Source organism: Cetorhinus maximus, unplaced genomic scaffold (assembly GCF_964194155.1).
Source record: "Cetorhinus maximus unplaced genomic scaffold, sCetMax3.hap1.1 HAP1_SCAFFOLD_606, whole genome shotgun sequence".
NCBI lineage: Eukaryota > Metazoa > Chordata > Chondrichthyes > Lamniformes > Cetorhinidae > Cetorhinus > Cetorhinus maximus.
Window position 1 is genome coordinate 78,303 of NW_027596548.1, and position 72,089 is coordinate 150,391.

The following is a 72,089-nucleotide window of genomic DNA, read 5'->3' on the forward strand; positions in this document are numbered from 1 at the left end:
CAGACTGTCAAGCAGCAATTGGGTTAGGCATTTCTGCCAATGCAGAGCTGTACTAGATCCCAATGTAGCTGGGGAGATGTGAAGCCACTGTCTGATTTCCCCAAACTGCCCTCGCATGTCGGCCTTGATCCAATTCTCTGAGTCAGAAAGATATGGGGGTTCAAGTTCCACTCCCGAAACTTGAGCACATATTCCAGGCTGATACTCCCAGTGTAGTACTGAGAGAGTGCTGCACTGTCAGAGGTGCAAGAAGTTAAATCAAAGTCTTGCCTGCCATCCTGATTCTCTGGCACTATTTGAAGAAAAGTAGGGGAGTTCTCCCCGTGACCTGATCTATAGTGACACAATACAACACCGACCAACACTTGAAAAAGCACTTAAATGGCTGTAAAGCACTTTGGATCATGAACGGTGCTATATAAATGCAAGTCTTTTTTTTTGTTGTTTAGCAGGGCTCTTACCAAATTACTTCATCCTGTCCGAAGGCCAATTGGGTGAGTGTTGACTGTCAGTTAAATAACCTTTTAGCCCACCTTCAATACTTATATCAATAAAGAATAAACTTATTGAAAGTAAATGCTGTTAAAAACACACCACCTTCCTAATGCCCCTCTAATCTTTCTCGTGGCACTGCTCCTAGCCAGGCCTGCAAGATCAGCGGCTAATTCCCAGAGACTCCAGGGTAATCCTGGAGAGTTGACAACCACCATGTCAGCAGCAATGTTAGCCTTGCTGGGAAATAGTTTACAATGCCATGGGGAAAGAGAAGGGTTCATAAGGTCACTCTACAAAGAGCTGGGACAGGCACAATGGGCCAAGTGGCCTCCTGCTCTGCAATGCCATTTTCCGATTCTAAGGGGAAGGCAGCCTCTAAAGGGGCTAACCAGTCAGAATGAACCAATGGCTCTCTGTGGAGATTGGAATGTTTTGGACTCAGAGAGTGACGGGAACTCCTTAATGACTCAAGGACAAATTGTCACATTCCACTGGGCGGCCCATTTGGTGTCTATGTAGGTGCGTGTTGGTGTAAAGCTAACCAACTGGTCACGGACAACGAGGCAAGTGTCCCCGGGGAGAAAGGGGCAGGTGGAAAAACGGTGAGTAAGAAGATAGTTTAAACATGCTGCACCAAGTGATTGCAGCATAAGCGTCGGGCCCAAGACTGGAGAGAGTAGCCATCCCTTGTGGCGCCCAGAGCAACACCAAGTAAGTGAAGTAAGCATCATGCCGATTCACCGCTATGCACTCCAGTGAAAGCACTTCAGAAATAAGGAAGAGGAAAGATTAATTGATGGAGTGGGCCATCCACTGACAAAGAGATACTCAGTTCTTACTGTTCTCAAGCTACCAAGAGACTCTTCTGTTTTGCTCCTCTCCCCTCCCCCCTCAGCTCCTCCCAGTACCTGATGATACAGGATTTATCGTAAAGAAGGATAAAGACTGACACTGCATTAGCAGAGGGAGTCTGGGCAGCACTCCTTTGCAGGCACAAGCCTGGGTGCCTTATTCCAATTACATCAAGGGCCCAGTAAATTTTGCAGTGGAATGTGTTAACACCTTAATTATGTCTCTTACAGAAGAACCAGTACACCTCACATGCAATGGATGAAACAACAGCTCACATTTATGTAGCATTTTCACAACCTCAGGAGGTGCCAAAACACTTTACAGACATTTTTTCCCCACAGGTTTCGTACTTTTGAAGTGTAATGACTGTTGTACTTTAGGAAATTGGGCAGCTAGTTTATGCACAGCAAGCGCCCACAATAGCAATGAGCTGAGTGACTTTTACAAATAAGTTCTCAGAGTGTTAGCAATGCTGGCAAGGTCATTCAGGAACATAGGTAAGCAAGTGGTCAGTCCACCATTAAATGGGATTAAGGCCAATCTGTATCCATATTCATTGGCCATCTCTAGTTGTCTTCTAGAACTACAAATTGCATTTATATAAGACATAGGAGCAGAAATTAGGCCATTCGGCCCATCGAGTCTGCTCCGCCATTCAATCATGGCTGATAAGTTTCTCAACCCCATTCTCCCGTCTTCTCCCCATAACCTTTGATCCCCTTACCAATCAAGAACCTATCTATCTCGGTCTTAAATACACTCAATGACCTGGCCTCCACAGCCTTCTGTGGCAATGAATTCCATAGATTCACCACTCTCTGGCTAAAGAAGTTTCTCCTCATCTCTGTTCTAAAAGGTCTTCCCTTTACTCTGAGGCTGTGACCTTGGGTCCTAGTCTCTCCTACTAATGGAAACATCTTCCCCACGTCCACTCTATCCAGGCCTTTCAGTATTCTGTAAGTTTCAAGCAGATCCCCCCTTATCCTTCTAAACTCCATCGAGTATAGACCCAGAGTCCTCAAATGTTCCTCATATGTTAAGCCTTTCATTCCTGGGATCATTCTCGTGAACCTCCTCTGGACCCTCTCCAGGGCCAGCACATCCTTCCTGAGATACGGGGCCCAAAATTGCTCACAATATTCTAAATGTGGTCTGACCAGAGCCTTATAAAGCCTCAGCAGCACATCCCTGCTTTTATATTCTAGTCCTCTATATATAGAGAATGGGGTTGAGAAACTTATCAGCCATGATTGAATGGCGGAGCAGACTCGATGGGCTGAATGGCCTAATTTCTGCTCCTATGTCTTATGACCTTATGGTCTTATAGCACCTTAAATATAGCAAAACATCCCAAAGTCGCTTCATAGAATCACACAATGGCTTCCTGCTCTAGAACTCCAACAACAATTTCATCTTCATAGCTGCGTGTGTTTGACAAACAAACCAGTTGGTAGCTTTGTAAGAGCTGTTTTCAATAGAATGGGCTGGGGGCTTTCTCAATCTCAAAATCCCACAAATGGCAATGGAATGTTTTTTTATTCTTTAATGGACTGTGGGTGTTGCTGGCTGGGCCAGCATTTATTAACCATTCCCTGAGAAGGCAGTGGTGAGCCACCTTCTTGAACCACTACAGCCCACGTGTTGAAGGAACACGCACAGCGCTGTTAGGGAGGGAGTTCCGGGGTTTTTGTTCAGCCACAGTGAAGGAAACGGCGATGTAATTCCAAGTCACAAGGGGAACTTGCAGGTGGTGGTGTCCTCATGCGCTTGTTGCTCTTGTCCTTCTAGGTATTAGAGGTTATGAGTTTGGAAGGTGCTGTCAAAGGAGCTTTGGTGAGTTTGCTGTGGTGCAGTTGCTGCATTGCATCCTGTAGTTGGTACACACTGCAGCCACTGTACATCAGTGGTGGAGGGAGTGAATGTTTGTAGATGTGGTGCCGATCAAGCGGGCTAATTTGTCCTGGATGGTGTCCAGCTTCTTGAGTGCTGCGGGAGCTGCACTCATCCAGGCAAGTGGGGAGTATTCCATCACACTCCTGAGTTGGGATAAGTAACCAATTGATCTACGTTCAGAGGTATAGGTAAGAAGAGGCAGGGTTGACCAGAACACAAGGTGATCACCCCTATTTTACTTGGAATCGTGCTATGAGATCGTCAATATGCATCTGAACCATCACAATAGGCAGATAAGGTCCTAATTTAACATCTCCTTGCATTTATGTGCCACGTTACACATCTTTAAGATGTCTCACAACACTTGACAGCCAATGAAACACTTTCTGAAGTGCAATCACTGTTGTAATGTAGGAAATGTGGCAGGCAGTTTGTGCACAGCAAGATCCCACTGACAGCTTGTGACCCAGGTCATTTTTTAAAATGTATTCCTTCGTGGGATGCCCATCCCTAACTGCCCTTGAACTGAGTGGCTTGCTAAGCCATTTCAGAGTATCAACCACATAGCTAGAGGTGTGGAGTCGCATGTAGACCAGACCAGGTAAAGATGACAGATTTAATTCCCTAAAGGACATAAGCGAACCAGATTGTTTTTTAATAACAATCAATGATAGAGTCATGTTCATCATGATTGACATTCATTTTTAACTCTAGAATTATTAATTAATTGAGTTTAAATTCTACTAGCCATGGTAGGATTTGAACCCATCTCTCCAAAGAATTAGCCTGGGTCTACTGGATTGTTGGGCTAATTCCACTGTCCCACAATTTAGATGAGCTAATAGCTGCCGTGCCTTCAGCTGCTTGGTCCCTAAGCTCCAGAATTCCCTTTCTAAGCCTCTTCCTCCTCTCTACCTCTCTCTCTCCCCCTTTCCGATTCTCCTTAAGACATACTTCTTTGACCAAGCTTTTGGTCATTAGTCCTAATATCTCCTTAAGTGGCTCAGTGTCAAATTTTGGTTTATAATGCTCCTGTGAAATGCCTTGGGATGGTTTATTACAATAAAGGTGGTGTATGAATGCAAGTTGTTGTTGTAATGATGAGACAGAGCAGGAGTTGAACCCAGGAATGCTATACTCAACTTGACTGATCTCCGCATCATATTTATCCACTGAACATTTAATGACTTTGACATGGTTTCACTTTGGTGAGTTGGGAACAGCTGGACTCACTCTGGGCTGAGGTACTTAACTCATTCCTAGTACCAAAAGCCAATGAGTCTTGAGTAGTTTAGACTTCTCTTCCGTGTGGTTCATTAATACAATGAAATAAAAGTGCAACTAATACTACCAGATTTACCTTTTTTGTAAGTGGCAATTCGCTATTAAAAAGTAAATTGCAAGTTACAATATGAATAATACATTTAATTCCAGGAACAAAAATGTAATTAAAGAGGAAAGGATTGTTGAGGCTAGTATAAAGTCTCCGTGTGAATGAATTTCAGTCTCATAATGGGGCCAGCAATCCTTTGTTGGGTTGCATCAAAGAGCTCACACATCACGACCTGTTGAACAGGCTCATCCTGAGCAGAGGGAATTAACCAGGAAGAATGGAATTGAGGAGCCATTGTCTTCACGTACATAAAGCAATTGGCAAAGCTGCCCTGCCTGGTTAAAAATGTACAGTACAGCGACATCGCTGCAATGATTCCAATACTGACAGACTTAGGTGAAAGGTCAACAACAACAACTGGCATTTATCTAGTGTTTTTAAAACATCCCAACAGGCTTCACAAATATGTTTATCAAACAAAATTTGATAACAAATCACATAAAGAGCTATTAGAGGCAGATGACCAAAAGCCTAGGCAAAGAGGTGGGTTTAGCTGGAAACTACAGGCCAGCAACATTAGCGCCACACAAGTGCCAGACAATGACCATCTCCAACAAGAGAGAATCTAACCATCACCCTTTGACATTCAATGGCATTACCATCGCTAAATATCACCCACTATCAACATCCTGGGGGTTACCATTGACCAGAAACTGAACTGGACTAGCCATTTAAACGCTGTGGCTACAAGAGCAGGTCAGGGGCTAGGAATCCTGTGCTGAGTAACTCGCTTCCTGGCTCCCCAAAGCCTGTCCACCATCTACAAGGCACAAGTCAGGAGTGTGATGGAATATTCTCCACTTGCCTGGATGAGTGCGGCTCCAACAGCACCCAAGAAGCTCAACACCATCCAGGACAAAGCAGCCCCACTTGATTGGTACCCTATCCACAAACATTCACTCCCTCCACCACCGACACACAGCGGCAGCAGTGTGCACCATCTACAAGATGCACAGCAGGAACTCACCAAGGCACCTTAGACAGCACCTTCCAAACGCACGACCACTACCATCTAGAAGGACAAAGGCAGCAGATACATGGGAACACCACCACCTGGAAGTTCCCCTCCAAGTCAGTCACCATCCTGACTTGGAAATATATCACCGTTCCTTCACTGTCGCTGGGTCAAAATCCTGGAACTCCCTCCCTAACAGCAGGCATAAATGTATCTTTTTCAGGTTGGCAAGATGTGATGAGTGGAGTGCCATATGGATCAATGTTGTGGCCTCAACTATTTACAATTTATATCAATGACTTGGATGAAGGGATTGATTGTATGGTTGCTAAATTTACTGATGACACAAAGATAGGTAGGAAAGTAAGCTGTGAAGGGAACATAAGGAGTTTGCAAAGTGTTATAGATAGGTTAAGTCTGCATATACAGCAAGTGATTAGGAAGGCAAATGGAATGTTGTGGTTTATTGCAAGGGGAATGGAATATAAAAGTAGGGATGTTTTGTTATAGTTGTGTAGGGTATTGGTGAGACCACATCTAGAGTACTAGGTACAGTTTTGATCTCCTTATTTAAGAAATTATATAATTGCATTAGATGCAGTTCAGAGAAGGTTCACTCAACTGATTCCTGGGGTGAGAGGGTTATCTTACAGGGAAAGGTTGGACAGGTTGGGCCTCTATCCATTGGAGTTTAGAGTTTAGAGGTCATCTTATTGAAACATGTAAGATCCTGAGGGGAATTGACAGGGTGGATGCGGAGAGGATATTTCCCCTTGTGGGAGAGACCAGAACTAGGGGACAAGGTTTAAAAATAGAATCTCCCATGTAAGACGGAGATGAGGAGAATTTTTTTCCCTCAGAGGGTTGTGAGTCTTTGGAACTCTCTTCCCTGGAGAGTGATCGAGGCAGGGTCAATGAATATTTTTAAGGCAGGGGTAGATAGATTCTTGACTAGCAAGGGAGTCAAAGGTATCAGGGGTAGGTGGAGTGTGGAGTTGAAGTCAATTACATCAGCCATGATTTTACTGAATGGCAGAGTAAACTTGAGGGGCCGAATGACCTACTCCTGCTCCTAATTCGTATGTTTTAAGGAGTATCTTAAAGGAGGAGCTAGAAGTAGAGAGGCAAAGAGGTTAAGTGATGGAGTTCCAAAGCTTAAGGTCTCGGGTCTAAAGGCTTGGGCGCCAGTGGTGGAATGATTGAAATTGGGGATGTACAAAAGTCCAGAACTGGAGGAATGCAGAGCATTGAAGACAATTTATTTTTGGTGTGCACAGCTTATTCCTTTAAGTGTACGGGCCCTTCAAATGTTTTATTTGCACACACACACGGCAACTGAAAGGAGCTGGCTTGTACTCGGAACCTAGAGGGAGCATTGGCTGAAGGGTTCAAGGGGGGTGTTGAAGGGTTGGAGGAGGTTATGGGGAGGGGCGAGTCCATGGACGGTTGTAAAAACAGGGATGAGAATTTCAAAATCGAGACAGCGCTGGGCAGGGAGCCAATGTAGGTCAGCCAGCACAGGGGTGGTAGTTAGGGTGACCAACTCTCATGAAATAAAATAAGAGACACTTTGGCTGTGGGAACTTGGGTAGTGGGTGGTGTCGCTGAGAAAAATCCCAAGAGTCCGGGTGGGGTTGTTGGGGGGGTGGGTGGGAGTCTGGTAAGCATCAGAGTGGGGATGGTGCGGTCTTGAGACCAAAAGAGCATTGGTGGGCCGGGGGGCTGGGGACTTAAAAGAAACTAAAACTTACAACTTGTCTCGTTGAGTCACCACATTACCACCTCATCAGTCAAACTCACCCTGGAGATTCCCAGGGTCGCTCTCCCACAGGCTGTCCTAGAAATACGGGACAAAAGGTGTCACTTAATGGACACAAGTCAAACAGTCAAAACAAGGGGCAACACCTTAAAATTCGGTCACCCTGGCGGCAGGTGAACAGGGTTTGAAGTGGGAAATGACCTGGGGAAACCAGCATTTTGGGTGAGTTTAAGTTTATGGAGGGTGGCAGGCTGGAGGCTGGCCAGGAGAATGTTGGTTAGCTGGTGGCAAATTTAAGGTTAAAAGGCAGCTTGTTGTAGGAGGCCGGAGAGACTGAGGAAGGGAAGGAACTCAGAGAGCTAAGGAATAGAGAATATGGCAGGCACAATAAATCTTCACTTCAGCACAATGGGGACGAAGGGGAAAGGATCCCAAAGGAAAGGTCCTTCGGAGCTGGGAGTGTTTAATCTTCGGCTTTGGGTTCTGTCCACTCTTCATTTCCTGACTTTTGTCTCTTCTTCTCCACTTCGCCCTGTTCCTCGTGAGAATGCTTCACTGCCTGTCCATCTATATATCTTCTTCCTCCTTGGGAAGCTCTTTCTCTTCACGTCATCCTCTTCACCTTCACCCTCAGCTTCCTCCTGCAATCATTTTCATGCATATAATTTCTGAAACATCTGATAGTCTTTGCAGCTGCACATTAATCCCAAGCATGACCCAAAAACATGCCTCGAGCGACCTTCGGTTTCACAAAAGGCCCTTTTACCAGACGGAGAGGACCCCTTTAATAAAGAAACCATATAACATCAAACCCCATCCCCCCCAGCCAACACTCTCACGACAACAGCACACTTCTGGAGTAACTCCCACAGTCGGGCTCAGTTGAGAGGATACTGTGTGAATGTGAAAGCGATTTTACCTCATCTATCTAAAACCCAGGAGAGGCTTCACATCTGTCAATGGGTTTTGATGCATTAACATCTTGTGCATTAACAGCCACCCACAGACCATTCGAATGGTGAGAAGCAAGATGACCTGATGAAGCAGTTTAATTGTTATTATCTTATTTGATGGCTTCCTAATGCAGTGCACAAACATCTGAAAGGAGTTTGAGATCTGATGGTAAAAGATATCTTGAGATTCCAATGCTGCAGCTCATACCTGGGGATATTAAAGAGTCCGTGGTGTTTGTGGTTTAAAATGTCCTGCAGGGAAGCTTTATACCAACACGCAGAATGTATTGGGTGGTCTGGAATCATACAGCACAGAGGAGGCCATTTGGCCTATAACGTCTATGCTGGCTCTTTGGAAGGGCCGTCCAATTATTACAACCGGGATAGAAACAAAATAAATGCCAGGAATACTCAGCAGGTCAGGCAGCATCTGTGGAGAGAAACAGAGTCATCGGGCAGAATTTTCCAGCCCTCATTCCCAGTCCCGCTGATGTGAACAGAGATTTCAATGGCTCGTCGGGCCCGCCTCGGGGTTGGTGGGGGTTGGTTGGGGGGAGGGGGGGGTGAGAGGGGGGTGGGCGGGGGTGAGGGGGAGGGTGCAGTGCTTGAGAATTCTGGCCATCGTTTCGGACTGAGGTGACCTTCCATCGGAAAAGATGACGGCTCATCTCAGCCTGAAACGCTAGGCCGGGATTTTCCGGACCCGCCGTGGGAGATTCGGCGGCCCAGCTAAAAGTCCGTGGACGTTCGACGGGGCCGGGCGATCCCAGCAGCGGGCTGGGCTGGGCTGGGCCGGAAAATCCCACCTCCTTCACTCTGCTTCTCTTCTCCGACGCTGCCTGACCTGCTGAGTATTCCCAGCACCTCTTGTACTTATTTGGGATTTTCAGCTGCTGTATTTTGTATTTCCACCTGGGTGCTCTTTCCCCTTAGTCCCGCAAATATTTTTTTTTTTTCCTTTTCCAGTGTTTATCCGCTTCTCTTTTGGAAGCCATTATTGTATCTGCTCCCATCGCCCTTTCAGGAAGCACATTCTAGATCACGGCAACTCCTCTCTGATTCTCCTGACAATCAACTTCAGTCACAGACGGCAGCGATGTGTACATGCACAGGACCAGGCCATTCAGCCCATCTGGTCCATGCTGGTGTTTATTCTCCACACAATCCTTCTCCTACCTTATGGGAGAAGGTAGTAGCCTAGTGGTAATGTCACTAGACCAGTAGTGCTGAGGTTAATTGCCTAGCAACATGGACTCAAATCTCTCCGCAGCAGCTTGTGGCATTTCAATTCAATTAATAAATCTGGAATATGAAGCTAGTCTCAGTAATGGTGACCATGATTGTCATAAAAACCTATCATCTGGGTCACTAATGCCCCTTTAGGGAGGGAAATCTGCCATTTTTACCTGGTCTGGCCTACATGTGACTCCAGATCCAGATCCACAGCAACGTGGTTGACTCTTAACTGCCCTCTGAAAGGCCTAACAAACCACTCAGTCACATCAAACCACTAAAAGGAAGGAAACCAGGTGGACTGACATGACATCGACCTAGGCCTAATATTACCTTCAGGCCCTACAGTGATGCCTTGATGTTGAGTCCCCTCCCTGATCTTATGCACTGGTGACGAATTTCCTCCGTCAGGTGCATGGCCCCCAACTGTGACCCGCAGCGACAATTCTAACAGACCAAAACATTGTATGCTTTCAAGAAGGAGTTAGATATAGCTCTTGGGGCGAAAGGGATCAAAGGATATGGGGAGAAAGCGGGAGCAAGCTATTGAGTTGGATGATCAGCCATGGTCATAATGAATGGTGGAGCAGGCTCGAAGGGCCGAATGGCCTACTCCTGCTCCTAGTTTCTATGTTTTTAGGCCTGGGAGGTCTCCAGGCCCCCTTGCAGGAGTTCCCTGTCTTTTACCAGGAACTGATCAAAACCTGGAACACAGTTGCCTCGTGTCGGTGTTCTCTCCCGCCAGGGCTAGCGGCTATCGTCAGAGAGCCACTGCTGCTCAGGAACCTGCACTGCCGCCAAGATGGGTTTGCGTGGCTGGTGGGAGAGTGGGGCTCAGGCTGCTGGGGTGACCAGGGTGTTGGGGACGTGGTGGATGGCGGAGGAGCGGGGCTGGATGGAGCCGCAGCAGCTTGCCTGTTGATGTCCAGCTCACGGCCAAAGCCATCTACAGCCTCCCAATCACGGTGCTCGGCCCCAGCTACACTCGAGGTGTCGAGGCCGCTCAAGCGTGCGGTGGACTCTCACCCAAACTGACCGCCCGCTCGGACAGTTTCACACTGTCCCGAAACCTCCCTCGGAAACCTCGTCCTCACAGTTTGACCCATCTCACGGAAGCTCCCTCCCTGCCTTTTCGGTCTGCATGGTGGGACTTCCTGTTGGGGCTGCTGCTGCTACACACACTTCACTTCCTCACCCTTATCAGCCATTCAGACTCATCATGGTGTTCAGTTCTACTGTCTGGAGGTGGCGGAGTGCCCCAGTGGAGGGCTCTCTGCGTGAGAGTCCTCCCATTTACCATCGGGGATTTGGCACGGAGGGTGTCACAGGCAGCAATAAACTGGGCAACAAGAGGTTAAGATGGTTCGCAGGTTCCCAGGCCGCCTGTACTTTCTGCGGTCTTGGGGAGTCCATGTTCCACGTGTATATGAGCTGTGCGAGGTTGCAGCCCCTTTTTTGATTATTTGAAGGGGTTGGTCCTCACGTTCTGTCGCGCCTCAGCCCCATGCCCCTGATCTTTGGCCGCCTGGTGTAGAGCCAGGGCAGACGGGGCAGAGGGCCTCCTGGTTAGCCAGCTCCTGGGCCTGGCCAAGGTGGCCCTCAACAGGTCCAGGCCGTGGGCAGCTGAGGGGGAGGGGGGTCATCTGCTCTGACTGTTTGCCCCTCTTTCGCAGCTACATTCACGCCTGGATGTCCCTGGAGACGGAGCGCACTGTGTCCGCTGGTCTGTTTGAGGCCTTCGGTGACCAGTGGGGCCACAGGGGCCGGAGTGCATCATAAGCCCCTGAACAGCATCTTAATTTAATTATATAAGATTCCTTTAAATGTTTACCTTTGATCCAGTGCCCCTTTAAGGGGCTCTCAATCTGTTTAATGAGTCAATTTGGTAATTAGTCTGTTTCAGTTTATTTGTATACTCAAAAGAGTATAAAGGGAATCAGCTGGGTTGGTTGTTAAGAGGCAGAAACCTATAATGCTGCGTTCTGTGGATAAACCTACTAACAAGGGAAAGACCTGTGTCCTGTTTCATACTTCACCATCTGGCTTGGGCCCTTGCTTTGCATTTCCCTCACAAGTGAAAACTCCAGGGAAAATGTTACTCTCCCAGAATTGGTGGGAGATGGGAACAGCCATTAAAATTTTAAAAATTAGAAACCAATCCAGTTTTAACAAAGGTGGGTTGTAGGGGTGGTTGACTCGCCTGCTCTCCAGAAGCAGGGCTGTAATTTAAATGCGATAATGAGCAGGAGTGTACCCCACTCACCGGCCCCCGACTAGGTTAACTTACTTCCTCTCCCTCAACTGTCTGCCTCTGCCTTCTAGATACCACCACCCACACCCCTCACCCTGACCGAGGATATACCGTCACCCCCCCCCCCAACAGGTTTCTTCTAATTGCTCACTCCCTCTGACCTCCACCTGCGATTCACAATCTCCATCACCAACTTTGGCGTCCTCCTCACTTGCCCTCTGATCTCCCGTCCTATACCTCCATTCTCCCTCCCAACCTCCTCTCTGCTCCCCGCTTGCATCCTAGTGCCACAGGAGCTCCTGCCCCAAAAAGCCTCTCAAACTGGCTTGCTGCCAACCAGGACACACAGACAAAAAAAATTTAAATGGGTCCTGGTGTTACCCACGACAGGGGTCACACCTTCCTGCTGCCCTGGGTTTCCTGACCTCCACAGCTCTTTCCTGCCAACTCTCTGTAAATACTGGGATCTCCCGTCTACTCGAGAAACTCTTTTCTTCATTTTTTAAAATGTATTCTTTCCTAGGATGTGGGTGTCGCTGGCAAGGCCAGCATTTGTTGCCCATCCCTAATTGTCCTTGAACTGGGTGATTTGCGAGGTCATTTCAGAGGGCAGTTAAGGGTCAACCACATGACTGTGGACCTGGAGTCACATGTAGGCCACACTGGGTAAAGATGGCAGATTTCCTTCCCTAAAGGGGATTAGTAAACATAGAAACAAAGAAAATAGGAGCAGGAGTAGGTCATTCAGCCCTTCGAGCCTGCTCCACTATTCAACATGATCATGGCTGATCCTCTATCTCAACGCCGTACTCCCTCTCTCTCCCCATACCCCTTGATGCCTTTACAGTCCAGAAATCTATTACCTTCTTAACTATAATCAGTGACTTGGCCTCCACCGCCTCTGTGGTAGAGAATTCCATAGGCTCACCACCCTCTGAGTGAAGAAATTTCTCCTCATCCCAGTCCTAAATGGCCTACCCTCTATCCTGAGACTGTGACCCCTTGTTCTTAACCCTCCAGCCAGAGGAAACATCATCCCTGCATCCAGTCTGTTCATCCCTGTCAGAGTTTTATACGTTTCAATGAGATCCCCTCTCATTCTTCTAAACTCCAGTGAACACAGGACTAGTCGACCCAACCTCTCCTCATACGACAATCCTCCCATCCCAGGAATCAGTCAGATGAACATTTACTGTACTCCCTCCATGGCAAGTATATCCTTTCTTAGGTAAGGAGACCAAAACTGTACATAATATACCAGGTGTGCTCTCACCAAGGCCCTGTACAGCTGCAGTAAGACATCCTCCTTGCTCCTGTACTCAAGTTCTCTCACAATGAAGGCCGACAAACCATTTGCCTTCTTAACTGCCTGCTGCATCTATATGCTTGCTTTCAGTAACTGGTGTACAAGGGCAACCAGGTCCCTTTGTACATCAACATTTCCCAGTCTATCACCATTTAAATAATACACTGCCATTCTGTTTTTCTTACTGAACACTTATCCACGTTATACTGCATCTGCCATGTATTTGCCCACTCACTCAACCTGTCTAAATCGCCTTGAAGCCTCTTAACATCCTCCTCACTGCTCACATTCTCACCAAGTTTGGTGTCACCAGCAAACTTGGAAATATTACATTTGGTTCCCTCGTTCAAATCATTGATGTATATTGTGAATAGTGAAGCAGATGGGTGTTTACACCAATCGACAACAGTTTCATGGTCACCATTACTGAGACTTGCTTTCAATTCCAGATTTTATTAATTGAATTTAAATTCCTATCAGCTGCTGTGGTGGGATTTGAACCCATGTCCCCAGAGCATTAGCCTGGGCCTCAGGATTACTCGTCCAATGACATTACCACCACACCCCCATTTCCCGCCACCCTAACTGCTACCAACACCCCCCACTCCCTCTCCAAAAAAGCCCTCCATCTGGTCAACCCTAAGCCTCAGCTTTTCTAGAGAAAAGAGCCTCGCCTGTTCACTTCCCTGGTAGGTATAAGCTCACAATTCCACTCTCACCCTTGTGAATCTTTTTGCACCTTCTCCAGAGCCTTTGTGTCTGTTTTATAAAATGGAGACTGAGTATAGTATTTCATGCACAGCTTTATGTCTAGTTCTTTCCACAATATGAGCAGGGATGGAATAACAGGACAAGAGTCTGGAAGCACCCACTCACTCCTCAGTGTACAGTCACTCTGTACTGTATTCTTTAACACTATTTATAGCCAAATGATTGAATTATTGCGCAGCTAACAGCAGGGTTTAGGTGATTGATGTCATCAATACAGATGATGTGCTTGTTTCGTTGAGTGATTATTCTTAGTTGTGTTGAACCAAATTGTTCAGTGACTGAGTTATTCCGACTGCAGGCAAAGAGCTGTGAGCTTGCTGTTTTTATCCTCTTCACAACAACCCAGATACAAAGGAAAAGCATTCCAGGCAAAATAGTTCTGCATGAGTTCCTATAACATAGTACATGTGGTAGAGATTATAGGCAGAGTGCAATACAGAGCCACAGTACAGGATGAGTGGGGTATAGTTAGACAGTGCAGGGTGTGTGGGGGGTATATTGATATGGTGCAGGGTGTGTGGGGTATATTAATACAGTGCAGGGGATGGGGTATATTGACACAGTGCAGGGTGAGTGGGTATATTGATACAGCGTAAGGTATGGGGTATATTGATACAGTATGGGGTGAGTGGGGTATATTGATACATTACAGGATGTGTGGGTATATTGATACATTACAGGGTGTGTGGTATATTGTTACAGGGCAGGGTGTCTGGGTATCTTGATACATTACAGGGTGTGTGGGTATATTGATACATTACAGGGTGTGTGGGTATATTGATACATTACAGGGTGTGTGGGTATATTGATACAGGGCAGGGTGTGTGGGTATATTGATACATTACAGGGTGTGTGGGTATATTGTTACAGGGCAGGGTGTCTGGGTATCTTGATACATTACAGGGTGTGTGGTATATTGATACATTACAGGGTGTGTGGGTATATTGATACAGGGCAGGGTGTGTGGGTATATTGATACAGGGCAGGGTGTGTGGGTATATTGATACAGGGCAGGGTGTGTGGGTATATTGATACAGGGCAGGGTGTGTGGGAAGGCAGTAGCATAGTAGTATTGTCACTGGACTGGTATTCTAGATCCTCAACGCAATCCTCTGGGGACCCGGGTTTCAATTCTACCACAGCAGATGGTGAAATTTGAATTAGTTGATTTTGAAATCTGGAACTAAAGAATTGTGATGATGACCATTAAACCATTGTTGATTGTTGTAAAAACCCAGCTGGTTCACTAAGGTCCTAAAGAGAAGGAAATCTCCTGTCCTTACCTGGTCTGGCCTGGCCTACATGTGACACCAGACCCACAGCAATATGGTTGATTTTTAAATGCCCTCTGAATGAGGGCAATTAGGGATGGGCAATAAATGCTGGCCTAGCCAGTGACGCCCACTTCCCACAAATGAATTTTTTGAAAGTGCAGGGTGTGTGGGGTATATTAGTACCGCACAGGGTGTGGTGGGTATATTAGTACAGCACAGGGTGTGGTGGGTATATTAGTACAACACAGGGTGTGTGGGGTATATTAGTACAGCACAGGGTGTGGTGGGTATATTAGTAGAGCACAGGGTGTGGTGGGTATATTAGTAGAGCACAGGGTGTGGTGGGTATATTAGTAGAGCACAGGGTGTGTGGGGTATATTAGTACAGCACAGGGTGTGGGGGGGGTGTATTAGGACAGCACAGGGTGTGTGGGGTATATTAGGACAGCACAGGGTATGTGGGGTATATTAGTACAGCACAGGGTGTGTGGGGTATATTAGTACAGCACAGGGTGTGGTGGGTATATTAGTAGAGCACAGGGTGTGGTGGGTATATTAGTAGAGCACAGGGTGTGTGGGGTATATTAGTACAGCACAGGGTGTGGGGGGGATATATTAGTACAGCACAGGGTGTGGGGGGGATATATTAGTACAGCACAGGGTGTGTGGGGTATATTAGGACAGCACAGGGTATGTGGGGTATATTAGTAGAGCACAGGGTGTGGTGGGTATATTAGTAGAGCACAGGGTGTGGTGGGTATATTAGTAGAGCACAGGGTGTGTGGGGTATATTAGTACAGCACAGGGTGTGGGGGATATATTAGTACAGCACAGGGTGTGTGGGATATATTAGTACAGCACAGGGTGTGGTGGGTATATTAGTAGAGCACAGGGTGTGGTGGGTATATTAGTAGAGCACAGGGTGTGTGGGGTATATTAGTACAGCACAGGGTGTGGGGGGGATATATTAGTACAGCACAGGGTGTGTGGGGTATATTAGGACAGCACAGGATGTGGGGGGGATATATTAGGACAGCACAGGGTGTGGGGGGGATATATTAGGACAGCACAGGGTGTGGGGGGGATATATTAGGACAGCACAGGGTGTGTGGGGGGTATATATTAGTACAGCACAGAGTGTGGGGGGTATATTGGTACAGCACAGGGTGTGTGGGGGGTATATATTAGGACAGCACAGGGTGTGTGGGGGGTATATATTAGTACAGCACAGGGTGTGTGGGGTATATTAGGACAGCACAGGGTGTGGGGGGTATATTGGTACAGCACAGGGTGTGGGGGAGGGGGGTAAATTGTTGCAATGCAGCGTTACATTGCATGCCCAGTGCCTGCACTTGCCACGAGTCAGTCTTGTGGAACTATTTTCCAGAAGCAGCCTCTTAATTGGCCACCGCCAAGCTTGCAATGTAATTACAAATGGCGGGCCCAATGCTGCTGGCGCTATCAGAGGGGCAGCCGCCCCCTGGAGCCTCGCCATCCCCACCCAGAGCCCTGGAGCTGCTGTAGGAAGTCAAGAGGGCATCCTGAAGGTAGGAATTTATATTGTACATTCAGTGAGGCCAAGCAGACGGGTAGAAAGCAAAGAATGTCAAAGACCTGTTTGGGGCTATGGGGGTTGCCTTTCCGCCCACAGCCCCCTCTTAGGGGCAACGAGGCTCGGGTGCTGCTGCTTCCTACCCCCACCCTCCGCCCGGGCTGCCATTGTGAGGCCTCCGCGGGAGGTGACTAAACTTCAACAAAATACCAGTAAACACTCTAAATTGCTCCTAATCGGGGTCTTAAATTTGCTAATCAGATGCCCACCTCTGTTCAGTGGGTGGCCGATCTGTCTCCCTGCCCACCGCCGGGAAACTCTCCTGCCCCAGAAGGAATGTGTCCCAAGCTGTCCCAAAGCACCCCTCCTCCCCGCTACTTTCCTGCCCTGCCTCCAAGCCAGACATCCCGGGGCAGGGAAATTTCAGCCCATTGGGAATAAAAATAGGCTGGCACTCCAGTGCATGCACTGAGGGAGTGCTACGCAGTCTGCAGTGCTGTTTTTCCAGTGATGTGTTAAACTGAGACCCCTCAGAGGGATGTGAAAGATTCCTTGGTCCTATACGAAGAAGAACAGAAGCGTTCTCTCCAGTGTCCTGGCTGATAATTATCCCTCAGCCAACATTGCTAAAAACAGATTATTTGGCCATTATCACATTGCCATATGTGGGAGCTTGCTGTGCGCAAATTGGCTCTGTGTTTCCTACATAACAACAGTGAAGACTCTTCCAAAGTATTCATTGGCTGTAGAGTGTTTTGGTATGTCCTGAGATAGTGAAAGGTGCTGTAGGAATGATTTTTTTTTTTCCACAGTGCTATGGAAACATTTGGGGTGGGTGGTGGGGTCAGGTGATCATATGGAAGTGTTTAAAATGATTAAATTTGTTGAGAGGATAGTTAGGGAGAAAGTACTTCCTCTGAAGGGGGGCGGGGTGAGGGCGAGGTCCAGAACAAGGGAGCAATTTACAGCTCGGTCATACAGGGGTGATGTCAGAAAGCACTTCTTCACACAAAAGGTAGTGGAAATCTCTACCCCCACCGCCCCCACCCCTCAACCCCACTCCCCACCAAAAAACAGCTGGCTAAGTTCAGGGCCAATTGAAAGAGGTCTAGAAATAAGAGTATTGTATAATATGTTGGTAGAATGAGATGAAGTCAGCTTTGGATTTCCCATAGGCATTTAATAAAGTGCCACATCAGAGGTTACAACACAAAATAAGACTCATGGTGTAGGCGGGGGGTAACATATTATCATGGATAGAGAATTGGTTGGCTAACAGGAAACAGAAAGTAGGGATAAATGGGTCATTTTCAGGTTGGCAAGCTGTGACGAGTGGAGTGCCACAGTGATCGGTGCTGAGGCCTCAACTATTTACAATCTATACCAATTATTTGGATGAAGGGGCTGAATGTAGGGCGGCCAAGTTGTTCTATTAACGATAGAGTTGACCTGCAGGCACTTCTTGGGTAGAAACATGGGGCAGAATTTTCTGCCTGTCGGGCGGGCGGGTCTGACCCAATCTCCGGCGGGCGGGGAGCCGATCCCCGCCGGAGAAGTGGGCCCCGCCGCCATTTTAAGTGGGCGGGCCAATTAAGGCCCACCCAGCGTGATGTCTGCTGGGAAGTGCTGTGCGTTCCCTGTGCGGGCAGGGGGGATTCCCCAAATGCGAGAGTGCGCTCTTTCGCACGTGCGCACAATAGAGCGCACATCTCCCTGAGGCTAAGTGCTGCCTCAGGGAGATCGCTGAAAGTTTTTCAAACTTTAAAAATGGAAAAATAAAAAAATCATTAATGTGAGCCCCTCATGTGACAATGTCACACGAGATGGGACGTGTTAATAAAATTTCACTCAAACTTTAATAAAGTTTTTTAAACCTTACATGAAACCTCATCCCGCCGCTGGATGAGGTTTCATGTTTTATCTATTTGCTGCTGGGACTCCTGGCCGACCCGCCAACCTTAAGGTTGGACGGGCAGGGCCTTTAATTGTTTTAACTATCCTGTCAATGGCCTCAATTGGCCATTGACAGGTCAGCAGGCGGACAGCCGATTTGGCTGTGCCCCCGCCTTCCTGAATATTTAAATGGGGCGGGATGACGCCGGGGGTTCCTCCCGATGTCATCGTGCATCATTTTACACGTCGGCGAGCGGGCCCCGCCCCCAAATCGCTGACGGAAAAATTCAGCCCATTAAGTTTATTTACAATCTACTCAGCAGCAACTACACGTGTGCTTTCAACTCCAACTCTATCTCTGCACTGACTGCTGAGGTAGCCCCTGCTGCTCTCCTATTGGTTATTACAGATCACGTGATCTTGCCTAATGAGTATTATTCTTAGAGGTCCATTGCACACTAAACAAAAACAAAATTACTACAGTACGGCTGTTAAATTTGCTGATGACACAAAGATAGGTAGGAAAGTAAATTATGAGGAGAACATAAAGAGTCTACAAAGGGATTTAGATAGATTAAGTGAGTGGGCAAAAAATTGATAGATGGAATATAATGTGGGAAAATGTGAACATGTCTCACTTTGGCAGGAAGAATAGAAAAGCAGTATATATTTAAATGGAGAGAGACTGCAGAACTCTGAGGTACAGAGGGATCTGGGTGTCCTGTTTCATGAATCACAAAAAGTTAGTATGCAGGTACAGCAAGTGATTAGGAAGGCAGATGGAATGTTGGTGTTTATTGCAATGGGAATGGAATATGAAAGTATGGAAGCATTGCTGGAGATCACATCTAGGGTACTGTGCACAGCTTTGGTCTCCTTACTTGAGAAAGGATCCAATTGCATTAGAAGCAGTTCAGAGAAGGTTCACTCAACTAATTCCTGGGATGAAGGGGCTATCTTATCAGGAAAAGCTGGACAGGTTGGGCCTGTATCCATGGGAGCTTAGAAGATTGAGAGGTGGTCTTATTGAAACATGTAAGATAGGGTGGATGATGAGAGGATACTTCACCTTATGGTAGAGACTAGAACAAGGGGACACAGTTTAATAGTAAGGGGCCTCCCATTTAAGATGGAGATTAGGAGAATTTTTTTCTCTCAGAGTGTCACTAGTCTAAGAAATTCTCTTCCCCAGAGAGCAGTGGAGGCTGGGTCATTGAATATACTCAAGGCTGAGTTAGATAGATTCTTGATTGACAAGGGAGTCTTATGGGCTGTAGGCAGGAAAGTGGAGTTGAGGCCACAGTCAGATCAGCCATGACCTTATCAAATGGCGGAGCAGCTTCGAGGGGCCAAATGGCCTACTCCTCTCCAAATTCATACTTGTGGAGCATAAAAGTCAGTTTAGACCTGTTGGGTTGAATGGCCTGTTTCTGTGCTGTAAATTCTGTGCAATATAATTAAGAGAAATAGGTATCCCCTAATATAAGAGAAATAGGTATCCCCTAATATAAGAGAAATAGGTATCCCCTAATATAAGGTAGTGGAGTGAAGATAAAGATCAACCATGATCCGATTGAATAGCAGAACAGGCTCAAGGGCTGAGCGGCCTCCTCTATTATATAAAGACCCTGCCATTGAAACATTATCTCTTGGCATTATCCTGGTTACTAAAACAAGGTTGTTTCTGTTTTGCTCTCTGGCCTTGCAACAGAGAGAGAATTCCAGGGCAGCTTGTGTGAACAGGAGGTCGGAAAAAGCAGTTTAACTCTCATTGTCTGTTCCCCCGACTCTATCTCTTCAGAGGCTCAGCAGTCCTCTCAGCCTCTCTCTCTCTCTCTCTCTGCGTGTGAGCGTGCTAGATTTATTGCTGCCCTGAATGAAAAGAAAGGTTTTCGAGGAGCCTGAGGGTGGGGTTGGTGGGTCTGGAAACACCTGACCAGATTGGCGAGACATTCCAACCATAGCACTCCAGGGACAAGAGGGAGGAAAAGGATAGAAGCTTTGCTCTTCAACCAGGCTGGAGGGAGGAGCAGGGGTAACATAATATCCTCAAGCTCCAAAGAGGGGGAGGTTAAGGGGGTGGGGGGGGGGGGGGAGGGGGGGGGAGGGTGAGTGGTGGAGGGAGCTCTGCAGAATGGCAGTGACCAGGTGCATTGTCCATTCAACATTGAGCAAAGAAAGTGATGCGGGGAAGGGGATTTGCACTTTGTGACAGATTGCGTTTTCAGAAATTAAAAGTGTAAGAAGAAAAACCTGGGAGGGAGCTTATATAAAGTGACACAGTAATGTGGAGTATAAATCCCTCTGTGGCCTTGCCCCCTCCCCATCCCTGTTTAAATCACTCCCTGTTCAAATTCTCTTCCTTGTTTTTGAAATCCCTCTGTGGCCTCACCCTTCCCCATCTCGGTAATCTCCTCCAGACCTACAACCCTCCGAAATCTCAGCGCTCCTCCAATTCTGGTCTCTCGCACATCCTGATTTCCTTCACCCCACCATTGGCAGTGTTCCTTCAGCTATGGCTCCTAAGCCCTGGACTTCCTTCCCTAAATCTCTTTGCCTCTCGCTCTCATCCATTAAAATGACTCTTAAAACCAACCTCATTGACCACGTTTTTGGTCACCTGTCCTAATATCTCCTCAATGGGACTCAGTACCAAGTTTTGTTGGATAATTGCTCCTGTGAAATACTTTGGGACATTTCACTGAAGTAAAGGCCTGACAGAAACGCACGCTGTTATTGTTGGTGTTGGTATCATCGGTTCCCGTCTCCATTTAAATCCCTCTCTTCCCTGACTTCTCCCGCCTCGGCTCGGTCACTGGTGGCCATGCTTTCACCCACCTGATCGACATCCAAGTGGTGGGACTGGTATTCAGGAGTAGCACAAAAATGCTTTTATGGAGAATTGACATTGCATCACAAAACTCTCCATTTCCCTTCGTTCAAAGGCCAGCCAGGAGAACACTGAATCTCATATTAAGTGTAACCACAAACCTCACAGTAAAACCCAGGGGGACAACTTGTGAAGATACTTATCCCGTACCAGCAATTGTAAAATAAATGTCCCCATATAGCACACTGGAAGCTACATATATTAATGCACAAGGCCCTGTTCTTTGCAGACAGAAAGAACGTGTACACACATTGCACCTGTTTCAGCTAAACAACATAAGTAACAGCCATTCGCTGACACATTCCTCAGGGTAATGCCTTGACCAATTAGGGTCAAGCTGCCTGGTTTAAATTTCAAATAACGCTTGGCAGTTAACTGTCAGTCACCATCACTGGGCCATTCTCCATGGCAACACTTATACCAATCAGAGTCCACTTGCTAACCAATCAGCACTCTCTTCACATATAGTATAAATTGTTGTTTCCCCCTTATATTTGTATTCTTGCAAAGTGTCCTGATAAGTGCAAGACAAAAAGCTTCAACACATCTCTCTTTTCAGCAAATACCAAAGACCCCATATAGTCTGTAGGAGGAGGGAGAGACCTACCTCATGATACCATCTAGACAGGATAAAGAAACAGTCACCAGATTATATTCACAACTCAGAGTGAGGCCCGAGAGAATTTCAAATGATAAAGGTTCTGAGTGTAAAGCAGAGCAAACCTTAAGGATAGGAGGATGAAGAGATTGCCTGACATCAGCAAGCACACAATATAACATGGGTTGGGTGCCATGTAATAGTAACAGGGCTACAGTAGTGTAGAGGTCATGTTACTGGACTAGCAATGCATAAGTCTGAAGGAAATTTCGACAACTGATGCACGAGAATTTAAGTTCAGCTTAAAAAAAGTTATTAAACCCAACTGGCTCGCCAATGCTCTTTAGGGAAGGAAACTTACCATTGAATTGGCCTAGTGAGCCACTCAAATCAGGGCATCTAGGGATGGGTAATAAGTGCCAGTCTGGCCAGTGATACCCACATCCCAAAAAAGAATTTAATAAGTAGCATCCAGAGGGTGTTTGAAGTGACTGTCTCAGAGTCTATCGCTTGTAAGACCCATGAAGATGCTGAGGTCAAAATTTTCCACCTGCACTTGCTGACCTCCAGCTTTCCCTCCAGTGAATGGGGAGAGTGTGGCTGACAGGAAAATGGACGTGCAGAGTTTCCAGCCATCCAGCCAGATCAGCAGGTGAACAGAGCAGCCACAATAGTGCAACACTAACCTGTCACAGTAACGTTAAAGTTAACGGGGACTGTATTTGTTCCTCCTGGGCCTTAATGACCTTGAGTGGTGATGATGTCAGAGGGACGTCCAGGACACCTTCCAGCAAAGTTGTTGGTGATTTCAACACCCTGAAGGAGAGTGATTGGGTTTGAGGGCAAAGGAGCAGAAAAAAGACTGTATATCAGGAGATGATTCTGTAACGGGACAGTTTCCTTGCAGAGTAGTTACTTTCTCATGTTGCGTGTTTACCAAAGAAAGGAAAGGAGTTTTTTTTATTGTTCTGGTTGGCATTTCTGACAACCCTCCGAGATCTCTGCCATTAGCATCTTTTCCACCCCCAACACCCCAACTCACAACGCTCCCCCATTGCCGGCTGTGCCTTCAGCTGCTTAGGCTTTAAGCGCTGGACTTCCTCTTGTGGGTCAAGGTTGAATCCCCAGTTTATGCTAATCGTGATATAATTATCCTCGGTATTCCCACATGCAGGGAGGGGAAGAACCTATCAGGACCCCTATTTCCCGATCACTGGGAAGTGCATGTGAGGGATTAGTGAGAATAGGGTTGTGATAATTGCTGGGGTTGAATAGTTTGGCCAACGCTGAGTGAAGGATGGTCACTCAGACGAGGTGGAGTCAACACACCAGCCTATTCAGTGACAGCAACTGTAAAGCACCTTCAACTTAGAAAAGCGCTCTAAAACGCTCTGCAGAGGTGAAATGAAGAAAATGGACAAAGTGACAGAATGAAATGAAATGAAATGAAATGAAAGTTCCTTTGACAGAATAAGGCCGATATTGCTGAGCACTGCCCCTAGTTGTCAACTGTGACTCAGTAGGAAGCTCTCTCACCGCTGAGTCAGAGGCCGTGGTTTCAAGTCTCAGGCCAGGCACGAAAGTCCAGGCTGACACTCCCAGTGCGGGAATGCTGCACTGTCAAAGGTACCGCCTTTCACGTGCAATGTTCAACCTCTCACGCAAACATCAAAGATCCCACGGCACTATTTAAAAGAAAAGGGATACTGCCCAGTGACCCGGGGCAATACTTATTCCTCAACGACCATCGCTAATTGACTGCAAAGCACCTCAAGGTTGTGAAAGGCGCCATACAAATGGAAGTCTCTCTGTCCTGTGAATACGTATTGCTCCAAGTGCAAAGTCAGGATCAACGGGATGTGGCATTTCGACTGGGTCTGCACCACTTTTACATCGATGCAGGCAACTGAGGGGATTCCAGGAAGATATGATGGGGAAGTGGGGGCTGGAGGAGGTGGGGCAAATAAGCCCAACAAGCCCATGTAAATGAGATGGCTCCTCTTGACTCCAGCTCATTTTGCTGGGTACTGAGCGCATGAATGCCCAGTGAAACATGGCACTTTGACCTGCATTGCCCCCTCCCCCAGGGGGCAGGCCAAAGAGTGGCAGGTAGATTGTCTTTTGTGTTTATTCTGTCATCTCTCCTAACAATGGCCAGAAGGCCCCAATCCCTAAGGGACCGACACACTATTTCATCAGAGCTATCGAGTCATTATGATACAGAAGGAGGCAATTCGGTCCATCAACTCCATGCTGGCTCTCTGTAGAGCAATCCAGGTCAGTCCCATGCCCCCCGTTCTATCCCTGCATCCTTGCAATTTTATTTCCCTTAAGTGACCATCCAATTTACTTTGGATCATTTCTGCACTCTTGTAGGCAGCGAGTTCCAGGTCATTGTCGCTCGCTGCATAAAAACATTCTTCCACATATTCCTGCTTTATCTCTCACCCAAAACCTTAAATCTGTGGCTTCTGGTCCTTATCTCATCAGTGAATGGGAACAGCTTTTCCTTTTATACTTTATCTAAACCTCTCATGTGCACATCTATCTTTCCTCCCCTCAACCTCCTTTGTTACAAGCAGAATAACCGTAGCTTCTCCAACCCAACCAAACTCTTCTGCTGGGACTGGACCCCGCCAGTGAGCAGAAGTGCAGTGGATGGGGAGGTGGACTCGCTCCCTGGGGATAAGCCTAGGCCTCAGCCCTAGGCAGGGGACAACTGGTACTGCTGGATTTCAGGTGCACAGCTCCTGTGCAGCATGGAGCAGGGGACGGGGGTGGGGGGAGAGTCTTCCTGATACATTAATTGGGATAAACAGGAGGTAAGGCACCCAATATTCTTTCTCTTGTCTTGGTTACTGTACATGGGACACAATGTGCCAAAGTAGCCCCACGATGTAGCCATTATATCTCGTCTTTCTAGAAAGATCCAAGAACATTCCCTGGAACTGATAATCGCTGCTCATGGGCCCAGTTTCCAAGTACAGACATGAATGTTATATGTTACGAGCTTTGCTTTGCACTCAGCTGAAGGAATACGACTACCTGGAAGTTTGGGCATTGTTAAGTGTTGCGATTAATTCAGAGTCTGGAATTCGGACTCAGGTTCGGCTTCTCGCTCTGCAATGCTCTGGTGACCGTGACCTGCGTCAGGAACCTTCCTGTCGAAACAATTTCGAGGCTCATAAACCCACCAGACCGTGTGGTGCAGAGGTCGCAGCCTATCAGTCAGGTGGTGCGTCCAGCTCCATCGGGCTGTGCCAAAGGGAAATGAGACAGCAGGGCTGTGACTGACAGCACCTTGAACCGGTGGATTAACAACCCCTGCCATGGTCGCCATAGGGGCCAGAAAGCAGGCAAGAAAGCACCGAACACCAGCAGAAGGTCATTGAGAGGATGCGTGACCCAGGAGCGCAGGAAGAGGAGGAGGCCATTCAGCCCCTCAAGCCCATTCAAGCATTCAATTAGATCATGTTCGATCTGCAATTTAATTCTATTTATCTTCCTTGCTTCCATATCCTCTCAATATTCTTGGCTAGCAAAAGGCTTTCAATGCCAGGTCTGAAATTTTCAATTGACCACCACCCACCACCACCTCCCCCCAACAGCAACCCACCCCCCACCCCCCACTGGCTGAATCAGCTTGTTATGAGAGAGAGTCCCAGATTTCCAGTACCCTTTGTGTGAAGAAGTGCTTCCTGACATCACCCCTGAACAGCCTGGCTCTAATTTTTAAGATGACTCCCTTTTTTCCTGGGTTTGCCCACCAACACTTCTCCGTATCTCTCCTACCAACTCCGTCAATCATCGTAAACACCTCAATCAAACCCTTTCTTACTCTTCCACACGTGTACGTACGAATTAGGAGCAGGTGTAGGCCATTCAGCCCCTCGAGCCTGCTCCGCCATTTGATAAGATCCATGTCTGATCTGATCATGGCCTCAAATGCACATTCCGCTTACCCCCGATAACCTTTGACTGCCTTGTTAGTCAAGAATCTATCCACCGACGCCTTAAGATATTCATCGACCCTGCCAAGTCTATGCAGCCTGTCGTATTGTAAAACTTCGAACCGGGTATTGTTCTGATGAATTTGTGCTGCACCCTTTCCAAGTCCAGTGTATCCTTCCCGTGATGCGATGTCCAGAGCTGAACTCCACACTCTGGCACACCGGGTCATCCCTGCCAATTCACACACTTATCACATGACTTGTTCACACAAGTGCTGTAAGGACAGTGCTATTTCCTAAGAATTGCACGTCACGCTCTCTTGCCCTCGTTCTCAGCCCAACAGGCGTATTCCTTTTACCCATTACACTCTCTATCCTGACCACCTCTTCTCCTGAGGGGGGATTCTAGGTCACTCCCCAAGACACATTGGCATTCCCCATCTCACAAGCATGTGGACATTGGTGAACAGGAAATGTCCCACTTGCCCATCCATTGAAAAGACAAGACTAATTAGTGGGGAAATTTCCTGTATGTCCTGCTTTTCCTTAAAATTGTTCTGTTTATGTCCTTTCAAAAGCTACTATTGAGTTGTATCCATAGTGATTCCAAATCCTAACCACTCATTGTATAAAAAATTTTCATTCCTTAAAGTTGCCTCTTTCCTTCAATCACTTTAAATCTGGGCCTTCTGGTTATCAACCCTTAAGCTACTGGACACAGTTTCTCCTTATTTACTCTATCTAAATGCTTGATGATTTTAAACACCTCCATCAAATCCCCTCTTGGCCTTCTCAGCTCGAAGGAGAACAACCTTTCCCAGCAGGATAACAGTCCAAGGAAACAGGACTAAATTTTTCCTTTCTGCAGCACACTGTGAGGCCAAATAGGGCCCATCCCCACCCCTCCTAGATCCTAGATGGGCCTCCAGCACAGGCTCGATGGGCTGAATTAGCCTCCTTCTGTGCTTTAAGATTTTAAGACACAGCTAGGACCACACTGAGCAATGGAATCGTGAGCACATAAGGGAATGATACACCGACTGTCTGGATATGTTTTGGGTGTGGCCTCCCTCGCAAAGCACAAGGATTACTCAAGGCTGACTTCTGGGCGAGCTTGGGAAGACTGCAGTCTGAATCTGGGCAGCAGACCTGGAAGCAGACCTTTCACCATCTGGAAGTGGCATCACAGGGGCTTGGCCGCTTTCGGATGACTTGTTCGTGGGAGGCAGTGACACTGGTAAATAAGTCATCACTTGTTACCCCTCCCTGGTTGGCTTCAAGCCGTCGCGACTCAACCAGTGTAGGACTGGAGTCACACCAAGGAGGGAGGTTCCCTCAGGTTAACATTAACTGTGTTTCTCTCTCCACAGCTGCCAGATCTACTGAGCGTTGCCCAGAGCAGCAAAGGGGGATCAGGGGGATGCTCAAGAGACCAACATAGTCCGGGCCCTAAGCTCTGGAATTCCCTCCCTAAACCTTTCACCTCTCTCTCCTCTTTAACAACACTCCTCAAAACACACACCTCTTTTTTCAGTCTTTGGCTCCCTGTGTCACATTCTGTTCACTTCCGTGAACCGCCTTGTTTTAAAATGATGTAGGTGCTATGTAAATGCAAGGTACCGTTGTAAATGTAGCCAGGCCTTGAAAAGCAGGCTCAGCATGTTTTCAATTTCAACCTGCTCTCAGAGTCACGTAGAAAAGATCCCAAATCTGACTGCCTTCTTTTCCTGTAATCAGCAAACGAAAGCACGATCGTGTTCCTAGAAATGTGGCCTTGTTGTTATAACTCAGTGTTCATTACTATCAAGGCCAGATCACTGAACAAACAGCAAGTGCTCTTTTGGAGCAAAGAAACTGGTTTCATCATCTTTTAATTGAATTCAGCAGTTTTATTTCCAATCAACGCCTCCCAACTTGCATTTGTATAGCGCCTTTAAAGCCTCAGGATGCTTCGCTTCGCAAACCAAATTCGACACTTGGCCACAAAAGTGGATATCAGGGGAGGTGTCCAAAAAAACTCGGTCGAAGAGGGAGATTTTGAGGAGCATCTTTAATGGAGGGGTAAGAAAGTCCTGAGGTGGAGGGGGCCTGGGGGAGGGAATTCCTGAGCTCAGGGGCCAGGTAGCTGAAGTCACGGCCGCCAACGGTGGAGCAAAGGAAGTTGGGGATGTGCAGGAGGCCAGAATTGGAGGAGCGCAGAGATCTCGGAGGGCTGGAGGAGTTTATGGAGATAGGGAGGGGCGAGGCTATGGAGGGATTTGCAAACAAGTGGCTGATTTTAAACCTGAAATATTGCCGGGCCGAAAGCCAACGTGGTCAGCGAGCAAGATGGTAATTTAGTTCCCTCTGGTAGTAATTGTTGAGATAAAATTAGCTAGTTTAACCCAGTGGTTAACCTGACAGGGGGAGTAGATGTAATGAGAAGTGCACACTGCCAACGGGCATTAAACCCCGAGGAGTAGAAGCCACGACTGATTGTTTTAAAACCTCCCTAGCTCGGAGATACAAAGGGTAACTCTCCACCCCCAATGCCCCACCTCCCCCACCCGCCCCTCACAGGTTACTTAACTTGAACTGAGGTTAAATAGAGGGAATGATTAAACAGAGGCTTGGCCGTAAAATTAACAGTTATCAAGGAGACTTGAGGTTATAGCACCTGCTTCCCTGCAATTGTTACTGAGCCCTTTTGTAATCCAACATTGAATGAATTGGACAACTTCATGGGGGTTTGACTTACAGCATTGTTCACCAATTGTGCCTCTGCTCATAAACCCCACCTTCATCACGCTGCCTCAAAAGGCACTTTTATCCGGTTTCCCACCTCCCACCCTCCGCAAACATCAACTCGCCCAAAACTCTGCCCAGTAATATCCTCACTCATGTCAAGGTCACATCTCTGAACAAACAGTGAGGGTTCCTTTGGAGCCAAGAAGCTGGTTTCATCATCCCTTAATTGAATTCAGCTGTTTTATTTCTAATCGACATCACCAGCTTGCATTTATATAGCGCCTTTAATGTCTCAAGACGCTTCACTGGAGGGTTAACAAACACATCACACCTGTGCTCACTGGACCTCATGATCCATTAGTGCCTCAATTTTAAAATTCTCATCTCCCTGTTCAAATCCTTCCACGGCCTCTCCCCTCCCTATCTCTGTAACCCCCTCCAACTCTACATCCCTCCAAGAACCTTCCTCCAATTCTGACCTTTTTTGCATCTCCCGCTTTCCTCCTCCCGCAATCGTCTATCCAGCTATCTAGGCCCTAAGCTCTGTAATTCCCTGCCTAAACCTCCCCGCCTCCCTCTCGTCTCCAACAAGACTCTACTTCAAACCTGCTTTTCGACGCGTATTTCATCACCTGTCCCTAATGTTTCGTCCTTTGGTAATGTGTCGATTTTGTTTGGTAACTATTCTGTGAAGTGCCTTGGGACGTTTTACTACATTTAAGAGGGGAAGGGGGAGGTGGCGTAGTGGTATTGTCACTGGGCTAGTAATCCAGAGACCCAGGGTAATGCTCTGGGGGACCCGAGTTTGAATCCCACCATGGCAGAACAATAAAAAATCTGGAATTAAAAGTCTAATGATAACCATGAACACGTTGTCATAAAACCCCATCTGGACCCACAGCAATGTGGGTGGTTCAGAAATGCCCAGAACCTATCTACACCACATGGGCTGCAGCAGTTCAAGAAGGTGGCTCACCACCACCTTCTCAAGGGGCAATTAGGGATGGGCAATAAATGCTGGCCCACATCCCAACCAATTAAAAAAAAGCAATGCAAGTTGTTGTTGTGGAACCATTTTTATGATGGTCTTTTAAGTGGGATTTTTTTGTGGTGCCCAGTGTCCTCCCACTTGGCTCCTGGTCTTTACGCTGTCAGATCCCGTTTCCTTCGAACTCTAAGAGACTGCTGGGCAGGTTGGAAAGAAGACCCATCTCGAAGGCTATTAAACGATCCATTGTTGTTTTTAGCTTTTACCCTCATTCTGAGCAGAGCACTTGTTTAGTTGGGCTGATTGATTACCCAGCACAAGATACAGACAAATGCAGATGAGGGAGGCCATTTGGCCCATCATATTCCATCCATCCAAATGAGAAATGCACAGTGTCCCCATCGCATCTCCCGAATGAGTCTAAGGTTCCAGCTGACCAGGAGACCATTCCAAGCGTCAGTCACTCGAACTCTCTCTCTGAAATCTTAATTTTCCTTTCGCCAATTTTAACCCATGCCCCTGACCCTAGGATCCAGTCACACACTGGACTAACAACCCAGGTGAACAGTATCTGTTTCCAGAAGGTCCTCCCACTATCATCTCTGTCAAAGTGAAAGAGACATAACTTCTGCTCCGTATGAAACAAGGTGATTACGCAGGTGAAGGGACATTTGTAAACGTCCGCAGGCTGACATTATAGCAACAAACTCTAACTCTGAACTAAGCTGTGCAATCATTAAGGGAAGGCTGACATAAAACAATCAATTAAGACCCACCTCACCAGACTGACTACGCTTCAGAAGTGTAGTCATTGATCATGAAGCACTTTGGGGGCATCCCACGGTCATGAAAGGTGCTATATAAATGCAAGTTCTTTCTTTAATGGGCTTGGGGTGAATGATCCTGCCACCTCTAACCTCCAGCCTAGTGAAGCTCCAGTTCGCCCCACAGGCCAATCAGGTGTAAGATCATGGCGGCGGGACGGTAAACGACCACAACTTGGACCACATCCCAAGATCAAATAAAAATTAAGGGAAGAAAATTATGAGGTGCCGACACTAAACGACTTGGCTACGAAAAGCAGCAGGGCTTCTAGACTGGTGAAAAGCCGTGTGGAACAGTGGGCCTTGGTAAACAGAGTGCCAACCCGGCTTGTAGCCTTCAACGTGCGGCAGATTTATAGGTGAGGATGGTGCTCAATGCTGGCTCCTGATAGAGCCAAAAGTCTTGTTTGCCTCCAGTGCAGTTTTACTGTAAAAGAGCCACATTGTTCTTCAAATTTCATCAGTCGACGGTAACACGGCAACAGGCTGCTTGAGATGTTTAGGCCAGAATGCTCTTGTGAATTGGGCCATTGTGTTGAAGTTGGGCGTCAGTGACCCGAGTACGTCACGCGTTGCCAATTGTGGACTTAAAGGGGCATTGTGATCAGATAGAGGGCCTCACAAGACACCATGCCAGGCCCACTGATAGGATCCCACAGCATGCTCTTTACTGACACAATGACCTTTTTAATATTGCCTGAAAAAATTGATTCTCCCCACCAGCCCCTCCCTCCCCACCAGCCCCCGCACCTCCCTCCCGCAACAACAGTTCGAAACAGCGATCGTCTCAAGGTACAAACTTCCTCAAGTCAGGAAGTTAACTGAAGGTGACCTCCCCTCACATTGAGAGAAAATGGTTCTCTCAATGGTCATTTTCCTGACCATTCCATTGACTGACCTGCCCTCCCCTGGATACGAAGGAATATATCGTCCATTTTACAACATCCCTTAAGACGTCAAGGCAAATCCAACTGAAAGGCAACTGGTCACTGCCATCAATGCCAGTGAACATGTGTCTATCAGAGATGGCTGTAATTGTGCTTAATATATATTTAGCTTAAACATGTAGCACCGAGGTCAACACAGGAAGCATCTCGGCCAGGCCAGCCAGGGTGGGGTGGGGAGAGGGTGAGGTGGGGGCAGATGGGGGTTAGGGGTGGGATGGCGGTTGGGGGTGGGATGGCGGGGGAGGGGGTTGGTGGCGAGGGACGGGGGGGTTGGGGGGGTTGGGTGGCAATGGGTTAGTGCTACAATTGACCTCAGCATCATTTAGCTGGAAAACAATTCAGTCAGGATTCCTTGACCTGCCTGTTAATCAGTGAGCCAAGTGAATGGAAATGTGTGAGTACCCCCCGCCCCCTGTATGTGTGAGAGAGTGTGTGACTGTGAGAATGTGCAAGTGTGTGTGAGAATGTGTGTGAGAGTGTGAGTGAGAATGTGTGTGAGAATGTGTGTGAGAATGTGTGTGAGTGTGTGATTGTGAGAATGTGCAAGTGTGTGTGAGAATGTGTGTGAGAGTGTGAGTGAGAATGTGTGTGAGAATGTGTGTGAGAATGTGTGTGAGTGTGTGATTGTGAGAATGTGCAAGTGTGTGTGAGAATGTGTGTGAGAGTGTGAATGTGAGAGAATGTTTGTGAGTGTGCGTAAGTCTTTGAGAGTGTATATGTGAGTGTGTGCGAGAGTGTGTGAGTGTGTGCGAGAGTGTGTGAGTGTGCGAGAATGTGAGTGTGTATGAGTGTATGAGTGTGTGAGTATGTGTGTATGTGTGCGCGAGTGTGCGCGCGCGAGTGTGCGCGCGCGAGAGAATGTGCGAGAGAGACTGTGTGTGAGTACAGACTGAGATTGGGAGCAGACTTCAGAAGCAGCCCGTCAGACTCAAATGAGGATCAGAAGTCTGCACTTTAGGGGGAGCAGTCACCCAGCTGTGACTCTCCCTGAACTAACCAATTAATGGCCAGGAGCAGCTTCATCACCCACTTAAACTCAGCAAGGCATTGTCCCGAAGCTGGAGGGCTACTGACAGGCTGGTTACTCAGGTAAGTAAGAGAGAGGTTGCTCCAAGATGAGGCACCCTGTCTCCAACATTTTTGACTTTAAAATAAAAAATGCCCTTAGCAGTCAGGCCACCATTAGGAACGGGGGTGGGGGTGGGAGTTGGGGAATCTCCCCCACAGAAAGCCCATGGCTGCAGTTGAAGCCAGGCATGCGGGGAGGGCCTCATAATCTGCCAGGGGATTCGGCTCTCCAGATCTGCTGCTGGGATGGTGTTTCCCGGCAGTTGCCCTGTTACCCTGATACCTCAGGCAATGAGCCAGAATAGGCCTTTAACTATCTCAATTGCCTACTCAGCACTTTCGAGCGAGTAGCCATTCCAACACCCACCTCCCCCCACAACTCCGGGGAAATGGCCCCGGGGGCAAATGGAGTCAGGCACACCAGCCGACGGTGTGAATTTACCCAGCCACCCAGCCACCCACCTCCGTGCTCAACCCCATCAGGCCTAAAAATTCAGCCCTAGGTCTGATTGTGGGCAGTATTTAATGCCCACCCCCATGGCACATTCAGTGGCGGGCAGGGTATTTAATCGGGCAGAGTGGTAGCGGGGGGGGGGCGGGGGTCTTGTCACCCTCCCTCCTCCGCCCCAATTAAGTCCGTGATGGGAAGGCCCTGGACGGCCTTCCCTGTCAGGCCGTTAATTGGGGAATTAAATCGGGCAGGCCTGTGGTGAGAGGGGAACACAACAGACAAACAGGGAGGTGGTGACGCGGTATTATTGTAACTGGAATCCAGAGGCCCAGGGTAATGCTCTGGATTTTGAATTCAATAAAAATCTGGAATTAAAAGTTTTAACGATGTTACCATGAAACCATTGTCGATTGTCAGAAAAACCCCATTTGGTTCACTAATGCCTTTGAGGGAAGGAAATCTGCTCTCCACACCTGGTCCGGCCTACATGTGACTCCAGACCCGCAGCAATGTGGTTGACTCTTAACTGCTCTCAGTTGTATCGAACCGCTAAAAAGTCTAAAAGGAATGAAACTGGACGGACCACCCAGCATCGACCCCGGCACCGGAAACAACAAGGACAATGGCAAACTCAACTCTGTCGACCCTCCTTATTAACAGCTGGGGGCTTGTGCCAAAATTTGGAGAGTTGTCTCACAAACTAGTCAAGCAACAGCCTGACATAGTCATACTCACAGAATCATATCTTACAGATAATATCACAGACACTGCCATCACCATCCCTGGGTATGTCCTGTCCCACTGGCAAGACAGACCCAGTAGAGGTGGCGGCACAGTGGTATACAGCCAGGAGGGAGTTGCCCTGGGAGTCCTCAACATCGACTCCGGACCTCATGAAGTCTCATGGCAGCAGGTCAAACATGGGCAGGAAACCTCCTGCTGATTACCACGTACCACCCTCCCTCAGCTGATGAATCAATGCTCCTCCATGTTGAATATCACTTGGAGGGAGCACTGAAGGTGGCAAGGGTGCAGAATGTACTCTGGGTGGAGGACTTCAAAAGTGTCTCATTAGCACCACGACTGACCGAGCTGGCCGAGTCCTAAGGGAGATAGCTGCTGGACAGGGTCTGCAGCAGGTGGTGAGGGAACCAACAAGAGGGAAAAACATACTTGACCTCATCCTCACCAACCTGCCTGCTGCAGATGCATCTGTCCATGACAGTATCAGTAGGAGTGACCACCGCATGGTCCTTCTGGAGACGAGGTCCCACTTTCACATTGAGGATACCCGCCATCATGTTGTGTGGCACTACCACTGTGCTAAATGGGATAGATTTTGAACAGAACTAGCAACCCAAGACTGGGCACACATGAGGTGCTGTGGGCCATCAGCAGCAGCAGAATTGTACTCGAACTCAATCTGTCACTTCATGGCCTAACATACCCCCCATTCTAGCATTACCATCAAGCCAGGGGGTCAGCCCTGGTTCACTGAAGAGTGCAAGAGGGCATGTCAGGAGCAGCATCAGGCATACCTAAAAATGAGGTAAAAGCAAAATACTGCAGATGCTGGAAGTCTGAAACAAAAACAGAAAATGCTGGAAAAACTCAGCAGGTCTAACAGCGTCTGTAAAGGGAAAAACAGACTTAACCTTTCAAGCCCGTATGACTCTTCTTCAGAGCTACAGGGAAGTAGAAATGTGATGAAATGTATTTTGTTTCATGGGGCTGGAGCAGGAGAAGCTGGATAGAAGGCCAGTGATTGGTGGGGGCAAAGGAGAAATTGACAAAGGTGTCATGGACAAAGTGGGTGTTAATGATAGTGGTAAGGGCTAAAGGAGGTGCTGATGGTGGTATTAAGGTAAGAAAGTAGATGTGATAATAGCAGGACAAGGGTAAGCACTCCGGAAAGAACAACATGAACAGGTGACAGGTAGCCCTTGTGAGGGTGGGGGGAGGGGACGGTGGTGGGGAAAAAAATCAAAAATAGGATAAAAGATGGGGATAAAACAATGAATAAATGAATAAAAATGTAAATAAATAAAAATAAAAATAAGCAGATAAAAAAATTTTAAAATTACAATTAAAAAATAAAAATGTTTATTGAAACAGGTGGTAAAAAGGGGCGATGATAGAGGAGAGAGTTCATGGTCTGAAGTTGTTGAACTCAATATTCAGTCCAGAAGGCTGTAAAGTGCCTAGTCGGAAGATGAGGTGCTGTTCCTCCAGTTTGCGTTGGGCTTCACTGGAACATTGCAGCAAGCCAAGGACGGACATGTGGGCATGAGAGCAGGGTGGTGTGTTGAAATGGCAAGCGACAGGGAGGTCTGGGTAACGCTTGCAGACAGACCGAAGGTGTTCCACAAAGCGGTCACCCAGTCTGCGTTTGGTCTCTCAAATGTAGAGGAGACCATATTGGGAGCAGCGAATGCAGTAGACTAAGTTGAAGGAAGTGCAAGTGAAATGCTGCTTCACCTGAAAGGAGTGTTGGGCCCTTGGACGGTGAGGAGGGAAGAGGTAAAGGGGCAGGTGTTGCACCTACTGTGATGGTGAGGTGTTAACCTGGTGAAGCTACAACATAGGACGATTTGTGTGCCAAACAGTATAAGCAGCAAGCAATAGATGGAGCTGAGCAATTCCACAACCAAGGGATCAGATCTAAGCTCCAGTCGTGAATGCTAGTGGACAATTAAACAACTCACTGCAGGAGGAGGCTCCACAAATACCCTATTCTCAATGATGGAGCAGCCCAGCACATCAGTGCAAAAGATAAGGCTGAAGCATTTGCAACAATCTTCAGCCAGAAGTGCCAAGTGGATGATCCATCTCGGCCACCTCCAGAGGTCCCCAGCATCACAGATGCCAGCCTTCAGCCAATTCAATTCACTCCAGGTAATATCAAGAAACGGCTGAAGGCACTGGACATTGCAAAGGCTATGGGCCCTGACAATATTCCGGCAATAGTACTGAAGACTTGTGCTCCAGTACTTGCCACACCCCTAGCCAAGCTGATCCATTACGGCTACAACACTGGCATCTACCCGACAATGTGGAAAATTGCCCAGGTATGTCCTGTACACAAAAAGCAGGACAAATCCAACCTGACCAATTACCGTTCCATAAGTCTACTCTCGCTCATCAGTAAAGTGATGGAAGGGGTCATCAACAGTGTCATCAAGCGGCACTTGCTTAGCAACAATCTGCTCATAGACGCTCAGTTTGGGTTCCACCAGGGCCACTCAGCTCCTGACCTCATTACAGCCTTGGTTCAAACATGGACAAAAGAGCTGAACTCCCAAGGTGAAGCAAGAGTGACTGCCCTTGACCTCAAGACCGCATTTTGGCCAAGTGTGGCATCAAGGAGGCCTAACAAAATTGAAGTCAATGGAAATTAGGGGGACAACTCTCTGCTGGTTGGAGTCATACCTAGCACAAAGGAAAATGGTTGTAGTTGTTGGAAGTCAATCATCTCGGTCCCAGGACATCACTGCAGGAGTTCCTCAGGGTAGTGTCCTAGGCCCAACCATCTTCAGTTGCCTAGTCAATGACCTTCCTTCCATTATAAGGTCAGAAGTGGGGTTGTTTGCTGATGATTGCTTAATGTTCAGCACCATTCGCAACTCCTCAGATACTGAAGCAGTTCATGTCCAAATGCAGCAAGACCTAGACAGTATCCAGGCTTGGGCTGACAAGTGGCAAGTAACATTCAGACCACACAAGTGCCAGGCAATGACCCTGTCCAACAAGAGAGAATCTAACCATCGTCCCTTGACATTCAATGGCATTACCATCGCTGAATCCCCCACTATCAACATCCTGGGGGTCACCATTGACCAGAAGCTGATCTAGACTAGCCATATAAATAGTGTGGCTACAAGAGCAGGTCAGAGGCTAAGCATCCTGTGGTGAGTAACTCAACTCCTGACTCCCCAAAGCCTGTCCGCCATCTACAAGGCACAAGTCAGGAGTGTGATGGAATACTCTCCACCGGCCGGGATGAGTGCAGCTCCAACAACACTCAAGACACCATCCAGGACAAAGCAGCCCACTTGACTGGCACCCCATCCACAAACATTCACTCCCTCCACCACCGATGTACAGGGGCAGCAGTGTGTACCATCTACAAGGTGCCCCACGATGCAGCAATTCAAGAAGGCAGCTCACCACTACCTTCCCAAGGGCAGTTAGGCAGAGGCAATAAATGCTGGCCTAGCCAGCGATGCCCACAACCCATAGATGAATCTAAAAAATAAATTAAACCTGTGCAGGTTGCTTGTGCTCCACAGGGGGAAGGGATTCCCCCATCCAAAGGCACAAAATACTGGATTGAGGGACCCAGTCTTGGGAAGGCATGGCCCACTGAGAGCCACACCCCTGCCCTTGTTGCTGACCCCCTCCCCTGCTTCCTCCACAATCCCCACACGGCGAAACCCCTCCCACCATCACTCACCTCCTTACCTGGGTCATTCCGTGACCGTGGGTTTACTTCCCGCAGCAGCCACCACCTCCCCGATGGCGCTGCTGAGCCAAAGAGATGCCGGACTCTGATTAGGCCCTGATGATGCCGGAGTCCTGACCCCGTGGGCTGCCTACCGGTGGCCTGTTAATTGCCTGATTGGCTTGTAATTTGGCAGGCCTCCCCTCAACAGAGGCAACGCGAATTTCTCGCATGCTTTCCAGCCTCTGTCACCTCCATAAAATTCCCCCCCAATGTGTAGGGTTGCCAACTCTGCAGGGTTAGCCTGGAGTCTCCAGGAGTTGAAGATCAATCTCTAGGACACTGCTGTGTGCAGCCCTGGAGAAAAGTCATCAGGACATTTAAAGTGATTGGGTTTTTTTAAAATTTTCTTTGAACATTCCTCTTTACCAGTGTTGTAAGTGGGGGGGAAAAAAAGCTGTTTGTCTGACAGTCAAGCATCATCCAATTGGTGTGGGAAGGCATTATGTCACAAGGGTGAATGTGTTGACTGATGAATGGCTAGAGCGTGGGGGAAGTCATGTGACGAAACCTCCAGGAATATATTTAATCACACCTGGCAACCCTACCAATGTGTGTGTGTGTGTGTATGTGAATGTGAATGAGTGGATGCATATGTCAGTGTCTGAATGTGTGTTTGAGAGTGTGTGTGTGCGCGTTACAGAGCGACATTGATTTACCTCTTTAAGTAGGTCTTGATCTCATCATCTCCACTGTTGCGTGGGCCCCACTGGAATCAATATTTATAAATTTGTGCTAATTGTACCATGGTAAAGGACAGCAGTGAAATAAACAACCAAGCAAGAGCTCACTGCTCAGCCTACATACCACACCAGGTAAACTGTCACATAAAAACAAAATTAATTGTTAATTACAACGCTCGCACTCAATAGAAATTGATCCATTCAACAAATCCTCGGAGATATCGGAAAGGACCTGCTGTCTTGCTAAAGATTAATGGCAGAATAGAAAGAGACAAGAATAGAAACATCACTGAGATAAGGCAGAATATTTAAACGTCAGCAAGATAGGAACTTCCAGCTCAAGTATTAACAGGGAAAAGTTCTCTTTAAAATATCAGCACCATGTTCTGCGTGCAGTGCACATAACTTAACCCTTTCAAGGGCGAGGAGTTATTTCTGCATCATTTGTAACCTCCATTAACTTGAGCTCATCTAAAACCCTGCTTTTTGATCACTGACTCACACCAAGTCCAATTCACCATAACCCCTGTGCTCACTTACCAAAATTGTTTCCGTAGTCCTGTGACAGCTCAAATTTAAAATTTGCATCCTTTTTTTTAAAATTGAGAACTTTCTGAACAATCCTGAGTGCGCAAATAGTTACACTGACAGCCAATTTAAGATAATCAGTTGAGATTGTAACATGGCTCATTTACGCTTTCTCAAAGTGACATACATTCATGCACAGCAATCTCTGCATTCCTCAAATGCCAGCCTCTTTCACGTGCCCTACTAGCTTTGCCCCATCATTAGTAGCCGTGCCTTCAGCCATCGAGACTCTAAGCTGTGGAATTCCCTCCCTAAACCTCTCTGCCTCCCTACCTCTCCCCCTTCCTACTTATAAGCTTTATGCTTATATTTGCTATAAAGAGAAACGATGTGCATTTATGTAGCACTTTTCACGTCCTCGGGTGGTCATAGAGTCATTTGCAGTACAGCAGGAGGCCATTCAGCCACCATGCCTTGTGCCCAAGCCTCACGGAACGGGATTCGAACCCACCACCCTGTGATTCAGAGAGGAGAGTTTCACCTGCTGTATCACAGGCTTCATTACAGAGGCATGATCTTAAAGCTCTAGCCTGGTTGGTTTGGCATTAGCAGCGACATAACAGTTGAGAGTAACAGGGACACTGATCAACATCAACCATCAGAAAGAAGCATAACTAAGGAAAAGCAGATTGGAGTTCCAAATGGGAATGCACAGTTCACATAATGTCTAACCAAAATGGAGGCAAACCAACCAGTGACATGTCCTGACAACGGGCAGGCATTTGATAAAGTGCCTCTCCAGAGATTGGCAGGGAAGGTGAGGGTCCCTAGGCCTAAAGTAGATGAAGCAAATTAGACTGGGAAGTAGCAACACATTGAGGCAGGGATGTTGTGGCACAGCAGGCAGCACTCTAGCCTCTAAGTCAGAAGGCTGGGGGGTTTAAACCCTACTTCTGAGGCTTGAGCACAAAAACCAAGGCTGACACTCTGGCTAAGTACTGTCAGAGATGACTGCTCTTGGATGGGATGCTAAACTGAGGCCTTCTCTTTGGACGGATGGAAAAGATCCCATGGTGCTATTTCAAAGGAGAGCAGAGGGCCTCTCCCTTGTATCCTGGCCAACATTTATTCTGAAACAGTATCACAGAAACAGGTTATTTGGTCATTATCACACTGCTGTTTGTGGGAGCTTGCTGTGTGCAAATTGGCTGCTGTGTTTCCTACATTACAACAGTGACTATTCTTTCAAAGTACTCCACTGGCTGTAAAGTGTTTTGGGATGTCCTGAGGTCATGAAAGGTGCTGTATAATTGCAAGTCTTGCTTTTAGGGGTAGGCAATAATTAAGCAACAGAGTAGTAACTGATGGAGCTCCCCAGGGGCCAATCCTTGGATCTCAGCTTCTCCCAATCGGCATTTATCATCTTGATGAGGAACTGGAAACAGAATACTGATGACAGTACCAGATGGGAATATGCGGAAGAGCCTGATATTATTCAGAAGTCAATGATTGGCGAGCGCTGTACAATGTGCATAAATGGCACCTAATGACTATGGATGCTGTATATATTGATCAGAAGATGAATGAGCAAAGCCAGGAGGAGGTGGGGCAGGAAGCCTTGAGAGCAGATGTAAACCGCTCTTTAAAAACATCTCTGCCTTATGAGATGGTGATAAATGAGGTGAATGTAAATTCTCAGCATTACCCAGAGCACAGCTCCCAAGTTCAAGAGTATGGTAAGGGTTTTATAATCCAATGGTGAGGTTTTAGTTTTAGACACCACATGAAGAACATGAGGAACAGGAGGAAGCCATTCAGCCCCTTGAACATGCTCTAAAGTTCAATCAGATCATAGCTGACTGACCTGCACTTCAACTCTATTTGCTCCATATCTCTTTAATACCTTCATCCAATAAAAATCGATTTATCTTAGAGTTGGAGGCTCCAATTGTCCCCACAGCATCCATCATTTTTAGGAGAGAATGTGGTGTCCAAAGGTTCAATTGTTCTGTGTTTGATTATGTGAGTCTGTTTACTGTTGATGTTCACTGTGCTTGATTGGTAAAGCCTGGGTGTGGACTCTGGGAAAAGTGCACAACTTGTAGAAAGAGCTGGAAGCCAGAGCTGAAGCATGAACTAGACATTTTAAGCACTGTAAGTAAAACTTGCTCCACACATAGACAGTGTTTAATGGCAGTCGGCTTGGGAAAGACATTTCTTCTAGGACCTGACCACCCCCCCACAAAATTCAGCCCCAGGCTTCTGCTGTCCTTTTTGTGAAAAGTTTCCCATCTGATTTTTCCATATCTACCCAATTGAATTATTTTAGCGTTTTAAACACCTTGATCAGATCATGCCTCAGCTTTCCAATCTCAATTGAATGCAAACCAAGTTTATGTAATCCATTCTCATAATTTAACCCTTCAAGGTGGTTGAAATGTCTTGACTTCAGTGCACCATAAGGAGGAGGAATATGTAAGTAGCACCAAATTTTAGACAGTTTGGTGGTTTGTACCCCATGCTTTCACTCTATAATGCCTTAATGCCCCTGCCTAAAAAGGGAGGGTAATTTAGCATATCATCCAAATGATGGCACCTCTGACAGTGCAGCACTCCCTCAGTACTGCATGGAGCCTGGGCTGTGCGCTCAAGTCTCTGCAGCAGCAGGAGGGTCGCCAATTGAAACATGGCTGAAGTTTTCATTGTAGGTGAGGATCAACAAACAGGAGGAGTATTCTTGTGAGTGAGTCCAGAACTAGGGGGCACTGTTTTAAAATTAGGGTTCGCCCTGTTAGGACAGAAATGAGGAGAATTGTTTTCTCTCAGAGGGTTGTGCGACTTTGGAACTCGCTGCCTCAGAAGACAGTGGAGGCGGGGTCATTGAATATTTTTAAGGCGGAAGTAGATAGATTCTTGTTAAGCAAGGGAATGAAAGGTTATTGGGGGTAGATGGAAATGTGGAATTCGAAACACAAACAGATCAGCCATGATCATAATGAATGGCGAAACAGGCTCGAGGGGCCGAATGGCCTACTTCTGCTCCTATTTGGTAGGTTTGCATAAGCACTTTGCATCAATCTTTAAGAGAAGACACCAAAGAGGAGATGAGTCATGAAGTGGTTGAGAGCCAGATCAGTGAGATGGCAATGAATTCATAAAATATTTTAAATGGGCTAGAGGAAGACTGAAATGAAGAGCAGGCCCAATGGAATTATTTTTTTTAATTCATTCATGGGACGTGGTTATCATTGACAAGGCCAATATTTCTGCCAACCCCTGGTTGCCCTTGGGAAGCGTTTGGCGAGTTGCCTTCTTGAACTGCTGGAAACAGTTTTTGATACAGCTGAGTGGCTTGATAGGCTATTTCAAAGGCCAATTAAGAGATAGCCACATTGTTGAGGGCCTGGAGTCACATTAAGGCCAGAGTGGGCATCAGGAACCAGATGGGCTTTTACAACATTCTGATAGCTTTATTGCCACTACACTGCACTATTATTTTGAATCCCTGATTTATTTTAACTAATTAACTGAATTTAGATTCCCCAGCTCCTATAATGAGGTTTATACTTATGTTTCTCGACCATTAGTCCAGGCCTCTTGATTATTAGTAACATTAACATAATCACAATACTATCATTACCCATATATCTGTGAATTCTGCAGGAGATGGGGAGGTGAAGGAGGCCATTTTGAAACCCGAGGTATTATTCGTCAGGGCAGTACTAAGTTTGAATGTGTGCCAGAGGATTGGAGTATGGCTAATGTTTGTATCTATTTTATACAGGGAGGCAAAGCTAACATTACAGGCCAGTTAGCTTAACATTTGCGATTAGGAAAACGTAAGCGCCTTCAATTAAAGTTGATATTACCATGTATCTAGGTGAAGAGAAAAATCATTAAAAATAGTCAGCATTCATTTCAAAGCAGATGATCATGCTTAACAAAACAGATCTGGTAGAATGGGGGAAATGCAGTGGATGCAGTTTACATGGACTTTGACAAGATACCACCCTGTAAGTTATTACAAAGAAAGGAAAAAAGAGAGTAGAAGTTAAGTGCAGTTTGGTGTTCTGTCTAAAAATTCTCCACAACTAACTCTGCCATCAACAGATTAACTGCTCAAGCCCATATCATTGTCGGATCTTGCTTGGCAAAAACTGGCTAAGTGTCTATCTAATTATCGGTATTGATGGCATTTCAAAAGTAAACTCACTGGCTGTGAAGCACTTTGGGGCAGTCTTAGGGTGAGCAGTGGCACCATATGAACCCAAATTCATTTGTTCTTTTTCTAAAAAAAATACCCTAAATCCACACAGCATAGCATTATCCTAATTAGCTGTTGAGCATTGAGAACTGCACTCCTAAGCAGGGAAACATCGCAAAGTGTCCCACTAAGACCACCCTTTACCCCATTAACTTTACAATTTTTTTAACCTAGATACATTTTATTAATGGTAAAAACATTCTAAAAAAGTTCTCTGGGATATGGTTTTGGCTCTCCCAGAGCTAACAGTAACTCATTCACAATTTTATCACTCAGAAATTATAAGCACATTCACCGGGAGAATATAAGTTGCATCTTCAATCCAAGGCGATCATTGTCAGCACAGATCAAGGAGTGACTGGGCTAGTCTTTATAACAATAGTTGTATCCAGCCTCAAAATACTTCACACGACAAACCAAAGCTAATGTGCAGGTGAGGGCTAACGTGCCCTCAGCAAGGGCCCACAAACAGCAATGGAGGGGGTGGGTGAATGCTCAGTTAATAAGGTTGCAGTTTGAGGGAGGAATGTTGGCCGGGATGCCAAGGGATCTCCTGGCTCTTGGTACGGGGGAGCAGAGCAGGCAGGACGGTACGAGGGCAGCTGATGTGGAGGGCAACACTCAGACCAGATATGATGGGCCGAATGGCACGTTTCTGTGCTGTGACATTCTGCAATTCTTTTGAATTCTGTTCTGGAATATTTTGCAGCTGGTTGAAACAAATAGGTGTAATCTTTACCTCTACCATCTATCTTCATCTATATCGCTCTGTCTCTATCTACCTATCTATCATCAATCTCTCTCTCTCTGTGACTACATATAAAATATATATATTATAACTCTCCTAATTTAATTAAGTTTTTTCTTCAGTTGTTACCATTATGTTCTATGAAATTATTTAGTGGGGCTTGAAAGTACTCATTACTGTCGGCCTGTCCATATAATCCAGCTCCTGTAATTGAGGTAGAGTGGAGCTGTGATATCTCACCCACATCAGTGCTTTTGACAGTCGATGGAATGTTAGATTAATGGAGGAAGAGAGAAAATAAAATCAAGTTTCAATCTCAGAGAAAGCTGATGATGATTCACGGCACGAATAAATATGTCAGTATTTGGAGCCTTGGTTTGCACTGGGTTTCCTGCATCACAGGAATTGATGGCTAATTAATAATGCATTATATTTTTACAGATCACCACAGCTGCCCCTGAGACATGAAGCGACAAAGCCAGGGTAGGCAGTGACCACTGCAAAGAAAGCTCAGGCAAGTCTGACCAATGAGGATGCGAATTGGACACAATGTTGCTGCCTGCCACAGTTGAATAGTTTGCTAATACTCATTGTCCAGTTTCTCGCACAGGAAAAATTGGTGATGTAAAAGGCAGCCCAGCAACAGCCTTCAGGAGAGGAAGAATAAGACAAGAAAAGAGAGACTTTTGCAACTTTTCAGGGAGAGATGAATCATTTTTATTGCAGAGACATTATGTATCCGCAGCACTGTGGCACTTCAGCACTGGGTATCAGACTGTAGTGTTTGTGGCACTGAAATATCTGCCCAGTAGTGATATATTCGCATTACCACTGCAGAAAGTTGTAGCCTCAGGTGCCAATCCAGAGACACAAGTGCATAATTAGGACTGACAATCCCAGTGTAATACTGAGGGAGTGCTGCATTATCGGACGTGCTGTTTTTTTGGATGAGACATTAAACTGAGGCTCCATCTGCCCTCTCAGGTGGACATAAAAAAATCCCATGGCACTATTTCAAAGAAGAGGAGAGGAGTTTTCGCTGGTGTCCTGGTAATATTAACTCTAAAACCATATCATTAAAAAAAGATTATCTGGCTATGATCATTTTGCTGCTAGTGGGAGCTTGCTGTGTGTAAATTGGCTGCCACATTTCCTACATTGCAACTACACTTCAAAGCGTATTTCATCGGCTGTAAAGCACTTTGGGACTTACTGGGCAATTGAAAGGTAAAAAATAAATACAAGTCTTTCTTTTCCCTTAACAACATGTTGTAAAATCATTTGTAATTTGATCATTTATGATCTGGCTGCTGGAAAACGAACACCAGAGTTGCTGGATTCTTCTAACAAGCCAAGTCCTTGGGTCTACAAGTGATTCCAGTCTCACATAATATGACTTTATACGCATGTGTTTTATTCTTTCTTACCTTTAGCAGTTAATAAACTTACTCTTACCTTTACCTCAAGAAAGTGTGATCATATTGGCTCCTTCAAAACCAATGCCCTCTGAAATGGCTGCTGTTACGACCCACTCCCAGGTGAGGTTCCCCAAAGCTGTTGATCCAGACGAGACCCCTCAGTTTGTCACCATCTGTCCGGGACACCCGGGTGAGGAGGGATGAAGTAGCTCCCTGTCTTCATTCAGCCCCTCCCTCCCACTTCTGTTGCTGGCAACAAGATTTAATCTAAACAGGAACCCTTTCGCCTTTACCTTTTTCCCCAGACCCAATCGTTCTGGTTTTGAAGGAGCCAATCTGATCACACTTTCTCGAAGTACAGGTAAGAGTAAGTTTATTAGCTGCTAAAGGCAAGAAAGGATAAAACACGTGCATATACGGTCATACAGGTTAAAAGTAAGAATCTAGCTTGAAATAAGTTAAAAGCAAGATACTGCGGATGCTGGAAATCTAGAACAAAAACAAAAATACCTGGAAAATCTCAGCAGGTCTGACAGCATCTGCGGAGAGGGATACAGTTGACGTTTCGAGTCCGTATGACTCTTCATCAGAACTAAGAATATAGAAATGAGATGAAATATAAGCTGGTAGAAGGGGATGGGACAGGAGAGCTCGATAGGGGGCCAGTGATAGGTGGAGGCCAAGAAGAGATTGCCAAAGATGTCATAGACAAAAGGACAAAGGGATATTGACAGTGGTGATATTAACCAAAGGATGTGCTAATGGGGACATTAAGGGAAGCAAGCTAGTGGCAGATGGCCCTAGTGGGGGTGGGGTGGGGGGAAGGGATCGAAATGGGCTAAAAGGTGGAGGTAAAACAATAGATGAATAGATTGAAATAAGTTAACATACATATTTATTAAAAATGGTATACAGAACAGTCCTTTACTCATGGGGAGCAGGTGATTGAGCCTTTGCGATTGGAGATTCCAGCAAAATTGACTCCGGTAGACGAATAGTCGGTTTTGAGGTTCAAGTAGTGCTGAATTCAGTAGAGCGGGTGAGAGATTAGGATACTTACAAAATGGCAATTTGCAGGGGGACTGTGGCTGTTACTTCTGAGTCAAACTTCCAGCACTTGCTCTCTCTCAGAACACCCACCAACAGATAGACACCAGGGCAGCTTTTCATCTCACTTTCAACCCCTTCTTTGTATATTCCAAGTGGGAAGCGAATTCATACATCTGCCTGGGCATTGCTCACAGGATCTCTTGATGAGATGATCCTCATCTCCCATTATGTCCCATCGTCTCTACCGAAGGAAGCAATTCATCTCTGGATGTCTTTACAAGTACCTTGTCTGGCAACAGGGCGGGGTTCCATTACCTCCTAGGGAGTCACACTGCAACATTCCAGCCAGTGTGTGTTTTTTTAAAAACTCAGGTCTTATTTTTTAAAGCTCAATATTTCCGGACGCAATTCGGTGTTTTTCTTTCATTATCATGACACTGCGAGCAAAGAGTTAATCAGAAGCCCTCACCATCACCTTCTCAGGGGAACGAGTGCATCCTGCTCATGCTGCCTGTCACCATCTAACTCTGGCTGGATTTTTTTTTCAGGAAGTTTCATTGTATGGCCTGCTACCTCCAACTGCCCCGCCACAAAGTTCACGCCATTCACAGGGTCATAGAATTGTTACAGCGCAGGAAAAGGCCATTCGGCCCATAGTGTCTGCACCTGCCTCTCTAAGTGAGCAATTCACCCTCCTTCTCCCTGTAACCTTGCACGTTCTTCTATCTCATATCACAGTATCGTTCCCTTTTGAATGCCTCGAGTGAACCTGCCTCCACCACACTCAGGCAGCCCATTCCGGACTTCAGCCATTCGCTGTGTGAAAAGGTTTTTATCTCATGTCGCTTTTGCTTCTTTTACTAATTACTTTAAACCTGTGGCCTCTTGTTCTCGGTCCCTTCACAAGTGGGAACAGTTTCTCCCTTTCTACTCTGTCCAGACCCCTTATGATTTTGAACACCTCTACCAAACCTCCTCTCAGCCTTCTCATCTCCAAGGAGAACAGTCCCGGTTTCTCTAATCTATCCACGTATCTGAATTTCCTTATCCCTGGAACAATTCTCATGAATCTTTTCTTCACTCTCTTCAATGCCTTCACATCCTTCCTAAATTGCAACTCCCAGAACTGGACACACTACTCCAGCTATTCATCACCCGACATGTCCCTCCTTGCGTTGGCCAATTGGATAGTGAAGATTCGTTGTGATCTGATTGGATGATCTTGACTGCCAATCAAACAATCATTTTCTTCCCATATTCATAAATGTTCATGACTCATAAACAAAACATCCAAAGAAAATTTAAGCAATTTTTCAGACGCCCGTGTGATATTTCTCCTGAGCTTTGGCCACTGCAGTGTCCGGGAGATTAATCTTTAACCCTGGAGGGTTGGCCGCCTCTCCTACAGCCTGAGAACAAATATCAATTGAAAAAAAGCACATCAACCCAGCATAAATTAAAAGGGGAAGAGAGAGAGAGAGAGAGAGGGTTCCCCAAAAACACTCTTGAGTGTCTAAGGAGCACTTTTAAGTAACTATTACACTTTATGTTAATCTCCGGAAACTGCATTTTCTCCGTTCATTTAAAGAGGAACTCGAGGAATGGAAATGAGAAATCACTTGTTCGTGTCATGTGGCTCGAAAGGTCATGTTGCTGCCTCTCGCGATGTCCTGTAGTTTCCTTCACTCCTAAAGCTTTGTATCCAAGGAACCTACGGACGAGTTGATCTTTTTTTAATTTGGTGGGGGTTGGGGTGATGGAGCAGCATGAGGGGAAAGGAAAACTGTGAGTTAAAACATCTCAGGCAGCTCCTGGGGTAAAACACGTTAGGGGGTGGGGGGGGAATCCAGGGCAGAGTAGTCGCCTGCTTATAGCCTGGAAAACTGAGCTGAGCAGTGCCGATAGTACAATCAAAGGAGGTTCTCTTTTCCTCACTCTCTTTTCTATTCATTGGTAAACCAGAGATCACATTTCAGTACAAACAGGATTCCAGCCGAGTGACCCTATTGACATGAAGTCAATGAGATGTCGTATTGGATTTTCTCTTCCCGATTCTCCTGCCTGATTCCGCAGGGAGAATAGCAACAACAACTTGCATTTATATAGCTCCTTTAACCTAGCAAAACAACATTAGGTGCTTCACAGGAGTGTTTTGGACAAAACTTGACACCGAGCCACATAAAGAGGTATTCGGGTAGTTTGGTCAAAGAGGGATCATAAAGAGGGAGAAAGAGGTAGAGATGGGGAGAAATTTAGGGAAGGTACTCCAGAGCTTAGGGTCGAGGCAGCTGAAGGCATGGCCACTAGCACTGGGGAGGAGGAAATCAGGGATGCGTAGAGGCCAGAATTGGAGGACCTAGAGATAGGGAGGGGGGCAAGGAGTCAACAGAGATAGGGAGGGGCTGAAGAAGAATACAGAGATAGAGAGAGGCTGAAGAAGAGTATAGAGATAGAGAAGGGTTGAAGAAGATTACAGAAATAGGGAGAGGCTAAAGAAGATTACAGAGATAGAGGGGTTGTAGATTGCAGAGGTAGAGAGGGCTGAAGAAGATTACATAGATAGAGAGGGGTTGAAGAAGATTACAGAAATAGGGAGAGGCTAAAGAAGATTACAGAGATAGGGAGGGGTGAGACGATGGAGGGATTTGAACTTTAGAATCCCAGCTGCTTGGCTGGCAGCCAATGTTGGTCAGTGAGCACAGGGGAAATCGGTCAATAGCACTTGGTGCCAGTGGAACATGGGCAGCAAATGAGCTCAAATTTACAGAGAGCAGAAACTAGGGGGCAGGTCAATCCAGCGTTGGAATCGTCAAGTCTAAAGGTAACAAAGGCACACATGAAGGTTAATCTTCAGGGTATACAGCTGGGTAATATATGTTTGAGCCACACAAACTGTACTGAGCTACATGAGACCTATCATCCCGTAACCTCACCTGACTCCACCTTGCCTTAGCTCATCCATTGCCAAAACCCTCATTCACGCCTTTCTTATCTCTAGACTCAACTATAAAGCACCCCTGGCTGGTCTCCTACATTTTATCATCCGTAAACTTGAGGTCATCCAAAAATCTGCAGCACATATCTTAACTCGCACCAAGTCCTGTTCCCCTGTCACCCACTGTGCTCACTGACCTACATTGGCTCTGGGTCAAACAACGCCTTGATTTTTAAATTCTCATCCTTGCTAACAAACCCCTCCATGGCCTCCCCGCTTCCTGTCTCAGTAATTTTTTTCCAGCCCCCACAACCCTCTGGCAGACCTTTACCCTTCAATCAGATCTCTTGAACATCCCCGACTTTAATCGTTCCACCGGCTGAGATCCTAAGCTCTGGAATTTTCTTCCCGATCCCCTCCACCTCTCTCTTCTCGTTCATGACTCTTCTTAAAACGTACCTAGAACCATGAAGTAGTAACAGCACAGAAGGAGGCTATTCAGGCTTCTATGTTTATGCCAGCTCCCTGCAAGGGCAACCCAGTTAGTCCCAAATCCCCACCTTTTCCCCTTAGCCCTGCAAATGTTTTCCACTCAGATAATTATCCAATTCTCCTCAGACAGCCAAACTCTCAGGTAGAGCATTCTACATCCTAACCACTCACTGCATAAAAAAGGTTTTCCTCATTTCGCCTCTCGTTCATTTCCCAATCATCTTAAATCAGTGTGCCCTGGTCCTTGACCCTTCCACCAACGGAAACAGTTTCTCTCTATCTACTCTGTCTAGAACCCTCATGATTTTGAACACCTCTATCAAATCTCCTCTCAATCTTCTCTTCTCTAAGGAGAAAAGTGCCAGCTTCTCCAATCTCCCCTTGTAACAGAAGTCCCTCGTGTCTGGAACCATTCTAGCGAACTTCCCTCTCTGATGTCTTCACATCCTTCCTAAAGCGTGGTGCCCAGAATTGGACACCATTCTCCAGTTGAGGCTGAACCAGTGTTTGACAAAAGTTCACCATAAGCTCCTTGCTTTTGTATTCTGTGCCTCTATTCCTATAGCCCAGGGATCCCATATGCCTTATTAAGCACTTTCTCAACCTGCCCTGCCACTTTCAACACTTTGTGTACATATACACCCAGGTGGCTCTGTTCCTGCATCCACTTTAGAATTATATCCTTTATTTTATGTCTCCTCTCCTTATTCTTCCTCATTTGGTCATCTGCCCTAATACCTCCTTTCATGGTTTGGACCCCAGTTTGCTTTATAATGTGCCTGTGAAATGTCTGGGATTTTTTTCTTCCATTAAAGACACCAAGTAAATATGATCCTTTCATGGGATGTGGGCATTGCTGGCAAGTCAAACATTTGTTGCCCATCCCTAATTGCCCCTGAGAAGGTGGTGGTCTTTTATCGTTGTAACATGGTGCATAAAAACGGGTCAGACCTTGAATCTGTCATCTTGCTCAACACCAAATTTCCCCACGGAATAAAGTAAACACCTACCTTGTTTGCTCAACTGATAAATACAACATTCTGTGGAACTGAACCATGCAAAGCCAGTGAAGGCAGCAGGTGCAATCCCTGATCTGCGATCAAACAGAAAAGCGTAACTTTTAAACAAGAAAAGTCTAATCGTGCTTCCACTGAAGTTAAACTCCAATTTACTGCCTTCTCCCCTCACCCTTTAAATTCTCCTTCAGCAATTATCCAGAGACCTTTTAGAATGCAGCCATCAATTTAACATCCACTGCTTGTAGCAAAGCCCTCCACTTTCCGATAAATCTTCATTTTTCTTCCAGCTGCCTCTTTGCTTATCCACTGCTTGCTTTTGCTGAAATTGTGGTCTCCGCTTTTATTCAGCTTATCAATCGAGATAATCTCTATGTTTCTTCCTTTTATCATTTTGAATTAGAGATTCACCCCCCCCCACTTGCTCCAGTGTCTTCTCACAACTCAAGCCCCTCATTCTTGGTGTCACCCTGGTAAATCTGTGTCACGCCTTGCTCAGGGCTGTTACTTTGTTCACTGTACACTTCACAAACACCCATGCCTCCAGTTTAAGATTCTCATCCTTGTGTTCAAATCCCTCACTGTGATCTCCTCCAACCCTGCAAGGTTCTGCATTCTCTGCACTCCTCCGATTCTAACCTGTTGTGCATCCCCATTTCACATTGCTCCACCATTGGCAATCATGTCTTCAGCTGCCTAGGGTGTAAACTATAGAATCAAACAGTGTGTTCATTCAACGCAAACTGGAGGAACAGCACCTCATCTTCCGACTAGGCACTTTACAGTCTTCTGGACTTAATATTGAGTTCAACAATTTCAGATCATGAACTCTCTCCTCCACCCCCATCCCCTTTCCGATCCCCCTTTTTCCAATAATTTATAATTTTTTTACAACTATATTTTTTTCTTTTCCCTATTTTAAAATTTATTTCGATCCATTGTTCCATCTCCACCTTTCAGCCCGTTTCAATCCCTTCCCCCCCCACCCCATCCCCACTAGGGCCATCTGCCACTAGCTTGCTTCCCTTAATGTCCCCGTTAGCACATCCTTTAGATAATATCACCGCCGTCAACACCCCTTTGTCCTTTTGTCTATGACATCTTTGGCAGTCTCTTCTTGGCCTCCACCGATCATAGGCCCCCTATCGAGATCTGCTGTCCCACACCCTTCTACCAGCTTATAGTTCATCTCATTTCTATACGTCTTAGTTCTGATGAAGGGTCATACGGACTCGAAACGTCAACTGTATCCCTCTCTGCAGATGCTGTCAGACCTGCTGTGTTTTTCCAGGTATTTTTGTTTTTGTTCTAGATTTCCAGCATCTGCAGTATTTTGCTTTTATCATATTGTTCATTCAACTGTTTGCAATAGGCAGAGCACAGACCGTACTCAAGCAGCCCATGCTTGCAAAACCCAAAACAAAATGTCTACTGCTGGATGTGATTGCACGACTGGGCAGCACCTGCTTAACAACCCTGAGTGCGCTAATAGCTACACTAACAACCAATTTAAGATAATCAGTTTAATTCATAACATGGCTCATTTACACTTGCTAGGAGCGACGTAAACTCATACAGAGGGATCTGTTCTTTGCAGACAATAGGAATATGTTCAAGCCTTGCACCTTTTTGAATTACCAGGGAGCTTGGCGATATAATCCCCATTGTTTTCACCATGGGAACACCGCAGCCAATCAGAGTCAACATGCCAATGAATCAGCACTCTTTTCTCCTGTAGTATAAATTGTTGTGATTGTTTGAAATTTGGTAATCTTCCATTTGTCCTGATAGGTGCATGAGGTAATGCTTCTGCAACACATCTCTCTTTTCAGCAAGATTCAAATCCTGCGTTGTGAAACTGACGACTTGGAGATGGTACATTGTGACACAGATAAAAGCATGAAATGTTGAAAGCCCTCAACAAGTTAGGCAGCATCAGTGGACAGAGAAACAGTGTTAACGTCTCAGGTCAACGACCTTTCATCAGGACGTTTCTTGACACTAGATGACTAGGTAAAGTCCCAGGTTCCCATCCAGGGGTCACAGTAAAGGTTTACCATGTTTATCCTGAACTCTGTCAACAGCTCTGTCATCGCGCTTTGTCTGCAAGTGGAATTCTCCAAAATCGGAAGAGCCAACAGGGCACATTCGAGGTGTTATAAAAAGCTTCAAACAACGTGACAAAAGGAAATGCCTCTTGAGCCTGGGTTCACAGGAGCTTATTACCTTACAGGGTTCCAGCTGACAATAAATGCACAGGCCAGGCTTTCATCTGAGCCACACTCTTTGTCTACACCCTATTAAGCAACTGGGAGTCCACACTGCCCAGCGGAGCCCGGCTGAAAATGGGATGAGGCTGGAGAATAAAAAGGAAGCAAGGGATCCACCTTTTTAAAAAATTCACCTCCCCAGATGCGAACGCCGCTGGGACAGCCGGCATTCATTCCCATCCCTATAAGTGCCCTGGAGTAGGTGATGGGGGGCGCCTTCTTCCTGAACCGTTGCAGTCCGTCTGGCGAAGCAACTCTCAAGGTGCGTTTCGGGAGTTCCAGAATTTTGACCCAGCAACGGTGAAAAGATGGCTGACGCACCTCCAAGTCGGGATGGAGGGCAACTCCGAGGTGATGGTGTTAACGTGCACCTCCTCCAATTCTGGCCTCTTGAACATTCCCAGTTTCCATCGCTCCACCATCAGTGGCCAGGCCTTCATCAGCCTAGGCCCTAACCCCTTGAATTTCCTCCCTAAACTTCTCAGCCTCTCTATCCCTTTCTCCTCCCTAAGGATGCTCCTTAAAAACCTATCTCGTTGAGCTAACCTACCCTGATAGTTCCCAATGTGGCCTGACGTCAAATTTTTGTTTGATAATTCCTGTGAAATGCTTTGGGACAATTCACTAGATTTAAAGGCGCTGAATAAATACAAGCTGTTGTTGTCTTGCTGCCCTTGCCCTCCCAGTTGGTGAAGGTCACAAACTTCGGAGGTGCTGTCAAGGGCTGAGGCAGCGGGATCTTGGGAGTCAATGTTCCAAGCCTGTAGGAATTCAGGAAAACACCTTCTTGAGGCCAGACCACGCTGACAGATTAACAATCCCCTCTCCCTCTGGGCTGCACTGACATCAGGCCCATTCATTTAAACAGCAGGTGGACTGTCTCTCACCCAAGTCCAGGAGCTGAGCTTTGGGAAGAGCCACCTCTTCTATCCTTAGGATCTGATCAATTGGGCATCCAAGCGGTGAGTCAGAAACCTTCAGTGCAAGTGGTTTAAGTTTCGAGTTGAGAGACTTGAGCACAAAGTCTTGGCTGACACCGACCTTCTGCCTCTTTAACCGAGGTCCCACCTGCTCTTTCAGGTGGACCTGGAAGATCCCATGGAACTACTTTGAAGAAAGTGAAGGGGGTTTCTCCCCATTGCTCTTGATGTTTCATTGCATTAAAGGTGCTATATAAATGTAAGTTGTTGTTGTTGTTGTTGACCAACATCACTTTAAAAGGTTGTCTGTTTGATATCACAAGGATGGCGATGGCGGAGTGGTATTGTCGCCAGACCAGTATTCCAGAGACCGAGGGTGATGATCAGGGGCCCAGGTTCCCACCACAGCAGATGGTGAAATTTGAATTCAATAAAAAAAGAACCTGGAATTAAAAGTCTGATGGTGACCATGAAACCATTGTCAAATGTCGTAAAAACCCATCTGGTTCACTAGTGCCCTTTAGGGAAGGAAATCTGCTGTCCTCATGTGGTCTGGCCTACATGTGACTCCAGACCTACAGCAATGCGGTTGACTTTGCAACGCCTTCTCAAGGGCAATTGGGGATGGGCAATAAACGCCGGCCTAGCCAGCGACGCCCGCTGCTGTTTGCCCCATTTCAGATATTAATGGCTACGCTTCATCGCTGGCAAAGTGCTTTGAAAGGTCCTGAGGCCGAGCGAGGCAAAATGAATGCTTTGGCCTAAATCACGGAACTGCTTCTTCCGGTAATCCTTTGCAGGCCGGAAATCGGCAGAGCGGGCAGAAGTCCCGTCACGGGGGTGGTGGGGGGGCCGAAAGCAGGAGGCGACCATACTCCGGCAGGCAGTGAGGACCCAGAGGCATCATTTGGCTGGCACCCGCTGTCCAATTAAGGTCTGCGGCCCTCACCCGAGATCTGCTGGCCCAATCCGAGGGCCAGTATCCTCAGCAGCGCCACTGCTAGTGGTTCCCCTTGCTGGCTCGAGGGCACCTCAAATAACTGGGCGTACTCAAAGACAGGTAAGTGGGGTGGGGGCTGCTATACCCAGGAGCGCAGCCATTGCTGCCATAGGGCATGGATCGTCAATAAAGGAGGGTCGCCCCATTGGAACCCCCTCCCCAGATGGTCACAATGTTTCGCTAGGCCGTCTCCTCCTAAGGCAGTGGGCCCTCCCAAGGTGGGCAAAATGCCACTGGAGGCAGGAAGTGGGTCTTAATTGGCCACAAGTGGCTCAGTTGGGTTCCCAGTGGGAGGCCGTTCTGCCATCTTCCCCACCACTAATAAGTGGCATGTTGGCATGTCGGCCCTGGGCACTCTTCCCCCTCCCTCCCAATGCCTTCTTATGCCATCTCACCGGGTATTCCCACCTCCCAACCCCTTCCCCAGAGGGCCTGGAAAATTCAGACTCCTGTGTTCAAGGGAACTGGCCTCAGCTTGCCGAAGGTTAAGGCTGGGATTTTCCAGCCCTTTCGTGGCAGGACCCGCCTCCGGAGATTCGGCGGACCGGACCGGACCGGACTGGACCGTCCTGGCCGGGGCGGGGGCCTGGAACACTCTGCCCTCAGAATTAGCACTGTCGATCTTATTTTATCGATCGCTGTAAACAAATCGGTGGGTGAAATGCAGGAAGACCATCACTACGCCCATGCGGCGTGCTGCCTGCCACACGCCCTCACTCAGGTGTTGAAGAGGGTTTGGAGCACGTCCCAGCTCCTTGGCACCTCCTCTGTGGTAATCTGATGTGTAATGTACCTTTAAGAAGAATGTTATAGTGGAAGGTCACATGATCTTAGTACCCAATAGCAGAATAGCACAGGCTACTTCTGTAGTTAACAGTCTGTCGTCAGTAGTTGGTAGCAGCAGTAGTGTAGAGATAGCCTGAAGTATTAATACATGTTTATTTGCTGCTGAATACCTTTATAAATTAACACAGAGTTCCTAGCTATAAAGTGTCAGCTACTCAACTCTACATTAGCACCAAATCGGCCACCCCTTACAAAAAGCAGGCGCACTGGATCCAATAAATTGGTGACGAGCATCCAACCCTCTTGGACAGCGCAGCGATTGAGCTGAACGGACTGCAATGAGATCCTTTAGAACAAGCTCCTCTCTGATATCCTGTCCTGCATGCGCTGTGACTGAGGCATGGTGAGATCACACTGCATTAGAAACCTCAGGCCAGCTCCTCCCTGGGGTTAACAATAAAAATACACAAAAGAGACACACTGGAAATTCTTACCAAATGGAATCCTCTCAACACGTGCTTTCCACAATGCAGTCATCGAGGTCTGATAAACTGCTGTCTACTGTTGCCACGGGAACCCCCGCAGTAATTGAGATTCAGGAAACAATGTCATTGTATTATGGAGTCAGACATGATGCTGAATCCAAGCAGGTTGATGCCTTTAACATTGGGTTTATAAGTTGCCAGGTGGAGATGGGTGGGGGGAGGGCACTATTCGGTCTCACCTTAGTTCCAACAGCCAGAATGACCCCGCCAACAGCAGCCGATTATCTCAAAGATGATCCCAGAATTTCTTGTCTTCGGGATACCGTTTGGGAGTCCACTCATGTGTTGGTCACTCTTTATGGGAAGAGCTTCGTGACGTTGGTTTGCTTTTCCTCAGTTTGAACTTTTTGCCTATTAGTCCCTTCTCTGTGGTTCGTCACCTTGATGTGCCAGAGAGGCTTGTGCATTCCGATGATGCCTCGAGTGATACCCTCGGGAGCTCCTTGCCCCTGGTAGGGTCACCCTTGGCAGCAGGGTCAGGAGGAGGTGCCAGACAAAGTGCAGTGCAGTAAGTCCTCAAAGGCAGGCTAGGCAAAGGAAGACTGTGCGTCTCATCGACTGCAAAAGCCTAAGAAGGCTGCAGCTGCAAGGAGGGCCTGGTCTTTGTGGCTTGAGACGTCACCAAAATCTGACCACCAGTCCGCCAAGTTCATGTGGACTATGATGGCAGCCTAACATCCCCATGTTAAACAAGGACACACTCCTGTGAAGCACTTGGGCTGTTTTATTACTTTAAAAATATTATTATGAATATAAGAATATAAGAAATAGGAGCAGGAGTAGACTATTCAGCCCCTTGAGCCTGCTCCGCCATTCAATAAGATTGTGGCTGATCTGATTGTGGCCTTAACTCCACTTTCCTGCCTGTCCCCCACAACCCTTGACTCCCTTGTAGATCAAAAATCTGTTTAACTCTGCCTTGCATATATTTACAATGAGCGAACCTCCACCAATCTCTTGGTAGAGAACTCCAAAGATTAACAACCCGCTGAGAGAAGAAATTCCTCCTCATCTCCATCTTAACAGGAGACCCCTTATTCTGAAACTGTGCCCCCCCCAGTTCTAGATTCCCCCATGAGAAGAATCATCCTCTCAGCATCTGTCCTGTCAAGGCCCCCTCAGAATCTTTTATATTTCAATAAGATCACTTGTCATTCTTCTAACCTGCAATGCGTATAGGCCCAACCTTTCCTCATCCAGGAATGAACCAAGTGAGCCTTCCAGTTGTTGTTGTAGATTTTTTTTATTAATTCATGGGATGTGGGTGTCGCTGGCTGGGCCATCATTTATTGCACATCCCTAATTGCCTTTGTTCAGAGGGCATTTTAGAGTCAACCACATTGCTGTGGGCCTGGAGTCACGTGTAAGGTAAGGACAACAGGTTTCCTTCCCTGAAGGACATTAGCGAACCAGAAGGGGTTTTAATGATAATGGCTTCATGGTCATCATGAGACTTTTAATTCCAGGTTTTCATTGAATTCAAATTCCAGCATGTGCCATGGTTGGATTTGAACCCACATCGTAACCCAGAGCATTACTGTGGGTCTCTGGTTTACTAGTCTGGTGACAATACCATTATGCCACCGCCTGCCCCAAGATGGGTAGACACTCTTTGTGATGGAGAGGGTTTGGGGTTAGTGGGGTGAGAATGTGGAACCTGCTACCATGTGGAGTAGTTTGGATGAATAACATGGATGCATTTAGTGAGAAACTAGATAAGTAAATGAGGGAGAAAGGAATAGAAGGATATGTTGATACGGTGAGACGGAGTAAGATGGATGGAGGCATAAATACCAGCATGGATCTGTTGGGCCAAATGACCTGTTTCTCTGCTGATCATTGATTCAGTTAGGAGGCTGAAGTTACAAAGCATTGGGTTCAGCCTGAGGCTGTGGTTGGGGCAACTTGCTGCGATTTGGTCTAATTTTGGAAATTCGAGTTTTCAATTACTTCTGCACAGTGACTGGACATATTAAGGCTCGAACTCACTAACCATCCATAGATCTATTCTTTTTATTCATTCGTGGGATGTGGGCGTCACTGGCTAGGCCAAAATGCATTGCCCATCCCTAAGTGCCTTTGAGAAGGTGGTGAGCTGCCCTCTTGAACTATGTGGTGCAGGTACACCCACAGTGCTGTTAGGAAGGAAGTTCCAGGATTTTGACCCATCTCAGGCAAATGAAAATGACCCGGGACTTGCTGCGCATGAGGGTGGTGGGAGCAGCAACAATCAATGACTTCAAAAGGAAATTGGATGGGTACTTGAGGAAAATAAACTTGCAGGGATACAGGGACAAAGCAGGGAATGGGACCGACTGGAGTGCCCCACAGAGAGCCGACATGAACTGGATGGGCCAAATGGCCTCCTTGGGCCGCTGCAATGACTCTATGGGCGATAAATAGAAGTTTCTTTGTCCCTCTTTTGACAAACAAGGTTGTCTTCAGCAGTACGTTGCTCTGGTAGCCGATCAGTTCTGGCGAATGCGTAGCCCCCAGTACTGCAGAGTCACTGAGGGTCAAAGAGGAAAAACTCCTCCCCTCGTCAGGCCAGCTCATGTAGAAGGTTGATGATCGATGTGGCGTCGTACTGAGCAACACGGACCAGGAAGGTCACAGGGTCGACCCCTAATTTGTGACAAGCTGGATCTAGAATGGCGAAAGCCCAGTCAAGAGCTCCTATCCTGATCACTACCCTGTGCCCACCTGTTAAAATGTGCACGATGGCTGAGGGGGAGGTTGTGCTCAGCTGTGCCTTCATATCCCTTGGCACCCCCATCCTGGTTAAATAGCCCTCCAACACGTAACAAACAGGTGCATGAACAGAGAGAGAGAGAGTTCAGTCCCGATGGAACCACACCCCAGCTTCTAGTCAGCGCTTCAGAAGAGGAGAGCGGACAGCCTCATGGAGGTGACTCTCTCCTTCATTTCACAGAGCCGAAACAGGGAGGGAAGAGCAGTATATGGCAGTGGGGGGGTCAGTTATTGTGACAAAATGCGGTGCTGTCCACTGAGAAATGAATCCCTTAGTCGCAGTGTGGACCAGTCCGAGTGTTCCCCCTCCTCACCTCCCCAAACCGTTTCCGGGTTGCCTCGAGATTGACCCCTTTTGCGTAATGAGGGGATCGCCTTTAACCTCTGCACCCTTTGCCCTGTGTGAATAAGGCCACAGGAGCATTGAGGCTAAATAAGGAGGGACAACACCACTTGGGCAAATGTTACCAGGTTACCGTTCATGATGTGATGCCAAGTTTCAAAAGGGAACTGCCTTCCTAAGAAGCATTTGAAAAACTTTCACCTATAATTGCTTCTCGACAGAGGGGAGGGGCTGGGGGCAAATTGGTCCTTAAAGCTGTCCTGCCTCCAGTTGCCAACTGTGATTAGGTGTATTTCTGGAGATTTCATCACATGACTGGCCCCCATACTCCAGCCATTAGTCAGCCAACACATCCATCCTTGAGACACATGGCATTCCTACACCACTTGGAAAGCAAAAGGAGACATTACCCAATTGAATGTTGCATGACTGTCAGCCAAACAGATTTTTTTTCCCCCCATTTTCAATGTTTTTATATCTGGCAAAAGAAAAGTTCAAAGAAAATGACAAACAGAAACAATCTTGTTTAATGCCCCGATGATTTTTTTCTCCAGGGTTGCACACGGCAGTGTCCTGGAGACTGATCCCCGATTCCTGGAGACTCCAGGCCAATCCTGGAGGGTTGGCAACCCAGCCTAAGTGATCAGGTTAATTCAAACACGAAAACAATGCCCTTTTGACTACAGTTAGCAACTTCCTCTCGGGCTGCTCCCCGCTCCAGCGCTGTATTTGTGCCGGAAGTTTCCACCATGCTGCCGGCAGTGGAATGGGAACAGCTCTGAAGGAATTCCGTTCGGTGTCAGGAGTGTCCAACATTTGGCCGAAGTTGGGTAGCGTGCAGTTATAGGGGACACAGATCAATCCACATTCTGATTGTTCAGCATCTGCCTCAAGTTCCCAATGCTGATCCTGGCATTCCAATTGGGTTTATCCACTCATGGGGCAAAGAAAGAGATTGCATTTGTGTAGCGCCTTGCTGACCTCAGGATTTCCCAAGGTGCTTTACTGCCAATGAAGGACACAAGAACACAGGAAGTAGGAGCGGGAGAAGATATGGCCTGTTGAGCCTGCTCCGCCATTCAATACGATCATGGCTGACCTTGGGCTTCAACTCCACTTTCCCGCCCGCTCTTCATGTCCCTCAATTCCCTGAGAGACCAAAAATCTGTCTACCCCATTACTGTTTGAAGGGAAGTCACTGTTGTAATGTTGGGAAAGTGGCAGCCAATTTATGCACAGCAAGCTCCCACAAACCGCTATGTGATAATGTCCAGATAACCTGTTCTGGTGCTGATGATTGCAGGATAAATATTGGCCAGAGCACATTTCACCGAACTCCACTGACTAGAATGATACATGTAAACAAGAGGATGTTGTTATAAATAAAATGTTATCAAATCATGTAAGTCTTAGTTCACCAGATTTGATGAAACCCAAAATATTTTAAAAGGGTTATTAGCGAAAGAACGTTTCCACTAGTCGGTGAACCGATAACAAGAGGACACAGGTTTAAGGGAATTGGTATTGAAGGCAGAAAGTGGAAGGTTGGTTGATTTTTTTTTTCAAAGGATTATTGGTGTATGGAATCCATTACTGCAAGAGACTATTGGAACTGAGTCAATCACAACATTTAAGAGAAGGTGATACAAACGCTAGAAGATTAAACTATTAAAGGCAGAGATTGGCTACTTGTCAAAACCAGTTCTCCAAAATTGATCTCCACAGATTGAATTGGTGAGGTTGAGGGGGCAGGGTCTCTGGCCTGTCCCAGCACCCACACTTCATGTTCAATGCCACAAACACTACCATCCAAATCAATAACTCGCTGGTTTGGTAACAGCTCAGCGGCCTTTCTGAATCATCACAGTTAAAATGAACCCCAGCCCTGCACCCCATCACATCTCACTATAGCAATGGTGACTCATTCAGCATAGGAGTAGGAGGAGGCCATTCAGCCCTTTGAGCTTGCTCTGCCATTCAATAAGATCACGGACAATCCATACTCATGAAACAGAGACCTATCCACTGTCAAGCTTTTCTCTGGTAATACCTGTCTCTCTGTCCATCTATCTATCTATCTATCATCCGTTTATCAGTCATTCATCTATCAATCTATTCTTTCATTCCATATCTTCCTCTGTCTCTACCCAGCTTTCTCTTCGTCTCCTGCTACACGCGTCTAACTGTGCCATCCAGGCACCTGTCTAAGGGGCAGTTGTGACTCGGTAGGTAACATTCTTGCCTCTGAATCTGAGGTTGTAAAAGTCAAGTCTCTCCCCAGAGGTTTGAGCACATTCCAGGCCAGTGCTGAGGGCGTGCTGCACTGTCAGTGCCGTCTTTAGGATGAGGCCCTATTTCAGGTGGACTGTTTTAAACATGTCCTAACCATCCTGTCCTGGGATGGGTTCACGTTTTCCCTGCATTCTCGCAATCAGTGGGAGCTGACAGTTTATATGAATGGAATCTGGAGACAGAAGGAGCAACTGTTCTGTAAAGGTTAAGCAGAGCACAAGTTTGTGCACAGAGAGGGTTAACCTCTCAGCTGTGTTTTCAGCAAGGGTTCACGTGGAGATCATGTCACGTGATCTGCTGCTGAGCATCACAAGCCAAAATCTTTTCACAGTTTGGATGAAACTGTGTCAACATCACAGCCTCTTCCCCTCCCCCCACCCCCCCCCCCTGTAACTGGATACACCACAGACCAGTTAAAGAGATCCATTCACTGTGTTGTCACTAGGCTGGAGCTGATTGTGTTGGTTAAGGCATCAAGCAGAGGGGAAGGAAACTATCATGGATTATCTTGTTATTATATTTGCCCCTTTTTATATTTGTCTTTAAGTAAGGGGATTGCTTCTAGTGACAGGGGGGGATGGGGTTAAAGGATCATGGGTAAAAACAATATCATATCCAGTGCGCCCATTCCCACTTTCAACCTCTCACAGTATTGAGCCTGTGAGGAAAAGGTTTTTTCACCCAGAGGGTGGTTGGAGTCTAGAACAAACTTCCTGAGAGGGTGGTGGAGGCAGGTTCGATCGAGGTATTCAAGAGGGAATCGGATTGCTCCCTGAAAAGAGAGAATGTGCAAGGTTACGGGGAGAAGGCAGGGGAGTGGACTAGGTGGTATGCTCTTTCAGAGAGCCAGTGTGGACTCGATGGGCCGAATGGCCTCCTTCTGCGCTGTAAAGATTCTGTGACGCTGTGAATCAGTCCTCAGAGATTCAGTTTGCCTGAGATTCATGTGCATGAAGAAACTTTAAGTCAGGCGTTTATCTTGATTGAGCAACGAAGCTCGGCGATTAATGGGCTGTGGTAGTAGGCAGCTATTTTATTTCCTCCAATGACCATAAAAACTAGATGACAAAGGTCAGAAAGACAAGGAGGATTTGAGGGAGGCCATTCAGGCCATCAAGCAGACACTTCCGTAGGCACTCAAACTCTCCCCATCACACCCAATCCTCCTCTTGAATGTTTTATATTCGTTCTTGGGATGTGGGTGTCACTGGCTGGGCCAGCATTTATTGCCCATCCCTAGATGCCCTTCAAAAGGTGATGGTGAGCTGCCTTCTTGAGCCGCTGCAGTCCATGTGGTGTAGGTACACCCACAATGCTGTTAAGGAGGGAGTTCCAGGATTTTGACCCAGTGACAGTGAAGAAACAACCATATAGTTCCAGATCAGGATGGACTGTGAATTGGAGGGGAATTTGCAGGTGGTGGTTTTCCCATGCATCTGCTGCCCTTGTCCTTCTAGGCGGCAGTGATCGCAGGTTTGGAAGGTGTTGTTAAAGAGGCCTTTATAAGTTGCTGCAGTGCAGCTTGTGGATGGTACACACTGCTGCTACTACTATGCATGACGGTGGAGGGAGTGAATGTTTGTGGATAGGATACCGATCAAGCAGGCTGCTTTGTCCTGGATGGTGTCGAGCTTTTTGAGTGCAGTGGGAGCTGCACTCATCCTGGCAAATGGGGAGTATTCCATCACACTCCTGACTTGTGCCTTGTAGATGGTGGACGGGAACCCAAAGCAGTGTTGAGGGATCTGCCTCAGCAGATAGCTTTTCATTGCACCACCCATACCAGGACATAAATGCCCACTGCTTAAGACACTAGGTGCCGCAAGCTGCCATTTTGCTTAAAGCATTGATGTGGCCACTACACTGCGAGACGTTCCACAGAATAAACAGTCTGTCTGTGAGAGCCACTTACACACGGGTGAAGAAAAGAAAGAGACATCAATAAAGAGAGAAAAGGAGAGGGGGAAGAAAGAAAAATGGAAAAAGGAGAAAGAGAGACAGGAAAAGAAGATAGAGGGAGAAGGACAGAAAGAGAGTGAGAAAGGGAAAAAGAAAAAGGGAGAGAAAAAGAGAAAGAAAGAATGAAAGGATAAAAGGCTTGCGTCTATGTAAATCTCAGGATGTCTCTAAGTGATTCGAATTCGATGAAATGGCTGTCGTATTGTAGGAACTACAACAGTCAATTCACACACAGCAAGACCCCACAAACAGAAATGTGATAATGATCAGAAAACATGTTTTAGTGATGTTGACTGAGGGATAAATATTGGCCAGGACACTTTTCCCCCTCATAATTTAGATCTGGAACTATTATTTACATCGAATTACATAGGATATACTGCACAAAAATAGACCAGCCAGCCCAACCAATCAAACCTCCATTTATGCTCCACTCAAGCTTCCCCTCACCTTTCCTCATCTAACCCTATGACTATAACCCTCTATTCCCTTCATCGTGTGTTTATCTAGCCTCCTATGTTATGGCACAGCAGATGGTAAATGCTGAGCTGCTCAAATCCCAGAGGGAAACTTGAAACAACTGCCACAACTGTTTTGCAAATTCTATTTTTATGTTGAGATGCATGACTTGAATTCAGTGGTAATAAGTTCACCGAGTCTTAGAGGTTTTTTACAAAACTAAATTAAATATTTATTAATAAAATAAATAATTTTAAACACATACATAGGTCTACAAATTACTACTATGATAACTCCTTAGCTTCCCTGATTAATCTGACTCCCAGTTACACCTCTGTTAAGGCGACAGTATAAACAAAATAGATTTTAACAGACCCAGGTAAAGCACACAATACCATGGACAGGGATATTCACAGTGAATTCTCTTAGCTTCGGTTCCTATAGGCAGCAGCTTGGTATAGAGGCCAGAGGCTTTTCACACTTGTTAGATCTTAGAATGCCTTCCTCTTACACATAGCCTTCTCTCCTTTATATATATTTTCCCCTTTTAATGCAAATTCCATTGTCCCAATATGTCTTTGCAACTTTACCTTTCTAATAATAAAAATCTTTCATAGTACCAATTTTATCAGTAAGATTTGGGAAAAATAAACACACTGTCTGGCTTCTTCTGGCTAAGTGTAACATTTCACCCTCTCTTTTGAAATTCAAACTACTCTGGTTTATCTAAAAATGCAAATTTTCCCTTACACCCCACATTCTAAAACTTAAGCCATGTTTAGTCATTTAGCATTTCAAACCTAGCTTCTCTTCTGATACAACAAAGCCTTCGGACCAGCTGTGTTTAATTCAATTAAGTCACACACACACACAAAAACACACACACACCATCCAGGCCCCACTATCCCTACTTTACAATAAATCCCAATAACATTATGAAAATTATATTTTCATGACATCCTATCAAAACATCTATTCTGCTCACTTCAACCACTCTGTGGTAATAGGTTCCACATTCTCATTAAAACAAAAGATGCCTCGTGAAGGACCAACCCTTGATTAAAGTGTCTCTCAAGGATCTCAAATATAATGAGCTATTTCTAATTGGAGTTACAGCTCTCAGGCAGGAAAATGTGGCAGCCCGTTTGTGTGCACAGCAAGGTCCCACAGAAAACCATGAAATAAACAGCCAGCTGAATCTGTTTCGTTTTTTTTTGTTTCTATCAATAGGTGAAAACACATTGATTCAAGACGCAAGGGCAACCTCCTGCTTGTCTACACCTCATGCAATGGGATCCCCAAAACCCATTTGAAGTACAAGAACCAACACACGGGGCCTCGCAATTAAACATCTCATCCGAAGGGCGGCACTTCTGACAATGTCACAATACAGTCCAAATATTGTGCTCAACACCTTCAGGCTGCTGAGTGCTACAAACTAAGTCTTAAAACAAGAACAACTTTCGTTTATAGTGACACATCTGGCTGTCTTGGGAGAAGATGCAGCCAGGGTGAATGTCACTTTTTTTTAACTCATTCATGGGATGTGGGCATCGCTGGCTAGGCCAGTATTTATTGCCCATCCGTAATTGCCCTTGAGAAGGTGGCGGTGAGCTGCCTTCTTGAACTGCTGCAGTCCATGTGGTGTAGGTACTGTGCTGTGAGAGAGGGCATTCCAGGATTTTGACCCAGCGACAGTGAAGGAACGGCCGATATATTTCCAAGTCAGGATGGTGAGTGGCTTGGAGCGGAACTTCCAGGCGGTGGTGTTCCCATGTGTCCGCTGCCATTGTCCTTCTAGATGGTAGTGCTCGTGCGTTTGGAAGGTGCTGTTGAAGGAGCCTTGGTGAGTTGCTGTAGTGCATCTTGTAGGTGGTACACACACTTCTGCCACTGTGCGTTGGTGGTGGATGAAGTGAATGTTTGTGGATGGGGCGCCGATCAAGCGGGCTGCTTTGTCCTGGATGGTGTCGAGCTTCCTGAGTGTTGTTGATGCCATCCGGGATTCCTGTATTAAACATCGACTGTTGTGGCTATAGAGGCTGACTTGCAAGTGACAGGCCTTTCTGCAACTAGCGCAGATCAATCGCGTTGGCACGAGATCAACTGATGTTTTATCCTTCCACTGGGCTCTCCTTTCCACCAACTGGTTGTTTTGTGTCATGAGCAAGCTCCCCTTTTATACAGCGCCCTGAGCTGTAAAATATCTCGAAGCAAGAGTATAAGCAAACTTATAGGAGATCTTAGAATAGGCAGCCAATAGCTTGGTCAAAGGGGTAGGTTTTAAGGAACCTGTTAAAGGAGTAAAGCAAGGCAGAGAGGAATTCTGGAGCCTTCCGGCCTAGGAAACAGGCGACAGGGCCATCAGTGACGGAGTAAAGGAACCGGTGGATGTGAAAGTGACCAGAATTTGAGGAGCTCAGAGATCTCGGATGGCTACCTTTGTTATCTCTAGACTTGACCATTCCAACACACTCCTGGCGGGTCCCCCACACTCAACCCTCTGTAAACTTGAGATCATCCAAAACACTGCTGCCCCATGTCTTAACTCTGACCAAGTCCTATTCCCCCATCGCCCATTACGCTCGCCGACCTACATTGGCTCCTGGTCAAGTAACGGCTTGATTTTAAAATTTACATCCTTGTTTTCAAATCCCTCCATGGGCTCACACCTTCCTATTTCTGTAATCTGTTCCAGCCCTACGACCCTCCGGGAACTCTGCGCTCCTTTAATTCTGGCCTCTTGAGCATCCCCGATTTTGATCGCTCCACCAATGGTGGCCGTGCCTTCAACTGCCTGGGCCCCAAACTCAGGAATCCCCTCTCCAAACCTCTCCACCTCTCTATCTCACTTTCTTCCTTTAAGACCCTCTGAGCACTTGGCACATCATAACATTCAAGGCTATGGGCCAAGCGCTGGTAAATGGGATTAGGTAGGTAGGTCAGGTGTTTCTCAGGTGTCGGTGCAGACTCGATGGGCCGAAGGGCCTCTTCTGCACGGTGCGATTCTGTGATTCTGTAAAACCTACTTCTTCAACCAAACTTTTGGTCATCTGCCCTAATATATCCTTATGTGGCTCGGTGCCTAATTTTGCTTTATAAAACTCCTGTGAAGCACCTTGGGATGTTTCATTACATTGAGGGTGCTGTATGAAAGCAGTAAGCTGTTGTGGGGTGGTAGCGAGGAGGTTACAGAGATAGGAATGGGTGAGGCTGTGGAGGTATTTGAGCACGGGGTCAAGAATTTTAAAAATCAAGGCTTTGGTAGACAACAGCCCAATGTAGGTCAGTAAAGGGCCAATAAATGTGATTCTGGAGTCGATGAGGCAAGAGCCTAATCACAGACAGCAGCATCCTCATTTACTGGTTTGAGTTTTAGGTGCCTTTCGACTCCACAAGACAGGAGCCCTGAAGGAATTATTCACTGGCGTCATTGCATGTGTCAAGACAAAAGCAAGAAACAAATTGCTTATTGTCACTGCCTAAGTCTATTAAACCAGAAATAGCAGCATCCAGCAATGTTAAATTAAACAGCACAGAGAGCTGGCAACAACACAGCATTGTTACTGAACTCAGCCTTGCACATGCATGTAATTTTCCATTTAACTGACCAAGAATAGATTTTTTTCTCTCTCTCTGTGTGCTGCAGCCTCATTTAAAATTATAATTTCACATCATTTAGCAACTTTAGCATGTTAAACTGTCTGCTTGCACTTTTCCTCCCCTCTCTCTCTCTCTCTCTCTCCCTCTCTCAGGCTCGATAGGATTGTATTCAGAACATGCTCCCCCAGTTAAAGAGCCGCCTCACTGCCCCACATGAACCTTCAGAGCTATTGATGGCTGACTGATGCTCATTGCAATGGTTTCTCAAGCTATTATTAGCCAATGAGCACTGAACCTAATCGTTAACTCCAATTGGATCAGATCAGACCATTTCACACCTTGGGCCTGCTCTGCTTAGCGCCACTTGAGAGAAACCATGAAGGCTTCCCCGGTAGCTCAGCCAACAGATGCACCACGCAGAGTAGCAGTGAGTCATGCTGACCTGGCAGTTGCAGTATCGATCAGTGCTGAGTTAACTCCTCTCAGTCAGGTTACGGTAGGGTAGTATTGCTGAAAAGAGAGATATGTTGCTGAAGCTTTTCATCTTACACTCAGCCGGACAAATTCCAAGAATACCAAATTTCAAACAATCACAACAATTTGTACTACAGGAAAAAAAAGGGTGCTGATTGATTAGCAAGTCTGCCTATCACACAACTGATCAACATTGTGTATGAATTTGAGTGTTGGTGTGATGCCAGGTATGTAGGCCATGCTTCCCAGTGATTGGCTGATCGAATTAAACAGCATATTCCTTAGCTTGTTCGTAATAGGCAGAGTACAGAACATACTCACCCAGCCTAGTCTTGCAAAACGCAAAACAAAATGTCTACTGTGCGATGTGATTCCACGATTGGACAGCACTTGCTGAACAATCCTGAGTGTGCTCACAGCTGCACTAACCACCAATTTAAGATCATCCGCCAAGCTTGTAACTTGGCTCATTTATGCTTGCTAGAAGCAACATACATTCATACACAGGGGGCCCATTATCCGAAAACAAAAGGAATATGTTCAAGCCTTGTGCCTTTTTTTAATTCTGGGGGAGCCTATACCAGAATTTTACACTCCCCCCGCCGGTGGGTTTTCAGGCGGGGGTGAGCATGAAATTGCAGGGACAAGATTCCCTCTGGGTTCCCGCCCACCCCAACCTCACAACAATTTTACGCTGGGATGGACAAGGCCTCAGATGGGAAATCTGCCCTTGCCCCACTTGAGGCCCTTAAGTGACCAATTAAAGGCCACTTAAGAGCCATTTCCTGCCCAGCCTCATTTTTTAGGCTGGCAGGAGGATTGAGCTGGTGTGGGATAAACCCGATAAAGAACAGGGTTAGATTTTGGGTGGAAAGGTGGGGGTGGACCACCTCCATCATAAGCCCCCTTCTGAAGCCGGGCTCTCCCCCTTAAGGTCCGGCAGCCTCCAGACCTCCCTCCCCTGCCCCCACCGGCCTGTCCCCCAAGACCATGATTGCCCCCTTCATGCACCCCCCCCAGGCCTTCCCTACCCTCCCTGCCCTGGGGCGCTTTGAACTTACCTGGGCCTCCACTCCCAGACTTAGTCTCGAACACTCTCCTGAAGTTCCTCTTCTCTACACTGCAGTGCTATCGCTGCAGGGACTAGAAATCTGCAGGCCAATCAGATTGGCCCGCAACTCTCTAAGGTGGAGCTTCCTCCCGAGTGAGGGGCGGAAGTCCCACCTACATTCGAGCGTGGAATGGCTGCTGGGCACTCGGAGTTGGCGGGGATGTGTTCCTTGCCGACTCCTTGGACGCCGGGAAGTGAGACCCCGCCATCTGAAAAATCCAGGCCTATGGTTTCCCGTTGCTTCCCCATGGCAACACCTCAGCCAATCAGAGTCGACTTGCCGACCAATCATCACCCTTTTCTCCTGTAGTATAAATCGTTGTGTGATTGTCTGAAATTTGGCATTCTTGCATTTGTCCTGATGAGTGTAAGGCGAAAAGCTTCAGCAACATGTTTCTCTTTCTAGCAAGAATCAAAGTCCTGTACCACCAAGTGACTGCTGGTAGGGTAGTGTTGAAGTTACTTATGACAACCCAGAGATTTAGGGTTCAACTCTCAGTTTGAGAAGTCAAATTCAGTGGAAACGAAAAGCTGGTGTCAGTAAACCTGGCCATTGAAGTAGTCGGGTTGTCTAAAAAATACCAATGGTTCTATTAATGCCCGTGAAGGAAGGAATCCTGCAGTTCTTACTGGGTCCGAGCCTTCCTGTGACTTCAGCCCTGCACTGACATGGCTGATTTTCAACAACCCTTGAAAGTGGCCAAGCAACTTGTTGATTCATAAATAAACACAATTTGGTCCCTAAGGAATGAATAATAAATGATGGCCTTGCCTGCACAGCCTGCATCCCAAGAATCAATTGAAAAATTGTCAAGTTGGATGTGGATAGGCACCCCTGACATGGGGAAAAATACTTATCTAGTGTCCCCACTGCACCAAACCCTCCCCTACCCAGGCCTGGCTAAGGACAGGTTTGTAGCATGGCAGTGAAGCACCCCGTGGTTAAATAGCCTGCCGACTCTCACTGTCTCCACACTACTCCTGGGGGCTCCACCTTGCCCTGCAATCTACAGATTTTCATAGCAAGTAGACATTGCTGGCTGGGCCCAGCATTTATTGCCCATCCCTAGTTGCCCTTGAGAAGGTGGTGATGAGCTGCCTTCTTGAACCGCTGCAGTCCATGTGGTGTAGGCACACCCACAGTGCTGTTAGGGAGGGAGTTCCAGGATTTTTATGCAATAACAGTAAAGGAACGGCGATATATTTCCAAGTCAGGATGGTGAGTGACTTGGAGGGGAACTTCCAGGTGGTGGGTTTCCCTTGCATCTACTGCCCCTTTCCTTCTAGGTGGTAGAACTCGTGGGTTTGGAAGGTGCTACCGAAGGAGACTTGGAGAGTTGCTGCAGTCCACCTTGTGTATGGCACACACTGCTGCCAAATGTGCGCTGGTGATGGAGGGAGTGAATGTTTATTGGGGCAGAAGAGGTGCCAATCAAGCGAGCGGCTGGGTTGAGCTTCTTGAGTGTTGTTGGAGCTGCTCTCAACCAGGCAATTGGCGAGCAGTGGGGCATCTACAATCCATGACAGCTCAGGCCTTCATCACACAAAGGTTCAAGTAGGCTCCTCTGAAAAGCTAGTCCTCTGTTAGAATGCTGACTCCAGGTTTAGTCTCCTCACGTGGTGGGTGAGAGTGAAACTTTGGTCTTCACTTCACTACACACTCAGTTGGTTTTGGAGTGTTGTTGGGCATCCTGAGATCACGAAAGGTGTGTTAGGAATCTAAGTTCTTTTTTTCTTTAGAACAGAAATTTCTCAGCATCAAGAAGCAAAGCGTCACCAACGTGATGACTAAAGGTGGCTGAAAATCTATGCAAATCAATCCATTGCTACTCTCAAAACACCTGGAAACTTGATTCTGCACCGTGATTGGATTTACAAAAACAAATTGGTAATTATTTCATTATTGGAGGGGCCTCCTTTGTGGTTAAAGGGGAAAGCTGATCCAAATAAATCTGGCTCCCAAAACTTATCAGATGAGAGCAAAGTCGAAGCCTGTTAATACTGGAAATAATTTGCTTTCTCCGGTCCTTCTGAATAACACCCAGTTGTCACCTGTGATTCAGTGGGCAGAACAGTCACCCAGTGGGTTCAAGACCGAATGCAGAGAGTTGACCCTCTAAGCTGACCCTCCCAGGGAGTTCCGCATTGCCAGAGGTGCTGCCTTTCAAATCAGATGCTAGCTTGAGGCTCTGCCTGACCCCTTATTTTGATTTGGGTGTAAAAAAAATTCCATGGCGCTATTTTTGAAGAGGAGCTCTTGAAGAAGAACTGAAGAGTTGTCCTCGGTGTGCTGGCCAATATTTACCCCACAAATTGACATCGCTGAAACAGATCATGACGTTGCTGTCAGTGGGAGCTTGCTCTGCGCAGATGAGCAGCTGTGTTTCCTACATAACAGCAGTGGCTACACTTCAACAAGTGAGTCATTATTGGCTGTGAAGTGTTTTGAAACACTTATAAATCTAAGGGCGGAATCATTCCCGGTTTGCACAAAGTGCGGGAGCAGCAGAGAAAACGTCTTTTTACCCACTGGCCCGCAATGGTGGGTTTTCGCGCCATATTGCCCCATTCCCAACTCATTACTTATGCAGCCACAGGAAACACACCTTCTCGCTGTCGGGCAGCCTCCGATTTGCTCGCCACGCCATTACCTCACCGCTTCCTCATACTGGGCGCCACAGTTAAACAACAGCCGGAAAACACACTTCTCAATGTTTGCAGCCCAGCCCAGGACTGCTCCGGGGAAGACATGGCCTCAAAAGCCAAGAAGAGTGGCAGCCCCCTCCCGATTCAGTGACACATCCCTGGGACGCCTACTGGACACCATGAGGACCTGTCACGATGTCCTCTATCCCACCTGCTCTGGCCCCAGGAGGCCCATCAGTCTCACCACGCCAGCTTGGGAGGCGGTGGCAGAG